Genomic DNA, 72,089 nt, shown 5'->3' with positions numbered 1-72,089 from the left:
AATTGCCACGGGCTCCACCCGGGGTCTTCCATGCAAGTATCACAAAGACAACTAGCATAACAAATATCACATAAACATATCATATATCATAGAAATACCTACAGATAACACAATTAAACCTGTAAGGATGTCGTGGGCTCCCCCAGGGTCTTACACCATTGTGATATGGGCTACCCCACATGGTCTTTACCTAGGAATGCCATGGGCTACCCCACATGATCTTACATCTAATGCCACGGTCTCCCCCGGGGTCTTCCATGAAATAACACACAATCACACAGCATATCAAATCACCGAATGACTAACACATATACCATAATTACATAATGGGTCAGCCTTGGTGCCTTAGACCCATGGGTATGGTGAGAAGACTCACCTCTAATGCAGAAGCTTCCTGAAGAATCCTTAGTTGCTGCCCCACCAGCTACCCGAGCTGTCACTACCAATCAATATACCCAATTAGCAATTAGGTCCCATACCATGATCCTTAATCCATGCATGGGGTAAAATGACCATTTTACCCCTGGCCTAATATGATCCAAAACTATGGGCCCAAACCCAAAACAAAAGCCAAACATTATAATGTCCATAAAACCATCAATGGCCCAATTTTCCAAATTGGGACCAAACCTTTCTAATGGACCTTATACTAAAGCTCATTATTCTCCTTAGTCAATAATCCTGACCAAATAGGCCCACGAAGGCCCACAACAACCTATTCCAAGAATTGGCCCAAATCGAGGCCCAAAATGTGAAGTCCATTTCTATATTGGGTAATAAGGCCCAATAGGCCCAACTATTTCAAATATTGGCCAAAGATACATTCAGATCCAACCAACCGCAAGTCCAGGCCCAAAACCATTAGGGCCCAAAGGTCTGAAATTCACTATGGCCTAAGTCCTACTGAGAGCGTACACCCAGCATACCTCTTCTGTATGCTTAGCATACTGAGCAAATGAAGTGTACGCACAGCGTACTACATAGTACGCCCAACGTACAAATAGCACATGTACAACATCCATTAAGTGCTTAATACTTTATCCAAAAAGTCCAAATCACAGATCTTAACTATACTTAACGTCTAAACCCATAAACTCACTGACTTGGTGACTTTGCATGCCCCAAACAAACCTAAACTCCAAAAATGGCATTCTAGTTCCATAAAAGTGACCCTAACTCAAGAATGAACCCATTAAGACCATCAAGATGGCAACTTTCTGCCTTAGGGACTCAATTATCATCAAGGGTGGATACCCCAAGCCTAAAAACCGATTTGCAACCATAAAGCTCCATTCTTGGGACCAAAAGATTCAAAAACTAAACATAATAGATCTAAGCATTCAATGGTCAAGTTCAAAGCTTTATACCTTTCTCAAACTGAGAATGATTCCTAAAAGCCAGATCCATAAGCTCCTCCTTGATTCCCATCTTTGCATCAAACTTCATCTTCTTGAAAATGGGTCAAACACCCCAAAAATGAACTCCATAAGCTCAAAATGCCACCATGGATGAAATATGACTATTTATAGGGTTTAGAGGGGTGGAGGCTGAAGATATTAGCATTAGGCTATGAGATAAGGAGTTAAAATAGGGTCCACGGCCCTAAAATAGGGTTCGGGTCTGATTAGCGTACGCCCAACGTACTCTGAAGAACATTCGCGACCATCCTGGTCAATACGCCCAACGTACTCCAAAAGTACGCCCAACATATTGCCTTCTTCACTAGTACGCCAAACATACTCCTTGTGTACGCCCAGCGTACTTGGCTAAGCCTGAAACTACTAAACTTCTGAAGGCCAAAACTTCTTCGTTATAAATCCGTTTTCGATGATCCTTATATCCACGGAAAGGTAACAAGAAACCCTACACTTTTATCAAATCATATCTTCCTAAATACCTTCCAAAAAAAAATTTATTTTCCACAAAATCCCTAACTACCATTTTACCGAAATACCCATAGGCTCCAAAACAAGAACCGAACACCTAGATCACTTCTAATACATCACCCGCACCCAAAAGGGGCTAGATCTTACCTTACCAAGAGACATAATCCTTATAATGACCGACCTTCGAGTCACAACCTCGGACTAGGAGTCAATTCAGAACAGAGCGTTATAACTTTCCTCCATTTAAATTAGATTTCATCCTCGAAATCATGCATCACTGTCCCCAACATACCAGACAACCTGAGAAACACCGACACAAAGCTGTGAATACTACAGCCTACTCAAAGAAACTGAATCCAATCCTCATAAGGTCCTAGAACACGGAGATGAACAAATTCCTTGAAACCCGATCACACCTGCCCCATCTGAAATCTGAAGTCTCGAGATGGTCTGTCTGCTTGATAGAGTACCCACAACGAATCATCATCGAACTGATTTTTCAAGAAACCAGTCTAGATAGAATACTTCCCACTCGCAATAACTTGATGCTTCTTAAAGAAAAATATCACCGACCAACCGCGACTACTGAATAACAAGCAATTCTACATATAGACCCCAAATCACTGAAGTCGCTCCTACTTTTCTTGATGCCACATGGCTTCTTTCTTGGAGAACACCCGGGGACCTCCTGTTGGGTTTTAGTATACTACAACATCATATGGTGCACATACCACCCTAAATACCTTGGATCTATGTTTTCACTAATTATACATGCAAATGGTTTCCAAGGTATTAAACTTACAACTAGCATGCATTTAACGTAAAAATATAATATACTAGTTAGCATGACATACCTTTTGATGGAGCTTGAATTCTTGGTGTATTTGGACTTAAAGAGCTTAGCCCCAATAGTGTGGTAGCCTCAAATGGAATCAAAACACACCATGGACAAATGATGAACTTGAGAGAGAATTCCATGCACACAAAAGCCTCCATGAACTCCAAAAGGATACAAGTGGCGATTTTGGGCAATGAACTATCTATTTATATGAGGGATTTTTAGGGTCATGGATATAACCCAAATCCAAACCAATGGGTTTTATGATCCATGGTTCATGTGGCCCAACTCTTTATGTATCCATACATAAACTTGGTCCAACATGGATCATAAGCCCAACACATATAAATATAACTAATTACCATAACTAGTCCCCATAGATTTAGTTAGTCTCTTTTGACCACTAAATTAATTCCAAATTAATTCTTGATCAACACTAATTAAAACATATGATTTCATATTAATATATTATAACTTATAATATATTAATAAACCATAATTAACCTTCTCTCAAAAGTCCATCCTAACAAATTGTCCTGATGATATGCAACCCAAATGGACCATGCTACTCTCAGGTCGAATACATACCAATAATATTTATGGGCTTAGACACCTAATCCAACAGTCTCCCACTTGGATAAGTCTAAAACTATTCTTGCGTATGACTCAAAAACCTGAATAGCAATCGTAGCTCTTAAAGCCGCTGTCGAACTTTGAACAAATCAATGACATGTCCATTAGATAGGGGATCATATATTCCTCCATTCTAGATATCATATGGACTAAGACATGGATTATAATCATTCTCTCTGTCCATTTGTTGTTTCCCGATTTCCGATTTATGACGGCTGACTAATTGAACAAATCAAATCAGTTCAGGCCGAGCACTTACGTTTGTCATCACCAAATCATCGAGGGGCCCACAAATCTCGCTTTTATCCCGAAGGTAAAAGGAATGGATAAACATCAACTCATATGGCTTGTTCTACTACTTGTTGAATCATACACAAAGGCACGTTTTATAACATCGAGTTACCTAATGCGTTTTCGTGCAATATATCTAGGTTTGAAGAATATAAGATATTATCGCCTCATGATCAATCGTGATAAAATCCATGAAGTGATTCAAATGAGCGTGGGTGGAATCCAATACTCGAACCCCTATTCCAGGAGTACTCGTGAATGTTGTAGTAACTCTTACTATGTCCACTACCTTGGACATCTACAAACCCAATTCATGACAGTCTTGCCTTGCTACCTACTTCCAACGTATTGTCGAATGTGGATGTTTTGAATAACTTAGTCATTCGGAAAGAATAACCTAGTTATTCTGGAAGTCAAAACATGCAAAGTGAAACACAAGAATAATACTATTCCTCTATGGCCCCAAGAACCTTTGAGAGTAAATAAAACACCTTTTATTTAAACACCATATTGATTACTCATTATTCAGTGTATAATGTTTCAAATAATCAACTTTATACTTGAATTAAAACAATAGTTGTCCCATGCTCCAAGCATGTAAACTATGTTTTGTAAACAGTAGTCATGCCATACATCAAGTATGCACACTATGTTTATCTATGATCTTTACTTTGTGAAATAGATCAATTGAACATGATTCCAATGATGCTCATTGCACAATCCCAAAGAATTCCAAATCCCAACCATTTAACGAAAGCTGTTAGATTCTAAACTTATATGCATTGATCCTCTCGTAATGACTATGCATAAAGTCACAAAGACTCATCAACAATCATTACAGAGTATCCCAATGGAGAGCATTCCATGGAACCAAAGTCTCAAATTCAAAGTACATTGCTTTGAACATCCTTCTTGCATTAAGCTTTTCTAATCTTACACAGATTTGAAAGAAGAACTTCCACCTATGGAAACCTTCCCAGATTCCTATTTTGACTATCACTTCTGAACAAGAGTTACCTCTTTTTAGAATATGTCAATACGTTCCTCCCAAAATTAACACTTATACTTCCAACTATCCATGAGCAACCAATCTTTAGTAAACCTCAGATTGTCCTTGACAATTGCTTAATCATTTTAGTCGTATTCAATTCTAGACTTTTCCCCTCTTAATGCCCTGAGCATTTGGAAAATTTAGAAAGGATGAATATTACAGCACATGCAATCGATCGTATATCTGAAGAATATGGGGCATGATTCATGATGTCTCACATAAAGACATGATACTAGACCAATCTTTTGCTACAATATTTTTTTATTTGCCATGTTTTCAAAATTTGACTATGAAGAGGGATGTCGTAATCATAATCGAATTTTGAAAAATGCAATATATATATATATATATATATATATATATATATATATATATATATATATATATATATATATATATATATATATATATATAGAATTTCCTTAAGTCGAACCCTTCCAACATACAATTCATATATATACTTGACTAAACATGATTAAAATCTCACTATCTAAGATGATTTGAAATGAAGTATAATTTCCTCTCCCTTAATTATAGCAAAACAACTTCTCAATCCCTGCAACTTCACGAATTGAAACTTTTGTTTTCTATAATTAACACTTAACATAATAATCATGCTCCCACTAACATGATAATTATTAGCATTACACTTATGCTCCCACTAGCTTTGACATGTACTTAGAAAACAGTTGGACTTCTAGAAATCAATACTTTATTGACTCTCTTACCAAAGTTCAGATTTCTGATACTAGATGCTTTGATAAAAATTTATCACAATCATACACCTTTCCTTAGATAGCTCACATGTGTATCTAAGCAATTTTAGAACTATCAAAAGGGAGGCCGTAATCATAGTATCAATTGTTTAGACCTTTGCCATTTCTCACAAGTCTATGTTAGTGTGCCGGTTACCCATACACGGTGCACTAACGACTTAGAGAATACAAATATCACAATTGCTATCTACTGAAAATCTACTTAGTGAAAGCGTTTCCTCACCATCATTTTCATGAATCGGAGAGAAAACTTATGACACTTAGATTTTATGGTGTATGAGTTCCTATCCATATCAATTTTGTCAAAACCATAATCATAAGACAAGGTTAGTGACACTTCCAAATTCATATGGATTGAACTTGTGCAGTCTTAACTTCTTTCCTCCTGGCAGCCCAAGGGCCTGCCATTGCTTCCAAGTAGTTATGCAATCAATTGAGAACTTTCAGAACTCCTATGCAAAGCCAACTTTAACTGGAATGGGCACAGAAATGTCAACACGATAGGTTATAAACATCAATTCGTGTGCTATTGAAGAACTATAGGTTTTTATCCTTGATTAGTTCTTGAAACTTTCAAGACCTTTAAGACTCCCACTATCCTCTAGACATATAAGACTCTCTTGTCAAGAACCATTACTTGACAAAACAAATATTCAAGGGAAAGTGTTGATTCTTATCAAGACTAACACTTCACGTAATTGGCCTAAGTTGATCTCTATTTTATCCAAAACATCACAACTTACCAATTTCAAATGTACAAGAGTAGAAAACATTTTACTCTTACATTTGACTAGTGTTAATAAACCTTTTTTAAGATGTGTCACTCAAGTTACAATCTTGGAGAATGACTCTAAGACTTTGTTTTTGTAACGAAGTATGACTCATCTTCTTTATTTAACCATTCCAACAATTCATGTCTCCTCTTCTCAGCCATAACAATGTACTAAGATGTATTTAGAGGATTAATTGTGATATGGTATCTTAATCATTAAGATGATCATAAAACATGATACTAAAGTACTCTCCCATCTTTTCAGATTTGAGAAACTTTTATCTTTCTGCCTAATTTGATTCTTCTCATTCGTTCTGCCATACATCGAATATTTTCCAGTGTTTCAGAATTATACTTAAACTTGTAAGTATAACCATATTTACTAAACTTTAGTAAATCATGCCGATTAGTCTTATCGATCTTTGTGGTGGACTTGGCCAGTGCACACGAATGTGTACTCAATCCCTTAGTCCTTTCACTTGACTTAATTTTTCTAAAGATGAAAATTCTCATTCATCATACAACTTGTATGATTCCAAGTTTCGATCCAATTGAAACTTGGGTGATGAGAATATTTCCTTATTTGGTAAATTATGACACTAGCACATCCGAAAGAATCAAATCCATTTTCCAATATTGCTATCAATTGAATCATATAAACAACCATTTTTCACAAATGCCACTGTAAGGATATTTGAAATAAAATAAAACCTTATCTTTTATTTAAAACTTGCGGAAAAACTTATCCTTACAATGCAAATGCATATGAAAATTTTGTTGTTATCTATTCCTAAGCAATACTTAAGCAACTACTCACTATTCTGATCACTGAACCATGCGATCGAAATCCATCTTGGTGATTAAAATCAGCATATACTTCCTTTAAGCTTCCTATCTTCGATTCAACAAAATATCAAAATGTGATCTAGTTACATCATGTATAAGAATCTCGAATAGGAAATTAATAGAGTTAGATAGTGCACTTTACTCGAAGTAGAATCAAACTCTTTGACTTTAACAACCTTATGATTATTCAGGTAAATTAGGCAGCTTCGCAACCAATACCCCATCCTTTGGCAATAGAAGGTTTGGGAAGTTGATATACTAATCAAATTTGCTTTACAAGTCCTCAAATCATTTCTCATTCAGCAGCACCAAGCAAATAGGTAAGATCATCAAGGGTCAAGTCATGGTCTGTCACATAGTAGTCCCAAAATAACTCACTATGTGACTTAGAAAGTTATTGAACATCCAACTTTCTCAAGACTTTGACACCCAACTCTCCCGGCTTGTCAATATGTGACTTCATCTCCAAGATGTGATCACACATAGACCTTGTTTGCCAATAGGGCTTAAGTGACCTTGAACTTGTGGGTTAGGGAGAATAATTGGAGGGGGTGGAGGAAGTGAAATTCCAAGAGATTTGGGTACATCATAGATGTCTAAACTAGACATCTAAAATGGGAGATATTCAAGTTAGTTGATTTTGAAGTCCTTAATATAACACCCAATATGAAATATTAAGGCTAGGACCCAACACAATATTTTATAACTTGGAAGAGGGATTTCGTAATCCAAGCTATAAGATATTTGAAGGTAGGCGAATGACGATTCACCAATTTCCACCATGAAAAACGAAATAAATTATTAGGTTTTAATTGGATTTGAAACTCCTAGATCTTTTGAGATTCATTGAACTTTTTAATGGCATGTTTCAATCTCGATTGTGCCCTCTCAAATTTTGTGACTGGGATGCCGAGGATCACAAAACAAGGTGTGAATAACCATGAAAATTCACTTGGTACCCTTAATATTATCACCAAATCGATGTGCCGGTTACCCACACGTGCTCCACCGATCTATGACAAACATTAAGTCACCCTTTATTATCCTTACTAGTCCAAGTTAGTGTGCCGATTACCTCCACACGCTCCACCAGTGACTTGGTAAGATACAAAGACTGAATTTCATGGGTTAACACCAAATTCACATTTTGCTAAGTAACTAAGATTGGGTATTTATAAAAGCTTTAGTTACTTAGTATTTATCATTAATACTTTTAATGAAGGGAGAATTATTGTGCTTGTCCTACCCGTTCGGCTAACGACCCTCCACTAGTTAAGGAAGCGGTGGGTGAGAGCGGACACCCATTAAACTACTATTTTGTAGGCAGTAACCTTATACCCCCTTATAGACCGGCTTCGTGAAAGAGGCCTACTAACGGTAAGATTGACTTTACTCTTCTACGTATATATAATCATTAACTTTTAATATTATAATAGTATAAGGTTGTATTTTAAACATTTAAAATACTTGGTGGTTTAATTTATTAATTAAACTATACTCTTAATTTAATTAAACTTAAACCATGTCTTTATTGAATTATTAACTCTTTTAATTAAACACTTTAATTAATTTAATGATGTCCATAAAGTTTGAACTTTAACTTTTAAAATTCTAGAGTTTGGAATTAAAGTGTATATGGGGGTTGACTTTACAAATTCCAAAACTTGAGCATAAGTTTTGAACAATTCAAAAACTTATGGTTTCCATAACTTATTACTTTTAAAGTGGTTTAATAGAAGAACTCTTCAAGTTCCATAACTTGTAGACAAGTTATGGAAGATTTTAAAAACATTTAAAAAATATGACTCTTCATGTTTTCATACCTTATGGAAATTTTATGAGTTATAAAATTTATAAATGTGACTTTTCAAGTAACTTGAGGACAAGTTACAAAAACACATATTATTACCAACTTCTAGATTAATTTGGATTGAAAACAACTATCTCATAATTTTTTCTATTAATCTAAACAAACTCATAAACATGAATATTCATAATCAACATTTTTCAAGCATCAAATAAACATGTATAAAACTTCAAACGTTGATTATTATCCTCTATTTGGATGAGAATAAACATTACCATAGTATAAAAAAAACAAATTTTATGAACAAAAACACTTTGCGGTAATGATTCTAATCCAAAACAGGCCAAAAATCTCGAAGATAAGCTGTCAGCGGGTCCAACTCGTTGAGTGCATGAACCAACTCCACGAATTGGATGAATTTGTTCATGGACTCATCGAGTTTGCTGTCCCGACAGCAAAAAATTCGATTTTTTGAGTCTTTTTTCAGCTATTTGCATCAAGTATAATTGAAAACAACCCATGGCTCCGATACCATTGTTGGGTTTTGGTATACTACAACATCCTATGGTGCACATACAACCCTAAATACCTTGGAACTATGTTTTCACTAATTATAGATGGAAATGGTTTCCAAGGTATTAATCTTACAACTAGCATGTAATTAACATAAAAATATAATATACTAGTTAGCATGACATACCTTTTGATGGAGCTTGAATTCTTGGTGTATTTGGCCTTAAAGAGCTTAGCCCTAATAGTGTGGAAGCCTCAAATGGAATCACAACACACCATGGATAAATGATGAACTTCAGAGAGAATTCCATGCACACAAAAGCCACCATGAACTCCAAAAGGATACAAGTGGCGATTTTGGGCAATGAAGTATCTATTTATATGAGGCATTTCTAGGGTCATGGATATAACCCAAATCCAAACCAATGGGTTTTATGATCCATGGTTCATGTGGCCCAACTCTTTATGTGTCCATACATAAAATTGGTCCAACATGGATCATAAGCCCAACACATATAAATATAACTAATTACCATAACTAGTCCCCATAGATTTAATTAGTCTCTTTTGACCACTAAATTAATTCCAAATTAATACTTGATCAACACTAATTAAAACATATGATTTCATATTAATATATTATAACTTATAATATATGAATAAACCATAATTAACCTTCTCTTAAAAGTCCATCGTTACAAATTTTCCTGATGATATGCAATCCAAATGGACCATGCTACTCTCGGGTCAAATACATACCAATAATAGTTATGGGCTTAGACACCTAATCCAACACCTCCCTGGTCCCAACGTGTATTCCAACTGCCAGGAACACCGCACACATGCCCGAGTGCTGAGCCAAAAACACACTTAGCGGCCCCCTGCGACCTTCCACAGACTACCTCGTCCAACCATAATTTCCCTATCTCCTTCAACCCATTGATCCTTCCGATCGAGATAGGCTGAGAACCCGTCGCCACTAAACCCAACACCAAAAACGTGAATACTACCAGAATAGTTGTAGACTTACATCATACCCGGCCTCCGTGGACCCATTGTTTCCTGATTCCGACATGTCGTGGCTCTATTATGGATAGAGCCACCCGAGACACATCACAATGGCTTAAACTACCATCAAACCGATCCATTCACCACCTTGGAATTCTACCGTCGATGCCCTTGGCATATAGATTCCCCACATCCCAACTTACTCAAACAAATCTTGCACAAATTCCAACTTGGGTTCCTATCCAAATCCAAATTCTCACTCCGGTCCTATCCAAAGTTCCTCGAATCGGCATTTTCATAATGTACCATGACTTCCTGTCATCCTTTACTCGACCGATTAATATATACCCTTAGTTGATTCCCTGAGACTTCCAGTCTTGCACCCGGTCCAACCACCAGGTTCTTATAAGATCTGATAACAGGGCTACCAACCATAGCCCTACAGAAACACACATTACTCGATCAATAAATCCTGCATCACAAGGTCCAACCCTTAGCTCATCAGTCTCTACCGGTTCCATTCTAAATTCCCATAACCATTCGAGATCACCCCCGAATAACGGATCGGTCAATCACCTCTGGACTTGATCCTAACTAAGTTGTGGCTCCCCCACAACCCTAGGAACTAGCCTTCCCTAGTCGAAATCACCTGGAAGAATCCGTGAACGCTATGAAACCCCCGCAGTCTTACAACACTCTCTACTACTAGTGAATGCTACGGATCCCCCGTATTCTTACAAGACTTCCCACACTATCTGACCGATAGTGAATGTTACGGCTCCCCCGTACTCTTACAACACTTTCCACACTACCTGACTGCTAGTGAATGCTACGACTCCCCCATAGTCTTACAACACTTTCCACACTACCTGACTGCTAGTGAATGCTATGGATCCCCCATAGTCTTACAACATTTTCCACACTATCTGACTACTAGTGAATGCTACAGATCCCCCGTAGTCTTACAACACTTTCAGCCTCACATTATCACTGACCATAGCCCTATCGCCCATCTATCAATCGAAACACATCTCAACATTGAGCGCCCACATGGTTATCCTCCTAACTGAACTCAAACACTAACTAAACTCTACCTGGTTCCCTCCTCCAAAGCCTGTTATATGACATCAGAAGACATGATCCAAATGTTTAGGAGTTTCCCGAACTCCCATCCATGATATCCTATATTCAGTCATCCCCTAAGGGCGACTTTCCTCCCCCAAAAGGGGAATGTGAGACGCATCTTCGTCTTACACTCACTTCTATTCTAGATATTTGAATAACTCTCCCCCACTTAGATTCAACTAAGTCCGCTCAACATATGAGAATTGAAGGATTCCCAAACTCTCTCTCGTTCCATTGATCAATCTGCTGACAGCCGGTGCTTAACAATGCTTTAACACCATGAATAACCCTTCCAAAACAACACGATTCCCGAAAACCAGCTAACACTTCTTGAATCCCAACAATGCCAATGACTCTAGCTGTTTAAACTAATATCACACTCCGATCTCAGAGTCCAAAATTCGGATGCTCCCACAACACTTCGACAACCACTTCTCTCTTCCTTTGACAACCCCAAAAGCCTTTCCAATCATAATTGCTAAGGTTACTGGCAGCTAGTCATAATTCCCTCGTTCAAGCCCATGAACTAACCCCGAAAATAACTGAGCAGGTGCACCCACTGCTCCTCCCCGAGCGTCAGTCAGTCGATGTCACACCCGGCTAAAGTGGAAACGCAAGATATGACAGCGATAACGGTTTCATTGCAAAAGATAAAGATACATCACCATAGCGGTATTTAAAAGTTTACAACCCATAGCTTAAAAAGAAACAAAGTACAAGTTTTCCAAAACAACATTGTTTAAAATATAACATCATAATAGCTTCAACACGATGCAGCATGCTCTATGATGATGAATCTTTATATCCACTTACTAATTATTTCCTGAAAAAGAATGTAAAACGAGCGTCAACTATGAAAATAGTTGGTGAGTTCACAAGTTTATAGAATCGAGCTTGAATAAGGCTTTTCGTAAATACAAGTACATTGCTTTAATGAGAAACAAAGTTGATTGCTATTAATGAATACACGTTTATTGCTACAACGAGAAACGAGTTTGTATGTGTATGAGCAAACAATGAGTCTCAACCAAACCTATGATTGAAGCCCTATCGAGATCTATGCTTATCGTTCCATAGATGAATATGGTATCATGCACTCCAGCAATAGGGCGAGTGAGGACTTGTCAATTCCTAATAGCGCTATCCATAATGATCATTGGCTCAAAGAGTTAATGGTTAGAGATAAGGGAAGCGCCTTAGTACGATAAGTTCTCATGTTTCGTGTTGCATAGACATACATAGAGAGACATAGCAATACAATAGCAATCATGTTTGATACAAATCAATTTAAATACAACATGCAAATAATAGTTTTTCTGGACATGCTTTTCCACCCCAAAACATAAAAACTGAAAATAGGGGAGTGCGTGAATACTCACAATGTTTCGTGTAGGTACAAGTGGGGCCTCGGGATGCACCAACATCTTACTACCGGGATCCTACGACATCAAATACACACTAGTGAGTTTCGATGTCGAAATCTAATGCTAATATACTAAACTCTACATATAGCGAAATGCCAATTTATGTTCTAGTATTGGATTTTATATTAATTGGTTACACTTTTCTGAAATGGTGAAATTCTACAAGTCGTGCGATTAATTACAACTTTGGAATATTATTTTTCCAGATTTAGTAATATAAATTAAAGGTATTTCTACACATTTAAAGGTGTTTTATATTCCTAAAAATGTAAAATATTATCAAACAGTTTCCCAAAAATATTCAAACCTTGTATTTCCATTGTAAATACAATAGAGGTTTTCCAGAAAATTTTCCTTGAATTTTTTATATGGTTAACTATTTTTCAAATTTTTATGTCTTCTTAACAACATAAATTCACAAAAAATAGCATTCAAAGGATAAAAATTCTCAAACTTTTTATTTTAATGTTATTACACAATACTAAGCTGGGAAAAATATAAAAAATGGATTTCCAAGCTGTTTAATTAAAGTTTATGATTTTTGAGCATTTATTCCAATAAAAAATGAAATAAATAGAACACAGTTTCCAAAATTACCCAAACTTTTTATGTAACTGTTATTATACATAACTAGGCTGGGAAAATATAAAAGATATTTTTCAGTGGGTATTTCTATTTTTCCTTGTTTTATTCCTTTAAATAATCATTAATTGAAGAATAAATATTAAACAGTTAAAATAAATTACCAAAAATTTTTGTAACATCATTTACAGTATAAGTAATCTGGAAAAAAATACCAAAAATTGTTTTCATATTGTATAATCCGGTTTTGGGTATTTATGTGTATTGAAGTGTATTTAAGTGTATTTAATCTTAGAAAATAGGAGAAAAATAGTTTACAGTAGATAAAAATCATCAAAAGTTTTATGTAACCTCCTATTGTACAACATGATGTTCTGGTAAATTTTCATAAATTGTGGATAATCAGAACTATTTTTCCTATTTTTAGGTCATTATAATTACCAAAAATCGGGAAAATAGTAAGGCATGATGAAAAATTCTGAAATTATTTTTTGGAGTCACCCACCACAGGCAAGGGCTGCGAAAATTGTTAGATACAATTTTCACACTCTCTAAAGTGGTTTTGTGATTTATTTTACCCAAAAAAAAAAAAAAAAAATCGGAAGTCATACCAAACAGCAACAAAAATCCATGAAATTTAATGAAGGGTCATTATTCATTATAGGGGTCATCCATGAATTTATTCCGGATTTATAGACCTCTAGAAGTATTTTATGTGATTTATGCCCTTGTTTCCTTGCAATAATTTTAATAAATCAAAGAAATGATAAAAACTCTTGATATTTTCCAGATGCTCGTATTACCTCAATGGGAATCTGGAAAAATTTTGGTTTGAACAGAAAAGAAATTGTAGATATTTTTATAGACAAAATCGTTTACATGCACTATTAACAATGTACTTTGATCATCAAGCTCATTACCTTAGTGTTCATCACATGCATCACGGTTTGAAGACCATGCATGGACATATGTTTGTTATAGTGATGTTTTTAAAAGAAATACGTGAATGCATAAGGTGTTTGAACCTTTAAAACTTGCAAAGATCCGAACTTTTAGTGTTTGACATAGGTTTTGGTCCTTGGATTTCACCAATAAACAACATGCATGTTGTTTTTGGGTGAAACCCTACCACCATCATAATCAAACTCGACATTCATGAACAAGTTCATGAATGTTCGTAAAGAATGGTGTAGAAGGAAGAGAAATACACGAAAAACCTAAAAAAAAAAAAAACAAGAACGAAAGTAAGGAAAGGTGAAAGATTTTCGTTTCTACCTTGAAGATTAGTCTTGGAGGATGATGATTTGAGTGTGGAGAGGTGTTCTTGGCTGATGATTGTCGTGAGTTAGAGAGAGAGAGAGAGAGAGGAAGAGGGTTTGAGAGTTGAAAGGGTGGAGTGTGAGAGAGAGTGAAGAGAGAAGTGGGAGAGTGGGATGAGGCCTTAATGATTGAAGTTTTGGGAAGAGAGAGAGCATGGGGAGAGGGATTGGCTGGATTTTTGAGTCCCTTAAAGCCTTCTCTCTCCTTAATTCAAATTTTATAAAACTCCCTCCTTAATTTTTATAAAACCCTCATCTTTATAAAAGTGATTCTTTAAGCAATTTTTGATTTATTTAAAAATCTTGTTTTTAACTAATAAATTATGCTTAATGTTTGATAATTTAAATTTTTATTTCATTGATATAATCCATAATTCTATTACTAAAAATTTGATATTAGGAAGTTTATAGCCAAATTTTATAAAGTTTTTAAGCTTTAAGATTTATAAATTTGGATTTTTGGCTCTTTAGGGTTTTTGGAACATTGTTTGATATTCACCATCATATTGAAATGTAATTAGAATATTTTAATTTTTTTTAGGGTTTTATACCCTTTTTCAATTGTAACAAAGTTTGAAGTTTCATTCTACTTATAGTATTCGCATTTCCTATTGTAGTTAAGCAACTTACTAGAATCGTAAGTGTCAAGTATATTAGTCCTAGATCTTAGTTGGATCCTAGTTTATGCAAGATTCTGACCTAATCTATACTACTAGGCCATGGCATGTTGTGCATGAATGGTTTTTATAAAGATGCATGAGTCCGAAAATGACCTGAATCGACAGTTGTCACAGTCGACCTCCTTGTCGTTCACCTGAACACAAAGAAAATATAACGGGCTTTCTCCCTATGGGAAATCCCTGATGATGGGACCAAACCTGCTACGCCTATAGCAACCCAGATCACTGAACAGATTCCGACAACGACTCAGAGCAATTACAGTACACGCATAATTCGTTCCTTAAGATACGTTTGTCTGAAGATCTCTTAAAGATTCCTCAACATACTTAACGGAATCCGAAAACCCTTGCTAACCCAGACAATAGCATAAAAACTGACCCAAGATCCAACTTATCAGAATTCCAAAGCGATACAATTACCCAATATGGTCGAAGATAGCATATTCACAAATATCTGAAGGAATCCTGACCACCTTCTCCTGTGATACCTCGACTACGCTGAGAACATGATGTAACACCTCATTCCAATCCCAATAACAATCCAAACCCTTGGGGTGAAACTTCATCGTGCAGTTTCTGCAAGTGTTGCACTGGATCTGGCCCTGCTGGATTCTCAAAACCTGATCCAAACTCTTGGGTCTTCGCCCGAGCCCTCCAATAAATTCGCTTGACCTAAACCTCCCTCGTTAAGGTATTCCCAATCAATCTTCTATCCTCAACTCTGAGATCCATATCATCCAGGGTCTCGCACCCTGATCCACTTACTAGCTTAATCGTCCCAACTATACTACAATAGCTTGAGCAATCTCTGCTTTAAACGTGGCTACAAACTATCCCTGAGACTTGGTATCCAAACCCGAATGTGAAATAGATCGCACAATCAACCCTTTCCGCCTGATACAAGAGATACAAGGCGAGCTCAAAATCTTGGCAGTCCTTCCACTAGCTGGCTCACCATTGGAGCCGAGACTAAATCATGATCCCACTCATGTGTGCTCATCCTCATTCTGCAAAGCAAATATTCCAACGATCAAGGCATAACCAAGAATTTTCCTTCCCATAATCTTCTCAGATTCTCCAAGACTCTCACCGATTCGAGTATGGATCCTGTGCTTTCAGTAGTACGGGCCCAATACTACCTTCCACACCTATCCATACTTTCCTCAACAATCCTCCTGAATCCTGTAAGTCGCTTACTCCATTGGTACACAAAATGTCTGCTAAATAGCAAGACAATCTCTATGTAGCACCTACTAGGCTCCCCCTAGGTTCCCAACTCCACCAAATCGCCCCACTAAGCTCACTAGAGCATATCATAAGCTTTTCTAGGTTCCCTACCTCGCTCTACCATTAGCTGCTAAGGACACCTAATGATGTCATCCATCCGCCTCCTGTATATCGTCATATCCACTTAGTAGCTAACTCCCATCACCCAAGAGTTCCACAAAGCACAAAGCAAGCAACATTCGTGTAGGAGCACTCTGATCCAAAGAACTATCGTAGAACATTTCGCCCACATGTTGCGACTCGCGTTGTCCACATCCATCTATCCTCACTGTCGGATGCCTTTATGCATGCAAATTGTACACAGAACAGGAAACGAGTCCTAACCCTATATCATTTTTAAAACACACACTTAACAGTTACAAATACCAATTATCATTCTAATTCCAGCATGACATCTAATATCCTCATGGCTACACGCACCACATATCAAGCCATCCTACTGTTGATTACTCAACACTAGCATGCAAGTCTACCAACTCATACATCATATAAAGGCATCTCTCCTAGCCAAGGTTGTAGAACTCGGTACTCGGTACCTGCTCGGCCGACTGGGGAGTAGCGAGTACTCCGGAGTACTCAGGGAGTACTCGGATTCAGTAATTCATGTAGAAATATTTTTTGGAAAATTATATATGTCAAAATCATAAGTTAAAATCATAATTTGATTGAAATATATAACCAAAGTTAGATACATGTGAATACATAAAAACTGAAATACACATAATTGTCTCACTACGTGGATAATTATTGAAAATATAAGATATATATGTATATATATATATATATATATATATATATATATATATATATATATATACATATATATGTAGTAATAATCACATGTTTGTGCTAAATAATAAATCATTAAGTGCATTATACATATTAATCTTGAAATTCTTGATTTTTTTCTCTTTTTATTACAATTTTGACCCTTTGACTGAGTTTGACCGATTTTGACCGAGTTGGCCGAGTTTGACTAAATCCGAGTTTTTTGGCCGAGTTGACATTACTCACCTTGGTGGAGAGCCGATTCCGAGTAATCGGCCGAGTAGGCCGAGTTTTGCAACACTGCTCCTAGCCCTAACTAGCATGTGATTCTCAGATTCATAAATGAAATCATAACAAATAACAATTATCGGTATTCTGGGAAACTTACTTGAGCTCGGTTGATTGCATGCACCACACCCTTTCTTTCTTAGAAAACCTTTTCCTTGAAACATTTTCTTTTGACAATTTTGAAAAACATTACAGATCCTCAGTTTGAGTCCAGACACATCCGAAGGTATCCCCGAATACCTCAAACCAAGGCTCTGATACCAACTTGTAACGACCCAAAAATCAAGGGTAAAAATTTCATTTTTAATATAGCTAAAATATTGATACCATTTATTCTAAACAATTCAAATCATCAATAAGTAAAACATTTATCAGAGTTCATCCCAAAATCATTCATTGCGAAAATCATAGGTGTGTGCATTGCGATCAATCCAATCCCTTCCATTCTAAAACGATTATACATGAAACCGTAAAATAACTTGTAAGCACGAAGCTTAGTGAGTTTCCCAGAGCATACCATACACACAAAACACATATCACATATCATGTTGCTAGAAAATCTACCCGTATCACATTTCCTACTAGCTATAAAAGCTACATATAACACATAAGCCATGCATACAAAAACCTGTAAGCATGTCGTGGGCTCCCCCCAGGGTCTTACACCATTGTGCCATGGGCTATCCCACATGGTCTTAACCTGAGAATGTCATGGGCTATCCCACATGGTCTTATATCTAATTGCCACGGGTTCCACCCGGGGTCTTCCATGCAAGTATCACAAAGAAAACTAGCATAATAAATATCACATAAAGATATCATATATCATAGAAATACCTACACATAACACAATTAAACCTGTAAGGATGTCGTGGGCTCCCCCAAGGTCTTACACCATTGTGCCATGGGCTACCCCACATGGTCTTTACCTAGGAATGTCATGGGCTACCGCATATGGTCTTACATCTAATGTCACGGGCTCCCCTCGGGGTCTTCCATGCGATAACACACAATCACACAGCATATCAAATCACTGAATGACTAACACATATACCATAATTACATAATGGGTTGGCCTTGGTGCCTTAGACCCATGGGTATGGTGAGAAGACTCACCTCGAATGTAGAAGCTTCCTGAAGAAATCCTTAGTTGCTACCCCACCAGCTACCCAAGCTGTCACTACCAATCAATATACCCAATTAGCAATTGGGTCCCATACCGTAATCCTTAATCCATGCATGGGGTAAAATGACCATTTTACCCCTAGCCCAATATGATCCAAAACTAAGGGCCCAAACCCAAAACAAAAGCCAAACATTATAATGTCCATAAAACCATCAATGGCCCAATTTTCCAAATGGGGCTCAAACCTTTCTAATGGACCTTATACTAAAGTTCAATATTCTCCTTAGTCAATAATCCTGACCAAATTAGCCCACGAAGGCCCACAATAACCTATTCCTAGAATTGGCCTAAACTAAGGCCCACAAATGTGATGTCCATTTCTATATTGGGCCATAAGGCCCAATAGGCCCAACTATTCAAATATTGGCCCAAGATACATTCAGATCCAATAAACCGCAAGTCTAGGCCCAAAACCATTAGGACCCAAAGGTCTGAAGTTCACTAAGGCCCAAGTCCTCCATAGAGCGTACGCCCAACGTACCTCTTCTGTACGCTTAACATACTGAGCAAATGGAGTGTACGCGCAGTGTACTACATAGTACTCCCAACATACAAACAGCTCATGTAAAACATCCATTAGGTGCTTAATACTTTATCCAAAAAAAATCCAAATCACAGATCTTAACTATAATTAACGTCTAAACCCATAAAGTCACTGACTTGGTGACTTTGCATGCCCCAAAAAAACCTAACCTCCAAAAATGGCATTGTACTTCCATAAAAGTGACCCTAACTCAAGCATGAACCCATTAAGACTATCAAGATGGCAACTTTCTGCCTTAGGGACTCAAATAGCATCAAGGGTGGCAACCCTAAGCCTAAAAACGGATTTGCAACCATAAAGCTCCATTCTTGGGACCAAAATATTCAAAAACTAAACATAATAGATCTAAGTGTTCAATGGTCAAGTTCAAAGATTTATACCTTTCTCAAGATAATAATGAGTCCTAAAAGCTAGATCCATAAGCTCCTCCTTGATTCCCATTTTGCATCAAGCTTCATCTTCTTGAAAATGGGTCAAACACCCCAAAAATGGACTCCATAAGTTCAAAATGCCACCATGGATGAAATATGACTATTTATAGGGTTTAAAGGGGTGGAGGCCGAAGATATTAGCATTAGGTTATGAGATAAGGAGTTGAAATAGGGTCTAAGACCCTAAAATAGGGTTCGGGTCTGATTGGCGCACGCCCAGCATTCATATGGTACGCCCAACGTACTCGGAAGAACAATCGCGACCATCCTGGTTAGTACACCCAACGTACTCCAAAAGTAAACCTAGTGTATTGCCTTCTTCACTAGTACGCCCAGCGTAGTCGGCTAAGCCTGAAACTACTAAACTTCTGAAGGCCATAACTTGTTCGTTATAAATCCGTTTTCAACGACCTTATATCCACAGAAAGGTGACGAGAAACCCTACACTTCTATCAACTCATATCTTCCTCAATACCTTCCGAACAAAGTTTATTTTCCACAAAAACCCAAACTTCCATTTTACCGTTATACCCCTAGGCTCCAAAACATGAACCGAACACCTACATCATTTCTAATACATCAATCGCACCCAAAAGAGGCTAGATCTTACATTCCCAAGAGCCATAATCCTTATAATGACAAACCTTTAAGTCACCACCCCAAACTAGGAGTCAATTTAGAACAAAGCATTACACCACGATTCAATCGAGGAACAAGAGATCATGCTTCATTTCCTCCACCTCCTATTATTCTTCTCCCTAACCCACAACTTCAAAGGCTTGAAAAGTTCAAGCTCACTCAAGATCTGTTGGCGATGAAACTTGAAGATGGAAAACCCGTGTGTGCTCACGTCCTAGGGATGAAATCACACATCGATAGGTTGATTATGTTGGGTGCACCTTTCCCTAAGAAGTATGTTTTAGAATGGGTTCTTCAGACACTCCCTAAATCATATAATAAATTCATAAGAGAGTATTATGTGATGGATCTTGATGCGACCCTCATTGACCTAACTTACATGCTTATTGTTGTTGAATCAGAAATGATTTGGAAAAGTAATTGAGCATATTTGTCTGGTAATTCAACCAACCATGCTTTCGTGGTCGCTCCAGAAGAAGTCACCTGTTTCTACTACCAAGAGAAAGGGCGTTGGATACGAAGTTGCCCCGATCACCTGAGGAATCTAAGAGATAGGAGAGTCAAGGAGTATGGATCTACTTCGAGTAAAATCCACGAACAAACTCCATTAAGTTCCTATTCATTGATTCTTCATACATTATGTGATAAGATTACATTTAGATGTTTTTGCAAGATCGGAGAAAAGAGAGGAAGCTTGATAGAAGAGCAAGATGAGTCTGATCACGAAGAAATGGATTACGATCACATGGATTCGAAGATCAGATTTTGAGCTTAGGAAGTTATGATAGATTTGTTAGAAATATTTGATTACATAGTTTTTCAGTTGATTTTGCATTGTAAGGCCATGTTTTCCGCTGCTTTTATGAATAAAATAATTTATTGGTTTGTCTTATATATATATATATATATATATATATATATATATATATATATATATATATATATATATATTCATATCCTTGCAATGAAATCGTTGTAAAAAACTAATGTTTGTGTATTTCTATAAATGGATGTGATTCTTAGTTATGTTATTTATGGAAGTGTCATAATTTTTTCTAAGGAAAGAATTTTTGGATAAGGTGTCTAAGTCCATAACTTATTTGGTATATACTTGACCCGACCGACATGGTCCATTTGGGTTGCATCTCATCGAAACTATTATGGATAATTTTATGAGAGTTATACACATATGTTTATTAATATATTATGAGTTATAATATATTAATATGAAGTTACGTTATTTAATTAGTTTTAGTCTTAAATTAATTATGAATTAAATTTAGTGATTAAAAGGAAGACTAATTAGATTATGGGCTATTTGTTTTATATAGTGTGGGCTAATACTCATTTGTTAATGGGCTAGGCTTATGTGGAAGTCCATGGATGATCCATGGAGCTTTTAACCCATGGATCCTTGGAAAGGAAGAGACATCGGTTATTAGGGTTTCACCCTAACCATGCACACTATATAAGCATGCTTATGGAGCATGAAATGGAGCCTAAGAGGAAACTAGTGAACTAGTGTGTGTGTGCTTGTGTGTGGTCGATTTTATACAAGTGTGTATACTCTCTCAAAGTTTTCCAAGAGTTTGTGGTGTTTTGTGATTCCATTTGAGGCATTCACACTATTGGTGCTTGGCCCTCAAACTCCTTAGAACTAAACTCATCAAAAGGTATGTAATCTCTTCTAACTCTTTTATGTTGAAATGTTCCCCATGCCATGTTAGATAGGTTATAAACCTTGGAAAATTATTATTTTGCATGTATTTAGACAAACATAGATCCAAGGTTTATTAGGGTTGCATGCACACTTAGGAAGTGTTAGATTGCTCAAAACCCAACAGTGGTATCAGAGCCTAGGCTTGCTTGTTTGATACTTGATGCAAAATAGTGATAAAAGTTGACATCGTTGTTGTCTGCATGATGGACTCGCCGAGTCCATGGGGAGGACTCGACGAGTCTAAGGCAAACTCCAACCTACTCGGCGAGTAAGTGCATGCACTCGACGAGTAGGATCGAAAGAGTGCAGTTTTTCGACTTTTGCTGCTAGAAATGGACTAGAAACATTACCCTAAACTGTTTTGGTGTTATAAAACTTATTTTAGTTGGTGTAATGGTTGTTCTAATCCATTTTCAATAGCATATATCAAAATTCCATGATTTTATGTGTTCATATAATTCTTGAATTTTTGATGATCATGTTCATGTTCTTATGAATTTAGAAAATGATAGGAATTATTTGCTGAATTGTTTAGGATTAATTCTGGATCATTTATGTGTTTTAATGGAGTCCATAATTTGTCCTCAAGTTATGGATTTCCAAAGGGCACCTTTATTTAACACACACTTAAAACACATAAGTTACATGAAAATGAAGAGTCTTCTTTTTTATGAATCTTTAATTCATAAGTTATGAAATGAAGAGTTTTGCAAAGTTACAAAACTTGCCCTCAAGTTTTGGAATTTGTAAAGTTTCACACACTTTAATAAACTTTAATTCCAACCCTTAGAGTTTTAATAGTTAAAATTCAACCCTTATACTATTTATAACATTAATGGTTAATTATTATATATATGTATAAGAATAAGTCGTTTTACCGTTAGTAGGCCTCATTCACGAAGCCGGTCTATAAGGTGGGTATAAGGTTGTTGCCTATAAAATGGCGACTTAATGGGTGTCCATTCTCACCCACCGCTTGCTTGATCGGTGGAGGGTCGTTAGCCGAATGGGTAGAACAATGACTTTAAATCCTCATTAAAAGTATAATGAATATTATAAAGTAACTAAACTCTTTTAATTCCCAATCTTAGTTATTTTAGGAAAAATGTGAACATGGTGCTAGTCCATGGAATTCACACTTTGTACCTTACCAAGTCGTTGGTGGAGCGTGTGTGGTTAACCGGCACACTAACTAGGACTAGTAAGGACCACGAAGGGTGACTTAATGTTTGTCATAGATCAATGGAGCGTGTGTGGTTAACCGGAACATTGATTAGGTGATAATATTAAGGGTACCAAGTGAATTAGCATGGTTATTCACACCTTGTTTTGTGATCCTCGGCATCCCAGTCACAAAACTTGAAGGGCACAATCGAGATTGAAACATGCCATTGAAAAGTTCAATGAATCTCAAAAGAATCTAGGAATTTCAAATCCAATTAAACCTAATAAATCATTTCATTTTCATGGTGGAAATTGGTGAATCGTCATTCACCTACCTTTCAAATATATTATTACTTAGATTACGGCATCCCTCTTCTAAGTATAATATATTGTGATTGGGTCCTAGCCTTAATATTACATTTAGGTGTCTTATTAAGGATCCTATATATCTAACCTAAACTTACTCTCTTCTTTCAGATATCTTCCAACACTAATGCTTCAGGCTCTAACCCAACTGGTTCTTTCTCTCTCATGAATCTTTGTGGGAGGGTCATCTTTCATGGTTCCAACTTCATGGATTGGATTAGGAACATCAGGATGGTTACTCGTTACGAGGACAAAGAATATGTCCTCGATAAGGAGTTAAAAGAACTTGATGAGTCTACTACTACTCCTGAGGAGATCGCTGAATTCAGGACTCATGAGAGAGATGCTACTAAGGTGGCGTGTATCATGATGTCCACGATGACAGCCGAGCTCCAAAAGTCATATGAAGATTTCTACCCTTTTTGAGATGCACCAAGACCTGATGGATAGGTACCATTAGAGTGCTCGTCAGGAGCGGTATGAAATAATCTCCTCCATAATAACTACCCGCATGAAGGACGGTGAATCCGTCATGGGCCACATGCAAAAGATGCAAAGGTATGTGGACCGTTTGCTGAAGTTGAATGTTAACATCCCTGAGGAGTTGGCAATTGACATCATTTTGCACTCCTTTCCTTCTTGTTATGATCATTTTCGAATGACATATCATATAAACAAGGAGGAAGTTACCCTCAGCAAGCTTCAAGGACTCTTGAAGACCGCGAAATCTGGTCTTAAGGGTAAGGCAATTATTACCTCTACTACTCCTACTCCAACATCTACCCCTATTTTAGCTATCGGGCAAGGCAAAGGGAAAAAGAGGAAGCACCCCTCGAAGGGTACCAAGGGAAAGTCTCTTGAAGGCTCCTCATCAAAGACTAAGAACGGTTCTGTCACTCCTTCTGCCATCCCAAGGATGCTGAATGCTTTTATTGCCATGACAAGGCACACTGGAAGCGAAACTGCCTTAAGTACTTGCAGGATCTAAAGGATGGGAAAGTGAAACCCACCCATGCAGGTATTTACACTATATTGTCTAATTACTCAACATATTCTAACTCTTAGGTGCTTGATACAGGATGTGGTATTCACATATGTTCTGATTTGCAGGGCCTAAGAAGAAGTGAGGATGTGGAGCATGGGAAGATAAACTTAATCATGGGGAATAGGAAGGCTTCACCTGTTTCCAAGATTGGAGTTTATACTTTGTTGCTTAATAATGGGTTAAAATTAGATTTGAATAAATGTGTGTACTCGTCTGAAATGGCGAGGAATATTATTTCTTTTCATGCTTTGTACAAACAAGGTTTTACCTTTTCGTTTGATAATGAATGTGGTGGTATTAATGCTTTCTTTAATAATGTGTTTTATTTTAAAGCATTACCTTGCGATGGTGTGTATGAAACTGTGTCAATTGTAGACAACTTAGGAAATAATGTGTTGTATATTGATTCTTCTACTAGCCTAGATAAAGCATCATTGTGGCATTGTCGTCTTGGACATGTAAACAAGAAACGCATAGGCCAACTCCAAAAGAGTGGAGTCTTGGAATCATTTGACCTTAAATCGGATGATAATTCTGAATCTTGTCTACTTGGAAAGATGACAAAATCACCCTTCACTGGAACTTATGAGAGGGGTGAGGGTTTGTTGGACCTAATACATACTGATGTATGTGGGCCATTCAAAACCGCCACAAGAGATGCTAATCAGTATTATGTGACTTTTATTGATGATTTTAGTAGATATGGGTATGTCTACTTAATCAAACATAAGTCAGAAACCTTTGAAAGGTTTAAGGAATTCAAACAGGAAGTATAAAATCAATTGGTCAGGAACATTAAGATGCTTCGATCCGATCGAGGTGGTGAGTATCTTAGTACTGAGTTCCTTGACTATCTTAAGGAGCGTGGGACTATCTCACAATTGACTCCTCCCAGGACACCACAGCTGAATGGTGTAGCTGAGAGGCGTAATCGAACTTTGTTGGACATAGTTCGCTCTATGATGAGTCGAGTTTCGTTACAAATCTCTTTTTGGGGGTATGCCTTAGAGACTGCCGCCCATATCCTTAATCTAGTCCCTACAAAGAAGGTTACCAAAACTCCTCATGAGATGTGGACTGGGAAGGTTCCCAATTTGGACCACATCAAAATTTGGGGTTGTGAGGCTTTCGTGAGACGTGAGACTCATGATATGCTTGAACCCCGAAGTGAAAGGTGTATTTTCATCGGCTACCCACAGAAATCCTTCGGTTACCTCTTCTACAGACCTAGTGAGAATGTGGTCTTTGTAGCACAAAGAGGGATCTTTCATGAGAAAGAATTTATAAGCCAAGGAGACAGTGGGAGGCAGATTGATCTTGAAGAAATTCAAGAATCAATTGATGAAGGAACCTCAGACACTGGCAATCAACCTGAGGAGGAAACTCCTGTTGATCCAGCTGACGAGTTTGTACCTCCGAGGCGTTCCACACGGGTTAGGAACACACCTTCATTTTATTATGGATTTCATATTACTACAGAAGGTGATACATTTATCAGTGATAGTACATTGGTAAATTTGGATGAACCTAGCAGTGTTAAGGAAGCCATGGCAGGCCCGGAGTCTGCTAAATGGAAGGAGGCTATGGACAGCGAGATACAGTCCATGTATGACAATCAAGTTTGGAACTTGGTTGACCATGTACCAGGCCGTAAAACAGTCAGGTGCAAATGGATCTTCAAGAAGAAGACAGACATGGAAGGAAAAGTGCGTACTTATAAGGCTCGACTGGTTGCGAAGGGTTTTACTCAAACTCAAGGTATTGATTATGATGAAACCTTCTCGCCGGTAGCAAAGATTAAGTCTATTAGGGTTATGTTAGCCATTGCAGCATTTCATGATTATGAAATATGGCAAATGGATGTCAAAACCGCTTTCCTTAACGGTAAGTTGGCTGAGGATGTGTACATGAATCAGCCAGAGGGTTTTGTAAGTGGATTAAAACAAGCATCTCGTAGCTGGAATCTTTGTTTTGATGAGAAGGTAAAAGGTTTTGGTTTCTCGAGAAGCGAAGATGAGTCTTGCGTGTATGTCAGAGCTAGTTGTAGTATAGTTAGCTTCTTGGTACTGTATGTGGATGACATACTACTCATAGGAAATGACATCCCAATCTTGCAGGAGGTTAAGTCCTGGCTTGGGAAATGCTTTGCTATGAAGGACCTAGGGGAGGCTTCCTATATCCTAGGGATAAGGATTTAAGAGAAAGGAGTAGAAGACTAATTGGACTTAGTCAGAGTATCTACTTGGATAAGGTGTTGAAAAGGTTCAACATGGAGAATTACAAGAAAGGAGATTTACCGATCCAAAGCAATACCAAACTGAGTAAGACTCAGAGTCCGAGTACAGAGGCAGAGATAGCTGAGATGAGCCAATTACCGTATACTTCCGCAGTTGGCTCGATCATGTATGCTATGACTTGTACCCGTCCTGATGTGGCATTTGCTTTGAGCATGGTCAGCAGGTATCAGTGGAACCCTAGCAAGGCTCATTGGACTGCGGTAAAGAATATTCTCAAGTACCCGCGGAGGACTAAGGATTGGGTCCTTACCCTTGGTGGCAGTGATGACTTGAGAGGATTAGGGTATAGTGATGCTAGTTTTCAGACTGATAGGGATAATTTCCGCTCTCAGTCGGGCTGGATCTTTACCTTAAATGGAGGGGCAATTTCTTGGAAGAGTTCCAAGCAGGAGACGATGGCTGATTCGACTTGTGAATCAGAGTATATAGCAGCGAGTGAAGCAGCGAAGGCAGCGATATGGCTAAAGAACTTCATCGGAGACCTTGGAGTTGTACCAGCTATTAAGGAACCTATAGAGATTTTCTGTGACAACAATAGTGCGGTTACCTTAGCCAAGGAACCAAGAGATCATGGCAGATCCCGACACATTGACAGAAAATATCACTTCATAAGACACAAGATTGAAGAAGGACTCCTTGTGACAAGGAGGATATCATCGGATGAGAATCCTGCAGATCCCCTTACGAAGGGACTGACGAGGGTTAAGCATTTTCAGCATGCGAGACGCATCGGGCTGAGGGACGATATTAGTTTTACAGATTAGATAGTTTTTCTGAAACTTGTAAAATGTAATCGACATTTGATGATGAATAAAATTTCTGATTTATTTATGAGTAAAGTGTTACTATCATTGTCAATTATTTACTATTGTTTCAGTTTTGCATGTTTTGACTTCCAGAATAATTAATTTATTCAAACCTCCACAGTCGATCATACGTCGGAAGTAGGTATGAATCAAGATTGTCATGAATTGGGTTTGTAGATGCCTTAAAGGTGTTTAGACATGGTAATGGTTACTGCAACATTCATGAGTACTCAAAAGTTATGAGTATTGGTATAAAACCACGCTCACTTGTATCACTTTATGGAATTTATCTCGAGTGATCGTGAGACGATAATATCATATAAATCTTCAAACCTAGAGATATGAGTTGTTACCTATGAGTTGGTTGTGCATTGATTGTACGTAAACGCATCAGTAACTTGATGTTATAAAACGTGCCTTTGTGTACAATTCAATAAGTAGTAGAACAAGCATATCAGTCGAAGTTTATCTGTTCCTTCTAGAAATAGAAGTGATATCTGGGCCCCTCGATGATTTTGTGTTGACCCATGTACCAGGCCTGGACAGAACTAAACTGATGCGTTCAGTGAAGTTCTTCGTCAAACAAATTGGAAAATCGAGAAACAACTGCTAGACAATAAGCCAGACATAGTTCCATGTGTTTGTTCGGCTGATATCATGAGAACAAAGGATTATGTGATCACTTATCTAAAATGGCGCTTCATAGTTCAACAGAGTCTTCATAGTTCGAGGGAGTTTTCGAGAGCTACGACTGCTGGTTGGTTCCTGAAGTTATAGGAAAATACAGTTATTAGACTTATCCAAGTGGGAGTCTGTTGGAAAAGCTGTCTAAGTCCATAACTTATTTGGTATATACTTAACCCGACCGGCATGGTCCATTTGGGTTGCATCTCATCCAAACTATTATGGATAATTTTATGAGAGTTATACACATATGTTTATTAATATATTATGAGTTATAATATATTAATATGAAGTTATGTTATTTAATTAGTTTTACTCTTAAATTAATTATGAATTAATTTAGAGATTAAAAGGAAGACTAATTAGATTATGGGCTATTTGTTTTATATAGTCTGGGCTAATACTCATTTGTTAATGGGCTAGGCTTATGTGGAAGTCCATGGATGATCCATGGAGCTTTTAACCCATGGATCCTTGGAAAGGAAGAGACATGGGTTATTAGCGTTTCACCCTAACCATGCACACTATATAAGCATGCTTATGGAGCATGAAATGGAGCCTAAGAGGAAACTAGTGAACTAGTGTGTGTGTGCTTGTGTGTGGCCGATTTTATACAAGTGTGTATACTCTCTCAAAGTTTTCCAAGAGTTTGTGGTGTTTTGTAATTCCATTTGAGGCATTCACACTATTGGTGCTTGGCCCTCAAACTCCTTATAACCAAACTCATCAAAAGGTATGTAATCTCTTCTAACTCTTTTATGTTGAAATGTTCCCCATGCCATGTTATATTGGTTATAAACCTTGGAAAATTATTATTTTGCATGTATTTAGACAAACATAGATCCAAGGTTTATTAGGGTTGCATGCATACTTAGGAAGTGTTAGATTGCTCAAACCCCAACAAGAATCCCATCACCCAAGTTTCAATTGGATAGAAGCTTGGAATCATATGATTTGAATCATGTGATGTATGGAAATCTTGGTACTTAGGAAATTAATAGAAATTCCTTGATCACACAAGTATGTGAGTCAAGTGAAGGACTAAAGGACTAGAACACAATGTTGTGCACTGGTCAAGTCCACCACAAATAACAATAAGACTATTCATCATGATTTACTAAAAGTCTAGTAAAAATAGTTATGCTTAAACGATTAAGTATAATTCTGAATTATTGAAAAGTTTCAATAATATCATAATGAATAAGAAGAATCAATTAGGAAGAAAGATAAACGTTTCTCCAATCTGGAAAGAAGGGAGATCACTTTGCTATCATGTTTTATGATCGTCTCATTGATTATGAAACAATATCACAATTGATCCTCTAAGTAAACCTTAGTGCACTAGTATGGCTAAGAAGAGGACTAAAATTATGACAACCCGAAATTTTCATTCGTACAAACCCTAAAGTCAAGCACTTCAAATAAAAGTCAAATACATTTCTGATAATTGTTAGACAGTTTAAAGTTTGTTCTGGGTGTTTTTAGATTTTATTCTTCAAACGAACGAATGAAAGGAAGTACTTTCTCGGGTCTTGAAGTAGCAAACCCACACTTAGCACCATAATATAGAGTTCACGGCCAAACTTTTCATGTTTAGGACGTAAACTCTTATGTGGCCATGAACTCATGCCTTAAGCCTGAGTTTACTCCCCAATTCTTTCATTTCTCAACTTCCACTCTCAAGAACACTCACTATTCTCTCTCAAGTAGCATCGTGTTCTTCACTCGATCTTCCAAAAACGTAAGTGTTTCTTGACTTGATTTGTTGTTATAACCTAACATCTAGTTGTTATACATCGTTTCATCCATTCATTATTGATTTTCACTTAAATCTTCAAGTGTTCTTCAAAACACCAAGAACACACACTAGTGTTATTGGACCTTAAACACCCAATCCAGCTTCTATCTTGTAAGTACACTTGCCCTAGCTTATTGTGTGCTCAATATGAAATTTTTTACACTTTGAAAACACCAATAAACATAAGATCAAAGGAGTTTACGGCCAAGGGATGTTCTTGGGCCGTAAACCCTTTTAAGTGGGGTTAAATGATCCCTATTCCCTTCCTAAGCCTTGGATGCTAGTCTTGATCCTTCCTAGAAGTGTTTAAGACCTTAAACAACAAAGAAAACATGTCCCCATAAGAGTTTATGTCTGTAAACACATAACGATATGGTCCATAGGCCGTAAACTCTACAAAGTGGTGTTATTGTGCCACTAATGCTTCCTAAGGCTTGGACTTGATCAATGGATGCTCAATCTTGACTAATAAGATCTCAAAACACCAAATGGCACTTAGTACCATGAGTTTACGGCCATAAACACATGGGGAAATGACCATGGGCCATAAACTCCATAAGGAGTGGTTCTTGGGCATAAACTCCAATACCATGCCATACAACCCTTAGATGCAACCCTTTGGTACCTATAACACTTAAATCAAAATGTTTCCTTGTTCAAGGGTGTATTAACTTGATTAATTAGTTGTTTAGGGACTAATTAGATACATATATGTTTTATTATATGTTTACTAGGATCATTGTGTGTGTGTTCAAGTCTTCACTTGACACCTAACACCTTGTCCAACACTTCCGTACAATCCACTCACTATAGGTGAGTTTATACCCCTTAATTAACCTTTTAAATGTTTTTAAATGATTTTAGGGGGGGGGGGGAATACATGTTGAATCATGTTAGTTATTAGATCAATCACATGTGATTAATAACTAGCATACAAATGGATTTTTCCATACTTTGAACTATTTTACCAAACAAATGACTTCAAACTGTTTATCAAACTATTTTACATGTTAAACTCTTTATCAAATTCACTTTTGTATACTGTGACAACTACCAATTCAGGTCATTCTTGGACTCATGCATCTTTATAATAACCATTCATGCACAACATGCCATGACCTAGTAGTATAAATTAGGTCAAAAATCTTGCATAAACTAGGATCCAACTAAGGTCTAGGACTAATATACTTGATACTTACAATTCTAGTAAGTTGCTTAGCTACAATAGGAAATGCCAATACTATAATTAGAATAAAGCTTCAAGCTTTGTTACAATTGAAATAGGGTATAAAACTCTAAAAATAAATTAAAACATTCTAATTATACTTCAACATGTTGTTGAATATCAAATAATATTCCAAAAACCCTAAAGAGCCAAAAATCCAAAGTTATAAATTATAAAGCTTAAAAACTTTATAAAATTTGGCTATAAATTAACTTCCTAATATCAAATTTTATTAATCAAATTATGGATTATACCAATGAACTAGAAATATAAATTACAAGTATTAATCATAAATTATTTGTTGAAAACAAGATTTTTAAATAAATCAAATTGCTTAATAAACATTTTATAAAAATGAATGTTTTTATATAAAATATAGGAAGGAAGTTTATAAATTTTAAAATTTAGGAGAGAGGAGGCCAAAATGCATGCAAAAACCGGCCATCACCCCTCCCCATGCCCTCTCTCTTCCCCAAAACACAATCATTAAGCTTAAACCCTTACTCCACCTCTTCCCTCTTCACTCTCTCACTTCACTCTCTTCACACACTTCACTCTCTTCTTCCCTCTCTCTAAACTCACGAAAATCCTCTCATTTCTCTGCAAAATTTCGAGATTGTGAAGCCCTTGAAGTGTTCTTACTTTTCTCAAGGTCAAAACCAAGGTAAACAACAACATCTTCTTCCATAGTTTCATGGTTAAACCTCTTTTTCTTCTTAGTCTTCTCTACTTTTCATATTCTATGCCTTTCCATGGCTAGAAATCTTTATTCTCCCCTTGTGGTTTGTAGATTCTCACCATAACACAATGCATGTGTTAGAGATGGTGAAAATCCGGGATCAAATCCATGCAAGGAGTGGAAAAGATGCACATATGATCATGTGACATCAAAACCTAATATTTCATGTTCTTCTCCATTTCTTTTGTGTTCATGCATGAACAAAAGCATTTAAACCATTTCTAGTACATCTTGGATGCTCATTCATTCCATGCATGTGTTAGAAATCGGGCCTTACCAAAGACATGCATGATGTTCTTGTTGAACAGTCATAACTCAGTCATTTCTTAACCAAATCATGATATTCTTTTTGTATTGGTTAGTTCCACGAGTTAGCTTTCAAACCCAACTTGTCTCACTGTAAAATATTAAATATCCGATTTTTAGCAGATTTTACAAAAAGGTTGCGCATACAGCTCTTTTTCTGTGATCACTATTTTTATCTTGCTTAAACAATGGCCTTAAACCCAACCATAAATCTGAGGAAAAATACCTTATAAACTTAACATATCTACTGAATTATGGTTAAAATTTCGTGGCTAAAAACCCCACTGAATGGACTACAAAAATTCATGAACTTCAGCCACATTTACACTTCATGTATTATTGCATGCAACTTTTCTTAAATTGTTTGGAATCATTACCCTCATTTCTCTTCTGAATACATCTTTTTACATTTTTCCTTTTAAAAGACCTTGCATGCATGAGATAATCTGGAAAATTTCAAGAGCTTTTGTTATTTCTTTGATTTATTAGAATTATTGCTAAAACCAAGGGCATAAATCATATAAAATACTTCCAGAGGTCAATAAATCCTAAATAAATTCATGGATGATCCTTATGGGGAATAATGACACCTCACCAAATTTCAGCAATTTTTGTTATTGTTTCATATGATTTCTAATTTTCTTTTATTTAGGACATGATAAATTACAAAACCACTTTATAGGATGTGAAAATTGTATCTAACAATTTTCGCATACCTTACCTGTGATGGGTGACTCTAGAAAATAATTTCAAGATTTTCCATCATGTTTTACTATTTTTCCTAATTTTTCGTAATTATAATGGTCTAAAAATGGGAGAAATAGTTTTGATTATCCAAAATTCATGAAAATTTACCAGGATATAATATTATAGAGTAGGAGGTTACATAAAAATTTTAAATATTTTTCTCTACTATAAACTATTTTTCTCTTATTTTCTAAAGTTAATTGCACTAAAATACACTTAAATATATATAAATACCCAAAACCAGTTTATACATTATGAAAACCACTTTTGATATTTTTCCCGGGATATTTATACTGTAAATGATGTTACAAAAATTTATGGTGATTTATTTTAACTGTTTAATATTATTTCTTTAATTAATGACTATTTAAAGGAATAAAGCAAGGAAAAATAGAAATACCTACTGAAAAATATCTTTTATATTTTTCCCAGCCTATTTATGTATAATAACAATTAAATAAAAAGTTTGGATAATTTTGGAAACTGTTTTCTATTTATTTCAATTTTTATTGAAATAAATGCTCAAAAATCATAAAATATAATTAAACAGCTTGGAAATCCATTTTTATAATTTTCCCAGCTTAGTATTTTGTAATAACAGTTAAATAAAAAGTTTGAGAATTTTTATCCCTCGAATGCTATTTTCGTGAATTTATGTTGTAATAAGGACTTAAAAATTTGGAAAGTTTATATTCCAAGGTTGTAATTAATCGCCCGATATATAGAATTTCATTATTTCAGAAAAAGTGTAACTAATTGATATAAAATCCAATACTAAATCATAAATTGGCATTTCCCTATATGTAGAGTTTAGTATATTAGCATTAGATATCGACATGGAAACTCACTAGTGCGTGTGTTTGATGTCGTAGGATCCCGGTAGTAAGACGTTGGTGCATCCCGAAGTACCGCTTGTGTCTACACAAAACATCGTGAGTATTCACCAATCCCCTATTTTATGGTTTTAAATGTTTTGGGGTGGAAAAGCATGTCCTAAACTATTTATATCCGTTGTATTTATCTAACTCGTATAAACTTGGTTGCTATATTTAGCATACTGTGAGTATTCACGCACTCCCCTATTTTCGGTTTTTATGTTTTGGGGTGGAAAAGCATGTCCAGAAAAACTACTGTTTGCATGTTGTATTTAAATTGAATTGTATCAAACATGATTGCTATGGTATTGCTATGTTTCTTTATGTATGTCTATGCAACACGGAACATGAGAACTTATCGTACTAAGGCCCTTCCCTTATCTCTAACCATTAACTCTTTGAGCCAATGGTCGTTATGGATAGCGCTATTAGGAATTGACAACTCCTCACTCGCCCGAATCGCTGGAGTGCATGATACCATATTCATATATGGAACGATAAGCATAGATCTCGATAGGGCTTCAGTCATAGGTTTGGTTGAGACTCATTGTTTACTCATACACATACAAACGCGTTTCTCGTTCTAGCAATAAACTTGTATACTTAATAGTAATCAACTTTGTTTTATCATTAAAGCAATGTACTTGTACTTATGAAAAGCATTATTGTACCCTCGATTTATAAACTTGTGATACTCACCAACTATTTTCATAGTTGACGCTCGTTTTACATGCTTTTTCAGGAAGTAATTAGTAAGTGGATGTAAAGATTCATCATCATAGAGCATGTTGCATCGTGTTAAAGCTATTAAGAAGCTATATTTTGAACAATGTTATTTTGAAAAACTTGTATTTTGTTTCTTTTGAAGCTATGGGTTGTAAACTTTTAAATACTGCTATGGTGATGTATCTTTATCTTTTGCATTGAAACCGTTATCGCTGTCATACCTTGCGTTTCCGCTTTAGCGGGGTGTGACAGAAGTGGTATCAGAGCTAAAGTTATAGAGAACATCAGTTTTTCTTTAAGAAAACACAACCTATAACTGAAACTTACAAAGAAATTCTTTTTACATCAAACATATTACTAGTATAATTAGGTCGGGAGTTGTATTATTGGTCCTTGATTAAACATAGCCTGATCACCTATGTTTAATTAAGAAAAGATTTATACAAAGCTTGAGCTAATTATAATGGGAATATGTTCAACAAAAATATTTGAGAAAACTTTATTTCAAAATTTCGAAAGGTTAATTTTGGTGTGTGTAAGCATTGCATATTATAGGCATGCATTGTCATTTATTTCATATCTCATTGAAACTATGTCACAGTCCACTATGTCAACATCGTCATCTTCCCGCGCTACCGCCTCAGCCGATGAATCCGGCTACGTCACTGTTATCCATCGACGTAATCCCCCCGCCTCGGTAGAAGAAGACCCATCAGAGGATACGGAAGATACTAGGAACTTGGTGGAGATCAGCAATGACAACGCCCCGAGTCAACGACGCGAGGCATCACCGACATCGGTGTTGCCACAGCCACCGCTCTATGGACTTCGCATTCGGAGGACAGCGAAGAAGAGTGTTCCCATTCCAGGAAGGATACCCGCCAGCACAGCAGGACATGGCACGGCAGCACCTAGCGGAGCAGGACCCATCGATGCAGGACCCATCGATGCAGGACCGAGAGCACCCTCACCTCAGCAAGTCATAGGGATACCTGTCAGACAGCCAGGTATGACCCTGGAGGAGTCCCGGAGATGGCAGTCGATAGCAGCGGGCCTACGTCACAGTCTCGCTGTGATAGCTGGGCATCGACAAGTTTTGGATGAAGTCTTGGCAGGAATGGAAATCCTGTATCAGCATTCGATGGAGACTGCTGACACTGCTAGTGCTGCTAGACGAGAGGCAGGTCATGCGATGACAGCATATTATATGTTTGGTTGGCCATTACTGATTGTGATGTGATAAGGATGGGAGCATCGACAAAGGAAAGCTCTAGTAGCAAGAGGAAGCCAGCAGATCAGGGAGAGAAGAAGTATGGAGGCAAGTCAGGGAGGAAGTAGAAAGTCTCAAGAAAATTTATGTTAAGAGCCCAGGAGCAAGAACCAGTGAAAACTCAAGGACAAGAAGTGCAGGAGCGAAAGCAGTACTCAGGGCCGCTTCCGAAGTGCAATAAGTGTAACTTCCATCACAAGGGAGCTTGCCCGGTGTGCCAAAACTGTAAGCAAACAGGCCATTACTCGAAGTATTGTAAGGTGAATAAGGAGGGAAAAAGGACATGTTACGAGTGCGGGAGTAATGATCATCTCTGTAGAGCATGTCCTAAACTGAACAATGGACCTGGTAACAATGGACAAGGCCAAGCCAGGCAAAACTTTCAAGGAAATCAAGTTGGACAGCCAAGAGGTGTAGCTTTTGTGATTGGTGCAGAAGAAGCTTGTCAGAACCCTGAAGTGATAACATGTACGTTCCTCCTGAACAACCATTTTGCATCAGTAATATTCGATGCGGGAGCAGATAGGAGTTTTGTTTCTTTAGCATTTAGACCATTAATTGGCTTGAAATCGGTAAAGATGAGGAATGCTTATGCTATTGAACTTGCTGATGGGTATGAAATTAGGGCTAGTGATATAATTCCTGGTTGTACTTTGAATTTAGCTGATAAACTCTTTAGCATTGACCTAATTCCTATAGAGCTAGGTAGTTTTGATGTGATAGTAGGGATGGATTGGTTATCCAAAAATAGAGCGGACATTGGTTGTTTTGAGAAAGTCATCAGAGTGCCTCTCCCTAATGGAGAAACCCTTATCATACACGGTGAGAAGCCAGGAAGAAGTTTAAACATAGTATCAAGCGTGAAGGTTCACAAGTACTTGAAGAAGAATTGTATTGCATTCATGGCCCACGTGCTAGAAAGAGAACCTGAAGCTAAGCAACTCAAGGAGATTCCAGTGGTTCAAAACTATCCCGAAGTATTTCCGGAGGAATTGCCCGGTCTACCCCCTTATAGACAGGTCGAATTTCGGATAGACTTAATTCCCGGAGCAGCACTGGTAGCAAAAGCACCATATCGCCTTGCACCATCCGAGATGCAAGAACTATCCGGACAACTTCAAGAACTTCTAGACAAAGGGTTTATTCGACCAAGTTCTTCACCTTGGGGAGCCCCAGTGTTATTCGTCAAAAAGAAAGATGGTTCGTTCCGAATGTGCATTAATTACAGAGAATTGAACAAGTTGAAAATCAAGAATCGATACCCCCTCCCTAGAATAGATGACTTGTTCGATCAGTTGCAGGGCGCTTCCTACTTCTCAAAAATTGACCTTCGGTCAGGGTATCATCAGCTAAGAATTCACGAAGAGGACATTCACAAAACAGCATTTAGAACCCGTTATGGACATTATGAGTTCTTAGTCATGCCTTTTGGACTAAAGAACGCACCCGCTGCATTCATGGATTTGATGAATAGGGTCTGTAGACCATACCTGGACAGGTTTGTAATTGTATTTATCGATGACATACTTGTTTACTCGCGGACCAAAGAAGATCACAATAGACATCTAAAGCTAGTGTTGGAGCTGTTGAAGGAACAGAAATTGTATGCCAAGTTCACTAAGTGTGAATTTTGGATTCGGGAAGTACATTTTCTTGGTCATGTGATCGGTGAAAGAGGAATCCATGTAGATCCACCTAAGATAGAGGCAATCAAGAAATGGGAGGCCCCCAAAACCCCGACAGAAATACGACAATTCCTAGGATTAGCTGGGTACTACAGACGCTTCATTGAGAATTTCTCTAGGATTGCTCAACCATTAACATCTTTGACCCAAAAGGATAGAAAATTTCTCTGGGAAGAGAAACACGAAGAGGCGTTTCAAATCCTGAAAAACAAGCTGTGCAATGCACCAATTCTGGCTTTACCAGAAGGATTAGAGAACTTTGTGGTGTATTGTGATGCGTCTCATCAAGGATTAGGATGTGTGCTAATGCAAAAAGATAAGGTCATGGCATATGCTTCCAGACAACTCAAACCGCACGAGAAGAATTATACCACCCATGATCTAGAACTAGGAGCAATAGTTTCCGCCCTTAAGATATGGAGGCATTATTTGTACGGAACCAAGTGCACCATTTATACCGATCACAAAAGCCTTCAGCATATCCTGGATCAGAAAATGTTAAACATGCGGCAGAGAAGATGGGTAGAGTTGTTTAGTGATTATGATTATGAGATACGATATCACCCAGGGAAGGCTAACGTAGTAGCCGACGCTCTTAGTAGGAAAGAAAGAGTGAAACCTTCCCATGTGAGAGCTTTGGGAATGGTAATTCAGACAAGCTTGAAATCTCAAATCATTAATGCCCAGGAGAAAGCGTTATGCAAGGAAAATCTTCCAGGCGAAACTTTACATGGTTTGGAAGAAAGATTTGAAACCAAACCTGATGGAGTTCGTTATTTTAAAGACAGGGTCTGGATTCCAAGGGTTAACAACCTGAAAGACATGGTACTAGAGGAGTCTCATCGATCTAAATACTCCATCCACCCTGGAGCAGATAAGATGTACAAGAATCTTAAAGAGTACTATTGGTGGCCTGGAATGAAAAAGGATATTGCCTTGTACGTTGGGAAGTGTTTGACATGCTCAATAGTCAAAGCTGAACATCAGAAACCATCCGGGTTGTTGCAACAACCTGAAATTCCCCAATGGAAATGGGAGCAAATTGTTGGGTTATGAGCATTCTAACACTCCTAAGTGTACATGCAACCCTAAATACCTTGGATCTATGTTTTCTCTATTATACATGCAAATATGAACATCCAAGGTATTATCCTAATCTAGCATACAAAATAATGGATATAACAAGATAGAATACATACCTCTTTGATAGTGCTTGTCTTCATGAAGCTTGAGTGCTTAGTGCCCCAAGTGTGACACCTCAAATGGTTCACACAACACCATAAGCACTTGGAATAACTTAGAGAGAAATTAGAACACTTCATGAAATCGTGTAGCCCTCATACATACACATAGTGTTAGTGTTAGTCATTATCACGATTTCTTGAGCCATGGGTTTCTTTTATATGGTGGCTATTAGGGTTACACCATGTAACTCATGACTTTACCCATTCCTTATGCTCCATGGGTTTTAACCTCCATGGAGTATCCATGGGTCACCCCATGGACTTAGTCCAACATAAGGAATCTTGGATCACAAGCCCACATATATAAGAATGAATGATTTACACAATCAACCCATATATTTAATTAGTCTTCTTTTGATCACTTAATTAATTCTAGATTAATTCTTGATCAATACTAATTAAATAATCTCATTATTCTTATTATTAATATACTAGAACTTATAATATATTAATAACCGTAAGTGTCTTATTTCTCTCATTATAGTCTATCCAAGTGCATGATGCCATGCAACCCAAATGGACCATGCCGGGTCGGGTCAAGTCTTACCAATTATAGTTATGGACTTAGACATTAATCCAACAGTCTCCCACTTGGATAAGTCTAAAACTATTATTGCGTATGACTTCAGGAACCAACTAGCAATCGTATCTCTCAAAAGCTTCTGTCGAACTCTAACCTTGTAGATGAACTCTGATCTTTGTTAACGACTTGTCCATTAGATAAGGGATCATATATTCCTCCATTCTAGATATCATATGGACTGAGACATGGATTATAATCATTCTCTCTGTCCATTAGTTGTTTCCCGATTTCCGATTTATGACGACTGACTAATTGAACAAATCAAATCAGTCCTGGCCCGGCCGAGCACTTCCATTTGTCATCATCAAATCATCGAGGGGCCCACAGATATCGCTTTTATCCCGAAGGTAAAAGGAATGGATAAACTTCGACTCATATGGCTTGTTCTACTACTTGTTGAATCATACACAAAGACAGGTTTTATAGCACCGAGTTACCAAATGCAGTTTCGTGCAATCAATGTACAACCAACTCATAGTAACAACTCATATCTCTAGGTTTGAAGAATATAAGATATTATCGTCTCATGATCACTCGTGATAAAATCCATGAAGTGATTCCAATGAGCGCGGGTTGAATCCAATACTCAGAACTTATGAGCACTCATGAGTGTTGTAGCCATTTGTCCAACAACTTAGACCTCTACAAGCCAACCCATGACAGTCTTAATTCATATCTACTTCCAACGTATGACCGACTGTGGATGGTTTGAATAACTTAGTCATTCCGGAAGAATAACCTAGTTTATTCAGGAAGTCAAAACATGCAAAGTGAAACACAATAATAATTGAATCCAATATGGTCTCAGAACTTATGAATATAAATAAAACACCTTTTATTTATCACCATATGATTACACATTATTCATTGTATATTGTTTCAGCTATCAACTTTATTCTTGAATTTAAAACAATAGATGTCCCATGCTCCAAGCATGCACACTATGTTTTCTAAACACTAGCATGCCATACACCAAGTATGCATACTATGTTTTCTATGATCTTTACTTTGTGAACTAGATCAATTGAACATAACTTCAATGATTCTCTTTTCACACTCCCAAATCCTTGCTGCAAATGCAAGAATTCCAAATTCATGTCATTTACTGAAATCTGTTAGATTCTAAACTTATATGCATCGATCCTCTTGTAATGATTATGCACAAAGTCAAAAAGACTTAACAATAATCATTACAGAGTATTCCAGAGGAGATCAACTCCTTAGAAACATCCTTCTTGCATTAAGTTTCCTAATCTTAAACAGATTGAAAATTCTAACTTTGAAACATTTCCAGATTCCATTTCGACTATCACTTCTGAAAAAGAGTTGCCTCCTTACAGATTATGTCAATATGGTCCTTCCAGAATTATCACTATACTTCCAATTGTCCTTGAGAAACCAGTCTTTGGTAAACCTTAGATTGTCCTCGACAATTGTTTAATCCTTTTAGTCATATCCAGTTCTAAACCTTTTCCATTCTTAATGCCCCAGGCATTTGGAAAATTTTAGAAAGGATGAATATAGCACATGTAATCGGTCCTATATCCAAAGCATATGGGACACGATTCATGATGTCTCACATAAAGACTAAACCAGTCTTTTGCTATAACATTTCCATTTCTATTTGCCAAGTTCTCATAATTCAGATTATGAAAAGGGATGCCGTAATCATAATCGAATTTAAGAACGCAAATAATGGACCCATATACAGAATTTCCTTATGTTGAGCCATTCCAACACGAAATTCATATATATCCTTGACTAAATGATTAAAACCTCACGATCTAAGCTTATAGATTTGAGATGAAGTATAATTTCCTCTCCCTTAATTATAGCAAAACAACTTTTTCCCAATTGAAACCTTTTGTTTTCTATAATTAACATTGCTAGCTTGCAATACTTATCGTAATTATCATGCTCCCACTAACATGATGATTATTAGCATAACACTTATGCTCCCACTAGCTTTGACATGTACTCAGAAATCACTGGACTTCTAGAAATCAATACTTTATTGACTTTCTTACCAAAGTTCAGATTTCTGATACTAGATTGTTTTGATAAAACTTTATCAAAAAAACATACACCTTCCCTTGGATAGCTCATGGGTGTGTCAAAACAATTTTAAGAACTATGAAAAGGGATGTCGTAATCATAGTCTTGATCGTTTTGACCTTTGCCATTTCTCACAAGTCCAAGTTAGTGTGCCGGTAAACCACACACGCTCCACTAACGACTTTGAGAATGCAAATATCCCAATTGCTATCTAGCTAAAATCTACTTAGTGGAAGTGTTTCCTCACCATCATTTTCATGAATCAGAGAGAAACCTTATGACACTTAGATTTATTGGTGTATAAGTTCCTACCCATATGAATTTGTCAAAACCATAATCACAAGACAAGAATAATGACAAATCCAAAACCATATGGATTGAACTCAATCTTAATTTCTTGCCACCTGCCAGCTCAAGGGCCTACCATTGCTTCCAAGTTGTTGTGCAACACATTGAGAACTCTAAGAACTCATATGCAAAGCCAACTTTAACTAGAATGGGCACAGAATATGTCAACACGATAAGTTATAAACCTTAAGTCGTGTGCTAGTGAAGAACTTTTAGGTTTCATTCTTGATTAGTTCTTGAGACTTTCAAGACCTTTAAGACTCCCACTATCCTCTTGACCTATAAGACTCCCTTGTCAAACATCCAAGAGATAGTGTGGATTCTAATCAAGACAAACACTTCACACAATTGGCCGAAGTTGGTCTTTGTTTTATCCAAAACATCACAACTTACCAATTTCAAATGTACAAGAGTAGAAAACTTTTACTCTTACATTTGTCAAGTGTTTTAAACCTTCTTTAAGACATGTCACTCAAATTACAATCTTGGAGTATGACTCTAAGACTTGTATTGCAACGAAGTATGACTCATCTTCTTGATTTAACCATTTCAACAATTCAAGATCCCTTCTTCTTAGTCATAAGAATGCACTAAGACTTCCTTAGAGAACTAGTTTTGATATGGTTTCTTAATCATTAAGATGATCACAAAACTGATACTAAAGTACTCTCCCATCTTTTCAGATTTGAGAAACTTTTATCCTTCTGCCTAATTTGATTCTTCTTATCCGCTCTGTCATGCATTGGAACCTTTTCCAATGTCTCAGAGTTACACTTAAGCTTGTAAGTATAATCATATTTACTGAGCTTTAGTAAACTATGAAGAATAGCCTTACATCTTTTGTGGTGGACTTAATCAGTGCACATGACTATGTGCTCGATCCCTTAGTCCATTACTTGACTCACACATCCATGTGAACAAGTAATTAGTCTTAATTTTTCCAATACTTGAAAGTTCTCATTCATCATGCTATACAACTTGCATGATTCCAAGTCCCGGTCCAATTGAGACTTTGGATGATGAGAATCTTTCCTTATTTGATAAATTTAGACATTACCACAAATGAAGGAATCAATTTCATATTTCCACTCTTGCTATTAATGGAATCATATAAGCAACAATTTTTTTTTTCAAATGCCATTGTAAGGATATTTAAAATAAATAAAATCAAAAATTTTCTTTTATTTTAAAACTATGCGGAAAAACTTATCCTTACAATCCATATGAAAACTTGTTGTTATCTATTCCTAATCAATATCTCATAACTCCTAAGAAGTAGCTCAAGAATCCGATCTTCAAACTACGCGATAGAAATCCATCTACGTGATCAGATTCAGCATATTCTTTCTTTAAGTTCCTTTACTTTTCTTTGATTCTTAAAACATTACCATGTGACCCAGTCACATCATGTATCAGGAATCTGAAAATAGAAACTTAACAGAGTTAGATTAGTGGACTTGTACCTGAAGTAGAGTCAATCTTATTGACTTTAACATCCTTAGGTGAATTAGGCAGCTTCGCAACTAATGACCCTTACTTTGGCAATATAAACATATGGACCCTTTGATAATGGTACACAGGACTATTACAGACTTAGCTTTTCTCTTTACCATTTGTTCAATCCGAGTTGACTATGGCCGATCCCTTTCCATTGGGAAGAGAATGCTTTTTCTGTATTTCCAGTGTCACCATTGTCAATGTCCATAAAGTTTCAGGAAGTTGATCTTAACAATAGATAAGATCATTAAGGGTCTTGTCATAGTCTATTTCATAGGTGTCCCAAAGGAACTCACTATGTAACTTAGAAAGTGATTGAACCACCAACTTTCTCAAGACATTGACACCCAACTCTCCCGGCTTGTCAATATGTGACTACATCTCCAAGATGTGACCACACCAAGACCTTTACTTGCCAATAGGGCTCGAGTGACCTTAAACTTTTAAAGAACTTGTGGGGTAGGGAGAATAATTTGGAGGAGGAGAAAGAAGTACGATATCCATGGGACATCATCTTCATTTAGGAAAGCTTGTTTCAACAGATTTGGGAAGATCATAAATGTCTAAAACAGACATGTTTTGGGAGATATTCAAGATAGTTGATCTTAAGGTCCTTAATATGACACCTAATATGAAAATATTAAGGCTAGGACCCAACAAACTATTTTCTAACTAAGAAGAGGTATGCCGTAATCCAAGCTATAAAACAATTTGAAGGTAGGTGAATGACGATTCACCAATTTCCACCAAGATAAACGAAATGTATTATTAGGTTTTAATTGGATTTGAAACTCCTAGATCTTTTGAGATTCATTGAACTGTTCAATGGCATGTTTCAATCTCGAGTGTGCCCTTCAGGTTTTGTGACTGGGATGCCGAGGATCACAAAACAAGGTGTGAAGTAACCATGCAAATTACTGGGTACCCTTAAGTGTTTATCCCTCAATCGATGTGCCGGTTAACCACACACGCTCCATCGATACTATGATAAACATTAAGTTACCCTTTTCCTACCTTGTTAAATACGAGTTAGTGTGCCGGTTAACCACACGCGCTCCACTAACCGACTCAAACAAAGTGCAAAGTGTAATTTCGTGGATTAGCACCTTATTCACATTTTTCTAAGTAACTAAGATTGGGTATTATTAAAAGTTTAGTTACTTAGTATTTATCATTAATACTTTTAATGAAGGGAGAATTATAGTCATGTCAAACCCGTTCGGCTAACGACCCTCCACCAGTCAAGCGAGCGGTGGGTGAGAGTGAACACCCATTAAGTTGCCATTTTATAGGCAACAACCTTATACCCACCTTATAGACCGGCTTCGTGAATGAGGCGTACTAGCGGTAAGACCGACTTTACTCTTATACATATAAATATTATTAACTTATAATATTATAAAGTATAAGGGTTGAATTTTAACTTTTAAAATTCTAAGGGCTAACTTGGAATTAAAGTATTCATAAGAGAAAACTTTACAAATTCCAAAACTTGAGGGCAAGTTTTGAAACTATTCAAAACTAATTAATTCCATAACTTATGTATTTAAAGTAGTTTTAATCCAAAAACTCTTCAAGTTCCATAACTTGTGGACAAATTATGGAAGACTTTAAACTAATAAAGAATTAACTTTTCTTTATTTTATAACTTATGGAATTAATTATGGTTACATATTTTATTTATTTATTTATTAATGAAGTGACTCTTGAACCTCCATAACTTAAGGACAAGACTCTTCATCTTTTTTGTAACCTTTGCCAACTTTATGAGTTTTATGAGTCTTTAATGTGACTCTTCATGTAACTTAAGGATAAGTTACACAAACACATTTTATACTCAACTCTTAGATTAATTTGGATTGAAAACAACTTTTTCACTCAACTTTTCTATTAATCTAAGCAACTCATAAGAACAAGATAATTCAAATCAAACTTTTTCATGTAATTAGTCTAACCTTTAAACTAATACAAAACATGAATCTATTGACAATTATCTTTGAAAATGGATTAGCATGAACATTACCTCATTAAAAACAAGTTTATAAGTTCAAAAACAACTTAGGGTAATGTTCCTAGTCCATTTCTAGCCAGAAACCTCGAAGATATGCTGTCTGGGGTCCAACTCGTCGAGTGCATGAACACAACTCGGCGAGTTGGATGCATTTTGCCTTGGACTCGTCGAGTCCCTTCATGGACTCGGCGAGTCAGCTGGGCTGACAGCATCAAAACTCGATTTTTCAGCTTCTATTGCAGGTATAACAAGAAAACAAGCCTAGGCTCTGATACCACTGTTGGGTTATGAGCATTCTAACACTCCTAAGTGCACATGCAACCCTAAATACCTTGGATCTATGTTTTCTCTATTATACATGCAAATATGAACATCCAAGGTATTATCCTAATCTAGCATACAAAATAATGGATATAACAAGATAGAATACATACCTCTTTGATAGTGCTTGTCTTCATGAAGCTTGAGTGCTTAGTGCCCCAAGTGTGACACCTCAAATGGTTCACACAACACCATAAGCACTTGGAATAACTTAGAGAGAAATTAGAACACTTCATGAAATCGTGTAGCCCTCATACATACACATAGTGTTAGTGTTAGTCATTATCACGATTTCTTGAGCCATGGGTTTCTTTTATATGGTGGCTATTAGGGTTACACCATGTAACTCATGACTTTACCCATTCCTTATGCTCCATGGGTTTTAACCTCCATGGAGTATCCATGGGTCACCCCATGGACTTAGTCCAACATAAGGAATCTTGGATCACAAGCCCACATATATAAGAATGAATGATTTACACAATCAACCCATATATTTAATTAGTCTTCTTTTGATCACTTAATTAATTCTAGATTAATTCTTGATCAATACTAATTAAATAATCTCATTATTCTTATTATTAATATACTAGAACTTATAATATATTAATAACCGTAAGTGTCTTATTTCTCTCATTATAGTCTATCCAAGTGCATGATGCCATGCAACCCAAATGGACCATGCCGGGTCGGGTCAAGTCTTACCAATTATAGTTATGGACTTAGACATTAATCCAACACAAATATCTATGGACTTTGTTACCAAACTTCCAAGAACTGCTAAAGGTCATGACTCAATTTGGGTCATAGTGGATCGACTGACGAAATCTGCACACTTTCTCCCCATTCGAGAAGATTTCAAGATGGAAAAATTGGCCCAAATCTACATCGACAAAATTGTTTCTTTGCATGGTGTACCCCTATCTATCATTTCGGATAGAGATAGTCGTTTTACATCTCGATTTTGGTGGATGTTACAGAGGGCACTAGGAACCAAGATAGATTTGAGCACAACTTACCACCCTCAGACAGATGGGCAAACGGAGAGAACAATACAAACATTGGAAGACATGCTACGAGCATGTGTCATTGAGTTCAAACGAAATTAGGATACTCATTTACCCCTAATTGAGTTTTCCTACAATAACAGTTACCACACGAGTATCCAATGTGCTCCATATGAAGCATTGTATGGACGCAAGTGTCGTTCGCCCTTATGCTGGACAGAAATCGGAGACAGACAGTTGACTAGAGTCGAACTTATCCAGGAAACATCCGACAAGATTGCTATCATCAAGGATAAGCTTAAAGCTGCTAGAGATCGTTAGAAAAGTTATGCGGATAATCGTCGAAAACCATTAGAATTCCAAGTAGGAGACAAGGTACTTTTAAAAGTGTCGCCTTGGAAAGGGCTTGTGCGTTTTGGTAAGAAAGGAAAACTAAGCCCGAGATATGTTGGACCCTTTGAAATCCTTGAAAGGATTGGTCCAGTAGCGTATAAACTCCAATTGCCCCAAGAGTTAAGCGCCATTCACGACACATTCCACGTCTCCAACCTTAATAAATGTCTAGCCGATGAAACATTGATAGTACCCCTGGAGGAAATTAAGATCAATGATAAGCTGAGCTTCGTTGAGGAACCGATAGAAATCCTTGACAGGGAGGTAAAACAACTTAAGCAGAGTAAGATCCCGATTGTGAAAGTTCGATGGAACTCAAAACGCGGGCCGGAGTACACCTGGGAGCGCGAGGACTACATAAAGGAAAAGTATCCGCAACTATTCCCTTGCGATGACAAGCGATGACATAGAATGAATTTCGGGACGAAATTCTTTTTAAGTGGGGGATACTGTGACAACAGCCAATTCAGGTCATTCTTGGACTCATGCATCTTTATAATAACCATTCATGCACAACATGCCATGACCTAGTAGTATAAATTAGGTCAAAAATCTTGCATAAACTAGGATCCAACTAAGGTCTAGGACTAATATACTTGATACTTACAATTCTAGTAAGTTGCTTAGCTACAATAGGAAATGCCAATACTATAATTAGAATAAAGCTTCAAGCTTTGTTATAATTGAAATAGGGTATAAAACTCTAAAAATTAATTAAAACATTCTAATTATACTTCAACATGTTGTTGAATATCAAACAATATTCCAAAAACCCTAAAGAGCCAAAAATCCAAAGTTATAAATTATAAAGCTTAAAAACTTTATAAAATTTGGCTATAAACTTCTTAATATCAAATTTTATTAATCAAATTATGGATTATACCAATGAACTAGAAATATAAATTACAAGTATTAATCATAAATTATTTGTTGAAAACAAGATTTTTAAATAAATCAAATTGCTTAATAAACATTTTATAAAAATGATTGTTTTTATATAAAATATAGGAGGGAAGTTTATAAAGTTTAAAATTTAGGAGAGAGGAGGCCAAAATGCATGCAAAAACCGGCCATCACCCCTCCCCATGCCCTCTCTCTTCCCCAAAACACAATCATTAAGCTTAAACCCTTACTCCACCTCTTCCATCTTCACTCTCTCACTTCACTCTCTTCACACACTTCACTCTCTTCTTCCCTCTCTCTAAACTCACGAAAATCCTCTCATTTCTCTGCAAAATTTCGAGATTGTGAAGCCCTTGAAGTGTTCTTACTTCTCTCAAGGTCAAAACCAAGGTAAACAACAACATCTTCTTCCATAGTTTCATGGTTAAACCTCTTTTTCTTCTTAGTCTTCTCTACTTTTCAGATTCTATGCCTTTCCATGGCTAGAAATCTTTATTCTCCCCTTGTGGTTTGTAGATTCTCACCATAACACAATGCATGTGTTAGAGATGGTGAAAATCCGGGATCAAACCCATGCAAGGAGTGGAAAAGATGCACATATGATCATGTGACATCAAAACCTAATATTTCATGTTCTTCTCCATTTCTTTTGTGTTCATGCATGAACAAAAGCATTTAAACCATTTCTAGTACATCTTGGATGCTCATTCATTCCATGCATGTGTTAGAAATCGGGCCTTACCAAAGACATGCATGATGTTCTTGTTGAAATACCCTAATAATGCACACAAGCAAACATGCAATCTGCCAGATTACTTTGTTCGACTTTGAACAGTCATAACTCAGTCATTTCTTAACCAAATCATTATATTCGTTTTGTATTGGTTAGTTCCACAAGTTAACTTTCAAACCCAACTGGTCTCACTGTAAAATATTAAATATCCGATTTTTAGCAGATTTTACAAAAAGGTTGCGCATACAACTCTTTTTCTGTGATCACTATTTTTATCTTGCTTAAACAATGGCCTTAAACCCAACCATAAATCTGAGGAAAAATACCTTAGAAACTTAACATATCTACTGAATTATGGTTAAAATTTCGTGGCTTAAAACCCCACTGAATGGACTACAAAAATTCATGAACTTCAGCCACATTTACACTTCATGCATTATTGCATGCAACTTTTCTTAAATTGTTTGGAATCATTACCCTCATTTCTCTTCTGAATACATCTTTTTACATTTTTCCTTTTGAAAGCCCTTGCATGCATGAGATGATCTGGAAAATTTCAAGAGCTTTTGTTATTTCTTTGATTTATTAGAATTATTGCTAAAACCAAGGGCATAAATCATATAAAATACTTCCGTAGGTCAATAAATCCTAAATAAATTCATGGATGATCCTTATGGGGAATAATGAGACCTCACCAAATTTCAGCAATTTTTGTTACTGTTTCATATGATTTCTAATTTTCTTTTTATTTAGGACATGATAAATTACAAAACCACTTTATAGGATGTGAAAATTGTATCTAACAATTTTCGCATACCTTACCTGTGATGGGTGACTCCAGAAAATAATTTCAAGATTTTCCATCATGTTTTACTATTTTTCCCAATTTTTGGTAATTATAATGGTCTAAAAATGGGAGAAATAGTTCTGATTATCCAAAATTCATGAAAATTTACCAGGATATAAAATTATAGAGTAGGAGGTTACATAAAAATTTTGAATATTTTTCTCTACTGTAAACTATTTTTCTCTTATTTTCTAAAGTTAATTGCACTAAAATACACTTAAATATACATAAATACCCAAAACCAGTTTATACATTATGAAAACCACTTTTGATATTTTTCCCAAGATATTTATACTGTAAATGATGTTACAAAAATTTATGGTGATTTATTTTAACTGTTTAATATTATTTCTTTAATTAATGACTATTTAAAGGAATAAAGCAAGGAAAAAATAGAAATACCCACTGAAAAATATCTTTTATATTTTTCCCAGCCTATTTATGTATAATAACAATTAAATAAAAAGTTTGGGTAATTTTGGAAACTGTTTTCTATTTATTTCAATTTTTATTGAAATAAATGCTCAAAAATCATAAAATATAATTAAACAGCTTGGAAATCCATTTTTATAATTTTCCCAGCTTAGTATTGTGTAATAACAGTTAAATAAAAAGTTTGAGAATTTTTATCCTCGAATGCTATTTTCGTGAATTTATGTTGTAATAAGGACTTAAAAATTTGGAAAGTTTATATTCCAAGGTTGTAATTAATCGCCCGATATATAGAATTTCGTTACTTCAGAAAAAGTGTAACTAATTAATATAAAATCCAATACTAAAACATAAATTGGCATTTCCCTATATGTAGAGTTTAGTATATTAGCATTAGATATCGATATGGAAACTCACTAGTGCGTGTGTTTGATGTCGTAGGATCCCGGTAGTAAGACGTTGGTGCATCCCGAAGTACCGCTTGTGTCTACACAAAACATCGTGAGTATTCACGCACTCCCCTATTTTCGGTTTTTATGTTTTGGGGTGGAAAAGCATGTCCAGAAAAACTACTGTTTGCATGTTGTATTTAAATTGAATTGTATCAAACATGATTGTTATTGTATTGCTATGTTTCTTTATGTATATCTATGCAACACGGAACATGAGAACTTATCGTACTAAGGCCCTTCCCTTATCTCTAACCATTAACTCTTTGAGCCAATGGTCGTTATGGATAGCGTTATTAGGAATTGACAACTCCTCACTCGCCCGAATCGATGGAGTGCATGATACCATATTCATCTATGGAACGATAAGCATAGATCTCGATAGGGCTTCAGTCATAGGTTTGGTTGAGACTCATTGTTTGCTTCAGTCACGCCTTTCTCGTTCTAGCAATAAACTTTTATACTTAATAGCAATCAACTTTGTTTTATCATTAAAGCAATGTACTTGTACTTACGAAAAGCATTATTGTACCCTCGATTTATAAATTTGTGATACTCACCAACTATTTTCATAGTTGACGCTCGTTTTACATGCTTTTTCAGGAAGTAATTAGTAAGTGGATGTAAAGATTCATCATCATAGAGCATGAAGCTATGGGTTGTAAACTTTTAAATACTGCTATGGGGATGTATCTTTATCTTTTGCATTGAAACCGTTATCGCTGTCATACCTTGCGTTTCCGCTTTAGCGGGGTGTGACATATACCAACCTTTCTTTTACAGTTTTCAAACTTATTTATTGTTAAAACCATGTCTACTACATATATAGTTTTATAAATAAGGTTTGAAGGACTTAGATAACTCACTTTACTTCATGTTCCTCATTTGGTTGTTGACTTAAAGTACCCGGTTGTTTGTCCGAGTGTCATTAAATCCTTAGTTACATATTATGTATATAAGTATAGATATATAGACTTTTATCTCAGTTCAGTACATGCCGTTATACAAACAAGTTTACTATTAAACTATAATATGTATAGTTTAGGGTTATACTACTTACTACTTGTAGTCCAATGAAGAATAGAAAGAGTCAGTTCATACATGAGTCACTACACACTATAAAAAATACATACACGACACTATACAATTGAACATACTATAATGAGATTCAGAGAGAACATACATTAGTACATACTATTCATACATACTATATACTATACCAGAGAACATACTATAATGAGATTTAGGGAAGACATACACTACTCTAATACATACACTACACACACATTATAACATAAATGTGAGGCACTACTTCGCAGCATGCCATATCTGTCATGGATTATCTTGTATCCAGAGTCTCCTGGAGGGAGAGCGTGAATTCGTGTATAGATCTATATTGGACTGACTATCCTACACCTTGCTACTAGATACAGTGGGACCTGCAGGTCTACGGGTGATGAATGCCATAACATTTCGACGTCTTACATCGTCAGGGTTCACTAGGTTGATCAAGTATGGTTACAATTATATCACATTATACCTTAATTAACAATTGGATTAAGGTAGTTAGTGTTGGATTAATGTCTAAGTCCATAACTATAATTGGTAAGACTTGACCCGACCCGGCATGGTCCATTTGGGTTGCATGGCATCATGCACTTGGATAGACTAAAATGAGAGAAATAACACTTAAGGTTTGTTAATATATTATAAGTTCTAATATATTAATAAGGTTATTTAATTAGTATTGATCAAGAATTAATTTGGAATTAATTAAGTGATCAAAAGGAGACTAATTAAATATATGGGTTGATTGTGTAAATCATTCATTCTTATATATGTGGGCTTGTGATCCAAGATTCCTTATGTTGGACTAAGTCCATGGGGTGACCCATGGATACTCCATGGAGGTTAAAATCCATGGAGCATAAGGAATGGGTAAAGTCATGAGTTACATGGTGTAACCCTAATAGCCACCATATAAAAGAAACCCATGGCTCAAGAAATCGTGACAACCACTAATGTATGTATGAAGGGCTAGACGATTTCATGAAGTGTTCTAATTTCTCTCTAAGTTATTCCAAGTGCTTATGGTGTTGTGTGAACCATTTGAGGTGTCACACTTGGGGCACTAGGCACTCAAGCTTCATGAAGACAAGCACTATCAAGAGGTATGTATTCTATCTTGTTATATCCATTATTTTGTATGCTAGATTAGGATAATACCTTGGATGTTCATATTTGCATGTATAATAGAGAAAACATAGATCCAAGGTATTTAGGGTTGCATGTACACTTAGGAGTGTTAGAATGCTCATAACCCAAGAGTGGTATCAGAGCCTAGGCTTGTTTTCTTGTTATACCTGCAATAGAAGCTGAAAAATCAAGTTTTGATGCTGTCAGCCCAGCTGACTCGCCGAGTCCATGAAGGGACTCGACGAGTCCAAGGCAAAATGCATCCAACTCGCCGAGTTGTGTTCATGCACTCGACGAGTTGGACCCCAGACAACATATCTTCGAGGTTTTTGGCTAGATATGGACTAGGAACATTACCCTAAGTTGTTTTGAACTTATAAACTTGTTTTTTAAATGTGGTAATGTTCATGCTAATCCATTTTCAAAGATAATTGTCAATAGATTCATGTTTTGTATTAGTTTAAAGGTTAGACTAATTACATGAAAAAGTTTGATTTGAATTATCTTGTTCTTATGAGTTGCTTAGATTAATAGAAAAGTTGAGCGAAAAAGTTGTTTTCAATCCAAATTAATCTAAGAGTTGATTCTAAAATGTGTTTGTGTAACCTATCCTTAAGTTACATGAAAAGTCACATTAAAGACTCATAAAACTCATAAAGTTGGCAAAGGTTACAAAAAAAAAAAAGATGAAGAGTCTTGTCCTTAAGTTATGGAGGTTCAAGAGTCACTTCATTAATAAATAAATAAATAAAAATAATGTAACCTTAATTAATTTCATAAGTTATAAAATAAAGAAAAGTTAATTCTTTATTAGTTTAAAGTCTTCCATAATTTGTCCTCAAGTTATGGAACTTGAAGAGTTTTTGGATTAAAACTACTTTAAACATATAAGTTATGGAATTAATTAGTTTTGAATAGTTTCAAAACTTGCCCTCAAGTTTTGGAATTTGTAAAGTATTCTCTTATGAATACTTTAATTCCAAGTTAGCCCTTAGAATTTTAAAAGTTAAAATTCAACCCTTATACTTTATAATATTATAAGTTAATAATATTTATATGTATAAGAGTAAAGTCGGTCTTACCGCTAGTACGCCTCATTCACGAAGTCGGTCTATAAGGTGGGTATAAGGTTGTTGCCTATAAAATGGCGACTTAATGGGTGTTCACTCTCACCCACCGCTCGCTTGACTGGTGGAGGGTCGTTAGCCGAACGGGTTTGACATGACTATAATTCTCCCTTCATTAAAAGTATTAATGATAAATACTAAGTAACTAAACTTTTAAGAATACCCAATCTTAGTTACTTAGAAAAATGTGAATAAGGTGCTAATCCACGAAATTACACTTTGCACTTTGTTTGAGTCGGTTAGTGGAGCGCGTGTGGTTAACCTGCACACTAACTCGTATTTAACAAGGTAGGCAAAGGGTAACTTAATGTTTATCATAGTATCGATGGAGCGTGTGTGGTTAACCGGCACATCGATTGAGGGGTAAACACTTAAGGGTACCCAGTAATTTTAATGGTTACTTCACACCTTGTTTTGTGATCCTCGGCATCCCAGTCACAAAACCTGAAGGGCACACTCGAGATTGAAACATGCCATTGAACAGTTCAATGAATCTCAAAAGATCTAGGAGTTTCAAAAACCAATTAAAACCTAATAATACATTTCGTTTATCTTGGTGGAAATTGGTGAATCGTCATTCACCTACCTTCAAATTGTTTTATAGCTTGGATTACGGCATACCTCTTCTAAGTTATAAAATAGTTTGTTGGGTCCTAGCCTTAATATTTTCATATTGGGTGTCATATTAAGGACTCAAAGATCAACTATCTTGAATATCTCCCATAACATGTCTGGTTTAGACATTTATGATCTTCCCAAATCTCTTGAAACAAGCATTCCTAATGAAGATGATGTCCTATGGATATCATACTTCTTTCTCCTCCTACAATTATTCTCCCTACCCCACAAGTTCTTGAAAAGTTTAAGGTCACTCAAGCCCTATTGGCAAGGCAAGGTCTAGGTGTGATCACATCTTGGAGATGTAGTCACATATTGACAAGCCGGGAGAGTTGGGTGTCAAAGTCTTGAGAAAGTTAGTGGTTCAATCACTTTCTAAGTCACATAGTGAGTTCTTTTGGAACACCTATGAAACAGACTATGACAAGACCCTTAATGATCTTATCTATTTGTTAAGATCAACTTCCTGAAACTTTATGGACATTGACAATAAGTGACACAGGAAATCCAGAAAAACATTCTCTTCCCAATGGAAAGGGATCGACCATAGTCAACTTGGTTGACCAAATGGTAAAGAGAAAAGCTAAGTCTGTGATAGTCTCGTGTACCATTATCAAAGGGTCCATATATTTATATTGCCAAAGAAAGGGTCATCATTTGCGAAGCTGCCAAATTTACCTAAGGGTGTTAAAGTCAATAAGATTGACTCTACTTCAGGTAAAGTCCACTACTCTAACTCTGTTAAGTTTCTATTTTCAGATTCTTGATGCATGATGTGACTGGGTCACATGATGATGTTTTAAGAATCAAAGAAAAGTAAAGGAACTTAAAGAAAGAATATGCTGAATCTGATCGCATAGATGGATTTCTATCGTGTAGTTTGAAGATCGGATTCTTGAGCTACTTCTTAGGAGTTATGAGATATTGCTAAGGAATAGACAACAACAAGTTTTCATATGGGTTGTAAGGATAAGTTTTTCCGCATAGTTTTAAAATAAAAGGAATTTTTGATTTTATTTATTTTAAAATATCCTTACAATGGCAAATAAGGAAAAATTGTTGCTTATATGATTCCATTAATAGCAAGAGTGGAAATATGAAATTGATTCCTTCATTTGTGGTAATGTCTAAATTTACCAAATAAGGAAAGATTCTCATCACCCAAGTCTCAATTGGACCGGAACTTGGAATCATGCGAGTTGTATAGCATGATGAATGAGAACTTTCAAGTATTGGAAAAATTAAGACTAATTACTTGTTCACATGGATGTGTGAGTCAAGTAATGGACTAAGGGATCAAGTACATAGTCATGTGCACTAATTAAGTCCACCACAAAATATTAATAAGACTATTCGTCATAGTTTACTAAAGCTCAGTAAATATGATTATACTTACAAGCTTAAGTGTAACTCTGAGACATTGGAAAAAGGTTCCAATGTATGACAGAGCGAATAAGAAGAATCAACTGAGGCAGAAGGATAAAAGTTTCTCAAATCTGAAAAGATGGGAGAGTACTTTAGTATCAGCTTTGACAAGGAAGTCTTATAGGTCAAGAGGACAGTGGGAGTCTTAAAGGTCTTGAAAGTCTCAAGAACTAATCAAGAATGAAACCTAAAAGTTCTTCACTAGCACACGACTTAAGGTTTATAACCTATCGTGTTGACATATTTTGTGCCCATTCTAGTTAAAGTTGGCTTTGCATATGAGTTCTTAGAGTTCTCAATGTGTTGCACAACAACTTGGAAGCAATGGTAGGCCCTTGAGCTGCCAGGTGGCAAGAAATTAAGATTGAGTTCAATCCATATGGGTAGAACTCATACACCAATAAATCTAAGTGTCGTAAGGTTTCTCTCTGATTCATGAAAAAGATGGTGAGGAAACACTTTCACTAAGTAGATTTTAGTTAGATAGCAATTGTGATATTTGCATTCTCAAAGTCGTTAGTGGAGCGTGTGTGGTTTACCGGCACACTAACTTGGACTTGTGAGAAATGGAAAAGGTCAAAACGATCAAGACTATGATTACAACATCCCTTTTCATAGTTCTTAAAATTGTTTTGACACACCCATGAGCTATCTAAGGGAAGGTGTATGTTTTTGATAAAGTCTTATCAAAACAATCTAGTATCAGAAATCTGAACTTTGGTAAGAAAGTCAATAAAGTATTGATTTCTAGAAGTCCAGCTGTTTTTTTTGAGTACATGTCAAAGCTAGTGGGAGCATAAGTGTTATGCTAATAAATCATCATGTTAGTGGGAGCATGATAATTACGATAAGTATTGCAAGCTAGCAATGTTAATTATAGAAAACAAAATGTTTCAATTGGGAAAGTTTGTTTTGCTATAATTAAGGGAGAGGAAATTATACTTCATCTCAAATCTATAAGCTTAGATCGTGAGGTTTTAATCTTTTAGTCAAGGATATATATGAATTTCATGTTGGAATGGCTCAACATAAGGAAATTCTGTATATGGGTCCATTATTTGCGTTCTTAAATTCGATTATGATTACGGCATCCCTTTTCATAATCTGAATTATGAGAACTTGGCAAATTGAAATGGAAATGTTATAGCAAAAGACTGGTTTAGTCTTTATGTGAGACATCATGAATCGTGTCCCATATGCTTCGGATATAGGATCGATTACATGTGCTATATTTATCCTTTCTAAAAATTTCCAAATGCCTGGGGCATTAAGAAGGGAAAAGGTTTAGAACTGGATATGACTAAAAGGATTAAACAATTGTCGAGGACAATCTAAGGTTTACCAAAGATTGGTTGCTCAAGTACAATTGGAAGTATAGTGATAATTCTGGAAGGACCATATTGACATAATCTGTAAGGAGGCAACTCCTGTTCAGAAGTGATAGTCAAAATGAATCTGGAAATGTTTCAAAGTCAGATATTTCAATCTGTGTAAGATTAAGGAAACTTAATGCAAGAAGGATGTTTCCAAGGATTTGATCTCCTTTGGAATACTCTGTAATGATTTTTGCCAAGTCTTTCTAACTTTGTGCATAATCATTACAAGAGGATCAATGCATATAAGTTTAGAATCTAACAGATTTTAGTAAATGCCATGAATTTGGAATTCTTGCATTTGCAGTAAGGATTTGGGAGTGTGAAAAGAGAATCATTGAAGTTATGTTCAATTGATCTAGTTCACAAAATAAAGATCATAGACAAACATATTATGCATACTTGGTGTATGGCATGACTAGTGTTTAGAAAAACATAGTGTACATGCTTGGAGCATGGGACAACTATTGTTTTAAATTCAAGAATAAAGTTGATAGTTGAAACAGTATACATGAATAATGTGTAATCATATGGTGATAAATAAAAGGTGTTTTATTTATATTCATAAGTTCTGAGACCATATTGGATTCAATTATTCTTGTGTTTCATTTTGCATGTTTTGACTTCCCGAATAAACTAGGTTATTGTTCCGGAATGACTAAGTTATTCAAACCATCCACAGTCGGTTATATGTTGGAAGTAGATATGAATTAAGACTGTCATGGGTTGGCTTGTAGAGGTCTAAGGTGTTGGACAAATGGCTACAACACTCATGAGTGCTCATAAGTTCTGAGTATTGGATTCAACCCGCGCTCATTGGAATCACTTCATGGATTTTATCACGAGTGATCATGAGACGATAATATCTTATATTCTTCAAACCTAGAGATATGAGTTGTTACTATGAGTTGGTTGTACATTGATTGCACGAAACTGCATTTGGTAACTCGGTGCTATAAAACCTGTCTTTGTGTATGATTCAACAAGTAGTAGAACAAGCCATATGAGTCGAAGTTTATCCATTCCTTTTACCTTCGGGATAAAAGCGATATCTGTGGGCCCCTCGATGATTTGATGATGACAAATGGAAGTGCTCGGCCGGGCCAGGACTAATTTGATTTGTTCAATTAGTCAGTCGTCATAAATCGGAAATCGGGAAACAACTAATGGACAGAGAGAATGATTATAATCCATGTCTCAGCCCATATGATATCTAGAATGGAGGAATATATGATCCCTTATCTAATGGACAAGTCATTGACAAAGGTCAGAGTTCATCTACAAGATCAGAGTTCGACAGAAGCTTTTGAGAGCTACGATTGCCAGTTGGTTCCTGAAGTCATACGCAATAATAGTTTTAGACTTATCCAAGTGGGAGACTGTTGGATTAATGTCTAAGTCCATAACTATAATTGGTAAGACTTGACCCGACCCGGCATGGTCCATTTGGGTTGCATGGCATCATGCACTTGGATAGACTAAAATGAGAGAAATAACACTTAAGGTTTGTTAATATATTATAAGTTCTAATATATTAATAAGGTTATTTAATTAGTATTGATCAAGAATTAATTTGGAATTAATTAAGTGATCAAAAGGAGACTAATTAAATATATGGGTTGATTGTGTAAATCATTCATTCTTATATATGTGGGCTTGTGATCCAAGATTCCTTATGTTGGACTAAGTCCATGGGGTGACCCATGGATACTCCATGGAGGTTAAAATCCATGGAGCATAAGGAATGGGTAAAGTCATGAGTTACATGGTGTAACCCTAATAGCCACCATATAAAAGAAACCCATGGCTCAAGAAATCGTGACTAACACTAATGTATGTATGAAGGGCTAGACGATTTCATGAAGTGTTCTAATTTCTCTCTAAGTTATTCCAAGTGCTTATGGTGTTGTGTGAACCATTTGAGGTGTCACACTTGGGGCACTAGGCACTCAAGCTTCATGAAGACAAGCACTATCAAGAGGTATGTATTCTATCTTGTTATATCCATTATTTTGTATGCTAGATTAGGATAATACCTTGGATGTTCATATTTGCATGTATAATAGAGAAAACATAGATCCAAGGTATTTAGGGTTGCATGTACACTTAGGAGTGTTAGAATGCTCATAACCCAACAGTTAGTACACTAGTAGTTATAATATTATTATACTACAGTACTTCATTATTCTCCCCATTTACATCTACTTTGTAACCTCCTCACAATAAAGAGTAATGTAAAAACTATATTTTCACTAATGATAGTCACGTTTTGGGAAAATACTCACTTTTACAAAGAACAAACATATAGTACACTTGATGCCTTGGTAGAAGGCTGCTTTTAATGGAAAATATAGGTTTTTCTAAGAGATACAAATGATTACTATAAACATTTTACATACTTTTACACTCAAACTCTTACAAACATGTTCATGCAAATCATTGAAACTAAATACTTATGAACTCACCAGCTTTAATGCTGATAAACTCTTTCAAAATAACTTGTATTCTCAGGTCATCAGTAGACAGGTACCGATGCTAGCTTTTGAGAATATGGAGCACATACAAGACTCATCTCTTATTTTGATTCATATTTTGGTGTCTTATAAACCACATAACACACTTGTATTAAAATTATATATTTAATGCAATGGATGATGTTGTTTACTTGTTTACTATTATATTGTGTTGTAATACTATACATGACGTCCTCCACCCCCGAACGTTTCCGCCGTTCTTCGTTTTAGGGTGTGACTGAAATTGTTGAAATGGTTAAATCAAAAGGTGAATCATACTTCGTTCCAAAATCAAGTCTTGGAATCGTACTCCAAGATTGTGATATTGAGAGACACATCTTAAGAAGTTTTAAGACACTCATCAAACGTGAAGCAGAAAATTGTTTTTCTTACACTTGCACATTTGAAATTGGTAAATTGTGATGTCTTGGATAAGACAAAGTCCAACTAATACCAATTATGTGTAGTGTTTGTCTTGATAAGAATTTGCACTAACTCTTGAATACTTGTTTGTTAAGAAATGTTTTCTTGATAAGAGAATCTTATATGTCAAGAGGTGAGTGGGAGTCTAAATGATCTTGAAAAGTTTCAAGAACTAATCAAGTGTAAACCTATTATTAAACACTAGCACACAACTTGAGGTTTGTAACCTATCGTGTTGATGTATTCTTGTTTCTATGCCAATCCATTTGAGTTGATTATGCATATGAATGCTACGAGTTCTTGTCACACCCCCAAACAAGGATGGCGGAAATTTCTGGGGGTGGAGGACTTCATGTATAATATCATAACCCCAATTGCAATAGTAATTCAAGCAAACACAACCAACATATATATAATTGAAAGAGTTACATCATTATGCGAAATACATGTCTCCAAATCAATTCCAACATGTGACAAAATCTAAAATGTTTGACGCGTTAGCATCCCATCCTTAAAATGCACTTGGTTACCTGTTTAGTGATTTCCTGAGAATACAAGTTGTTTAAAAAAGTGTCAACACAAAGGTTGGTGAGTTCATAAGCTTTTGCTTTGAATTAATAAAAGCCTTTCTCTTGTAAAAGTAATGTTTGTTCCAGAAAAATCCGATATTTTCCTTAAAATGTGTAATGTGGTCTTATATCCAAAGACCGGAATGTGTAACTAACCTTTCTTACATATAGTAAATAATGAAACTTTAAATCGACATAAACTCATTTAATTTCAATGAAATTCCTGTAAATTCCTATGTTTGTTAATACTTTCTGTGAGTTATTATAACCATGCTATGACCTAGTTGGCCTGAAACGACATTCTTTAGGCGTCGGAAATGTTATGACATTTGTCACTCCAGACCTACCGGTCTAACTGTTGCATGCAGTTAAGGTGTGGGTTTGTAAAACCCAATATAGATCTATAAACAACTATCACACTCTCCTTACAAGATACTCCGGTTACAGTACATGACTTATTAGTAAATGTGAAGCGAATATCTCACAAAGTCATTAACGAATTTACGTGTAACGTAATGAAAATCCATTTTGTATAAATGTACCCTTTTTGTATGAGTGTGTTATGTAATGTATCATAAACCATACCTATTATAGTTTATCAAAACAAGGGTAGTAGCGGTAATGTACACAAACTATACTTAACATAGTTTATTCAAATGTTTGTATGTAATGGATGTACTTTGATTATAACAATTTGTTATCTTTTATATTCTATATATATATATATATATATATATATATATATATATATATATATATATATATATATATCAAAATCCATTTATTAACTGATGCATGTCTATATACTAAGACAAAATGTCATTTATTTGCAATAACATATATTCACATAAAGATATACACCTTGCTCGACATGTTACAAGGTGAAATGAAATTGTTAGCATTTTTCTGTTATTAACATTTTCTATTATGGTTCTTAGAAAATTTATAGAAAATCATAACAGGTCCAAATCAGAATCCGTAAATTTTGGGAGTTAAGAAAATGAGTCTAGTTTGTTCATAAATTTTCCCACGATTTTTAGTGACCTCTAACTTAGGTGAAAATGTCCATAAACACAGACTGGTCCGGATTGGTTTTTGAAATGATAGGCAGTTTTGTAAAAATCACCATAAGTTGTAGAAAAATCCTATGGAGATGTGAAAGTAACCATTTTAAAGCTAAGAACTGGAACTACTTGCACCTAAAACAGTTTTGAAAACGAAAATGTTTATGTTGATGAAAACAGTCCGTAAATGGAGCCCAACGTTTCTGATGAAAGCTGTTAGAAGCATTTAATTGTGTTCTTGGTGATATAACTTGTATCCCCCCTTAAAACTTAAGAAAACATGAAAATGTAGTGGTATGAACTCACCTTGTGTGATTTCAGTGGATGAGTGTTGGAGAAAGGAAGTATTCAACTCAAGAACACTTGAAGATTTCGAGAATGGAACACGAAAGGGATGGAATTTGTGTGAGCAACCCATGATTGAGTAGAATGAAGTGTAATAATCACAATGAGGATGAATTATACTTACCAATAGTGGAAGAAAACTTGATGATCAGCCTTGAAATCCCGAAATTGAGAGAGAAAGTTTGAGAGAAAAGTTGTGTTTGATCTTTGGTGGAAATGAGATAAGTGTGTGAGAATGAGAGAAGAGAGAGGGTTGTTCCAACTCAAAAATGTGGGGAGGGTGGAAAAAATGATGAGAAAGTACCTTGACATGACCAAGGTATGGTGGGAGGAGTGGATAACCATAGAGTGTGTGAGGGATGGTTGCATGTGTCATAAAGTAAAGCAAGGTCAGCACTCCACCTTAATTACCCCAACCACTAAATCTTGGATAAGATTTGATGGGTTTTGAGCATTCTAACACTTCCTAAGTGTACATGCAACCCTAATAACCTTGGATCTATGTTTGTCTAATTTGTCATGCAAAGTTGAATTCCAAGGTTATATTCCTATCTAGCATACATGGGGAACAATTTTAACATAAAGTATAGATAGAATAACTTACCTTGTTGTTGCTTGTGTTCCTTGAAACCTTGTGAGCCTAGCACCTCAAGTGGTGATGCCTCAAATGCTTCACACAACACCAAATGCTCTTGGAAGAACTTATGAGAGAATACACACTCTTCAAAATCGGCCAAGCCCCCTTTTTACTTAGTGTAACCGATTTGGGAGGAGATCATATTACTTATATAGTGTTGACACATCTAGGGTTAAACCCTAATGTGTCATGACTCTTCATTTCCATGACCCATGGGTTTGTAACTCCCATGGAGCATCCATGGAGCATCCTATGGGTGGAACCCAACTTGATGATCCATGGAGCCTTTTAGCCCACTATACAAGATATGGATGATTTACTTAATCAACCCATATATTTAATTAGTTATCTTTTGATCACTTAATTAATTCTAAATTAATTCTTGATCAAACTAATCAAATAATATTATTAATATATTAGAACTTATAATATATTAATAATCTCCAAGCGTTATTTCTCTCATTTAGTTTATCCAATTGCATGGTGCCATGCAACCCAAATGGACCATGCCGGGTTGGGTCAAGTACATACCAGAAATAGTTATGGACTTAGACACCTTATCCAACAGTCTCCCACTTGGATAAGTCTAGTAACTATTACTGCAAGTATGACTTCAGGAACCGATCGGCAATCGTAGCTCTTTACAAGGTTTCTCGAAACTTGAGAAGATGATGGTATGCCATTTAAGATAAGTGATCATATAATCCTCTGTTCTAGATATCAGTCGGACAAATACATGGAACAATGTCTTACTTATTGTCCAACATTTGTTTCCCGATTTCCGATTTGTTTGACAAAGAACTTTATTGAACACATCAATCTAGTTCTGACCGGGCCCGGTACATAGGTCAAAACAAAATCATCGAGGGGCCCAGATATCAGCTTCTAATCCAAGAAGGAACAGATAAACTTCGACTCATATGTTTGTTCTACTACTTATTGAATTACACATAAGAGCACGATTTTATAACATCGAGTTACCAATGCGTTTTTCGTACAATTAATGCATAACCAACTCGTAAGTAACAAATCATATCTCTAGGTTTAAAGACTTATATGATATTACCGTCTCATGATCACTCGAGATAGAATTCCATGAAGTGATTCCAGTGAGCGTGGGTTGAGTCCAATGCTCAGAACTTATGAGCACTCATGATTGTTGTAGCCTTGTCCCAGACCTCTACAATCAAACATGACAATCTTGATTCATACCTACTTCCGACATATGACCGACTGTGGAGGTTTGAATAATATGTTATACCAAACAAAATTATTCTGGAAGTCAAAACATGCAAAAGAAATATAGTAAACGATCGACAAGAGATAGAAACACTTTACTCATAAATAAAACACTTTTATTCATCATCAAATGTCAATTACACTTTACAAATTTCGAGATTTTCTAACTACTAAATCTAATATCATCCTTCAGCCCTATGCTCCGAGCATGCTGGAGATGCTTAACCCGAGTCAGTCCCTTCGTAAGGGGATCTGCTGGGTTCTCATCCGATGATACCCTCTTTGCCACGAGGAGTCCTTCTTCGATCCGATGTCTGATGAAATGGTATTTTCTGTCGATGTGTCTGGATCTCCCGTGATCCCTTGGTTCCTTGGCTAAGGCAACAGCACTTTCACTATCACAGAAAATTTCCATCGGCTCTTTAATAGCTGGTACAACTCCAAGGTCTCCAATGAAGTTTCTCAGCCATAACGCCTCCTTTGCCGCTTCGCTAGCTGCAATATACTCTGATTCACAAGTAGAATCTGCCACTGTCTCTTGCTTGGAACTCTTCCAAGAAATTGCTCCTCCATTTAGGGTAAAGACCCAGCCCGACTGAGAGCGGAAGTTATCCCTATCAGTTTGGAAGCTAGCATCACTATACCCTACAACTCTCAAGTCATCACTCCCACCGAGGGTAAGGACCCAGTCCTTAGTCCTTCGCAGGTACTTGAGAATATTCTTTACCGCAGTCCAGTGTGCCTTGCCAGGATTCCCCTGAAACCTGCTAACCATGCTCAAGGCAAAGGCTACATCAGGTCGAGTACACGTCATAGCATACATGATCGAACCTACAGCCGAAGCATAAGGTATTCGACTCATTTCTGCTATCTCAGCCTCAGTGCTAGGGCTTTGTGTCTTACTCAGCTTGGCGCTACTCTGGATGGGTAACTCTCCTTTCTTGGAGTTTTGCATTCTGAATCTCTTCAGAATCTTCTCCAAGTAGGTACTTTGACTAAGTCCAATTAGTCTTTTACTCCGATCTCTCAAAATCCTTATCCCCAGAATATAGGCAGCTTCACCAAGGTCCTTCATAGCGAAACACTTTCCAAGCCAGGACTTTACTTCCTGCAAGGTTGGAATGTCGTTTCCTATGAGTAGTATGTCATCCACATACAATACCAAAAAGCTAACTATACTCCCACTAGCCTTGACATATACACAAGATTCATCTTCACTCCTAGAAAAGCCAAATTCCTTGACCTTTTCATCAAAGCAAAGATTCCATCTGCGAGGTGCTTGCTTTAATCCATAAATGGATTTCTCAAGCTTACACACTCTATTAGGGTACTCGTTACTGACAAAACCCTCTGGCTGACTCATGTAAACATCTTCAGCCAACTTCCCATTAAGGAAAGCGGTTTTGAAATCCATTTGCCAAATTTCATAGTCATGAAATGCGGCTATGGCTAACAGAACCCGAATAGACTTAATCTTGGCTACCGGAGAAAAGGTCTCATCATAGTCCACTCCAGGAATTTGAGAGAAGCCCTTTGCAACCAGTCTAGCCTTATAAGTGTGTACTTTACCATCCATGTCGGTCTTCTTCTTGAAGACCCATTTGCACCCTACAGTCTTTCGACCTGGTACATTCTCAACCAAGTTCCAAACTTGATTGTCATACATGGATTGTATCTCGCTATCCATAGCCTCTTTCCATTTAGCAGACTCGGGGCCTGCCATGGCTTCCTCGTAGCTGTTAGGGTCATCTTGACTTACTAGTGTCTCATCACTAATAAGTGTCTCACCTTCTGCAGTAATATGGAATCCATAGTAATGCTCAGGTGCACTCCTAACTCTCGTGGAACGCCTCAGAGGTACAGATTCGTCAATTGGCTCAACAGGAGTTTCCTCCTCAAGTTGAGGGCTAGAGTTTGAAGTTCCTTCACCACTTGACTCTTGAATTTCTTCAAGATCAACTTGCCTCCCACTGTCTCCTTGGCTTATAAACTCTCTCTCTCGAAAGACTCCTCTTCTTGCTACAAAGACCACGTTGTCACTGGGTCTGTAGAAGAGGTAACCAAAGGAATGCTGTGGGTAGCCGATGAAAATACACCTCTCGCTTCGGGGTTCGAGCTTATCATGAGTCTCGCGTCTCACGAAAGCCTCGCAGCCCTAAATCTTGATGTGGTCTAGTTTAGGTACTTTACCAGTCCACATCTCGTGAGGAGTTTTGGCAACTTTCTTTGTAGGGACTAGATTAAGGATATGGGCGGCAGTCTCTAAGGCATACCCCCAGAATGAGATTGGTAGCGAGGCTCGACTCATCATGGAACAAACCATGTCCAACAAGGTTCGATTACGCCTCTCAGCCACACCATTCAACTGCGGTGTCCTGGGAGGTGTCAATTGTGAGACAATCCCACATTCCTTTAGATAGTCGAGAAACTCTGAACTAAGATACTCACCACCTCGATCGAATCGAAGCATCTTAATGTTCCTGCCCAATTGATTCTCGACTTCCTGTTTAAATTCCTTAAACTTCTCGAAAGTCTCTGACTTATGCTTGATTAAGTAGACATATCCATATCTACTGTAATCATCGGTAAAAGTCAAATAATAACGATTAGCATCTCTTGTGGCATGTTTGAATGGTCCACACACATCCGTGTGTATAAGGTCCAACAAACCTTCACCCCTTTCACATGAGCCTGTGAAGGGTGACTTTGTCATTTTTCCAAGTAAGCATGATTCGCAACTATCATTTGACTTTAGGTCAAACGACTCCAAGACTCCATCCTTTTGGAGTTGGCCTATGCGTTTCTTGCTTATATGTCCAAGACGACAATGCCATAACGATGCTTTATCCAAGTTATTATTATTAGTAGAATCAATACACAAAACATTATTTCCTAAGTTATCTACAATAGATACAGCTTCATACACACCATCACAAGGTAATGCTTTAAAATAAAGTACATTATTAAAGAAAGCATTAATCGAACCAACTTCATTATCAAATGAAAAGGTGAAACCTTGTTTGTACAATGCATGAAAGGAAATAATATTTCTTGCCATTTCTGGCGAATAACAACATTTATTCAAATCTAAATTTAACCCACTACTTAGCGATAAAGTATAAACTCCAATCTTGGTGACAGGTGTAACTTTCCTATTCCCCATGATTAAGTTTATTCTTCCTTGCTCCACATTCTCACTTCTTCCTAGTCCCTGCAAGTCACAGCAAATATGAATTCCGCAACCTGTATCAAGGACCCAAGATTTCGAATGGGGTGAGTTATTAGAAATGATAGTGTAAATACCTGCATGGTTGGGTTTGACTTTCCCATCCTTTACATCTTGCTGGTACTTTGGGCAGTTCCGCTTCCAATGAGCTTTTTCGTGGCAATAGAAGCATTCAGCTTCTTTTGGGTCAGAAGAAGGAGTAATGAAACCTTTCTTGGTTCCACTTGAAGAAGAGCCATCAAGGGTCCGAGCCTTGGTACCCTTTGAAGATCTCTTTCTCTTCCTCCCTCGACTCTGCCCGATTGCCAAGACCGGATTTGTTTCTGGAGTAGGAGTGATAGCAATCGACTTCCCCTTAAGACCTGTTTCTGCGGTCTTGAGAAGTCCCTGAAGTTTGCTGAGGGTGACCTCTTCCTTGTTCATGTGATATTTCATGCGGAATTGATCATAGCACGATGGTAAGGAGTGCAAAATGATATCTATTGCAAGCTCCTCAGGGAAGTTCACATTGAGCTTCAGCAAACAATCCACATACCTTTGCATTTTCTGCATGTGGCTCGTGACGGACTCTCCGTCCTTCATCATGGTCGTTATCATGGAGCAGATGACTTCGTACCTCTCTTGTCGTGCACTTTGATGGTATCTTTCCATCAAATCTTGGTGCATTTCATAAGGGTAGAAGTCTTCGTAAGACTTTTGGAGTTTAGCTGTCATGGTGGCTAACATGATGCAAGCCACCTTGGTTGCATCTCTTTCATGAGTATGAAAGTCAGCGATCTCCTGGGGAGTTGCAGTGGACTCGTCAATTTCCTTAAGCTCCTTGTCAAGGACATATTCTTTGTCCTCGTAGCAGGTAATCATCCCGATGTTTCTGATCCACTTATTGAAGTTGGATCCATCAAAGGTGACTTTCCCACACAGACTCATAAGAGTAAAGGAGCCATTAGGATTCGAGCCAGAAGCATTAGTTGAAGACATCTGAAGAAGAAGAACAAGTTTAGCTTAGATTTAAGAGAGTCCTTAATAAAACACCCAAATGTAATATTAAGGCTAGGATCCAATCACAATATAATATAACTTAGAAGAGGTATGCCGTAATCTAAGCTATACCATATTTGAAAGGTAGGTGAATGACGATTCACCAATTTCCACCACGAAAACCGAAATATTAAATATTTAGTTTTTTATTGGTTTTAGAAATTCCTAGATTCTTTGAGATCCAATGAACTTTTCAAAGGCATGTTTCAATCTCGGGAGTGCCCTCCAGGTTTTGTGACTGGGATGCCGAGGATCACAAAACGAGGTGTGAAGTAACCATGCAAATCACTTGGTACCCTTAAAGTTTATCACTCAATCAATGTGCCGGTAAACCACACACGCTCCACCGATACTATAATAAACCTTAAGTCACCCTTTACCTACCTTGTTAAGTCCAAGTTAGTGTGCCGGTTAACCACACACGCTCCACCAACGACTCAGACAAAGTGTAAAGTGTAATTTCATGGATTAGCACCTTATTCACATTTTTCCTAAAGTAACTAAGATTGGGAATTTAATAAACATTTAGTTACTTTATATATTCATCATACTTTGAATGAGAATTTATAAGTCCTTGTCTTACCCGTTCGGCTAACGACCCTCCACCAGTCAAGCAAGCGGTGGGTGAGAATATTCACCCATTAAGTCACCATTTTATAGGCAACAACCTTATACCCACCTTATAGACCGGCTTCGTGAATGAGGCGTACTAGCGGTAAGACGACTTGTTCTTATACATATATATATATATATAATTATTAAATTATCATAATATAAGTATAAGGGTTGAATTTTAACTTTTAAAATTCTAGGGGTTGGAACTAAAGTTTTATCTTAACTTTACTTGTTCCAAAACTTGAGGGCAAGTTTTGTAACTTTCAAAACTTTTCATTTCTTGTAACTTATGAGTTTAATAGAGTCATAAAATGAAGACTCTTCATTTTTATAACTCTTGTGTTTTCTTAATGGTTTTTAACTCAAGTGACTCTTGGTTTTCCATAACTTAAGGATAAGTTATGGACTCCATTAAAACACATTATGATCAAGAATTAAACTACCAAATAGGTTACAAATAATTCCTATGATCATCTAAAACATCATAAGAACAAGAACATGAATATGAACATAATCAAAAAATTACATAAAACTTTGTAATTTTGATAACTAGTTGTTGTAAATGAATTAGCAAAACATTACACCATCAAAAACAAGTTTACAATTACCAAAACAGTTTAGGGTAATGTTTCTAATTCATTTTCCAGCAACTGAATCGAAATTCTGCACTCATTCGACCCTACTCGCCGAGTGCATGAACATGACTCGCCGAGTTGGTTGAAGATACACATGGACTCGGCGAGTCCCCCCTATGGACTCGGCGAGTCCCCCCTATGGACTCGGCGAGTCCGATCGCAGACAGCAAATTTTCGATTCTGTTTTCAACTTTTAAGAACAAATAAGAACAAACAAACCTGGCTCTGATACCACTGATGGGTTTTGAGCATTCTAACACTTCCTAAGTGTACATGCAACCCTAATAACCTTGGATCTATGTTTGTCTAATTTGTCATGCAAAGTTGAATTCCAAGGTTATATTCCTATCTAGCATACATGGGGAACAATTTTAACATAAAGTATAGATAGAATAACTTACCTTGTTGTTGCTTGTGTTCCTTGAAACCTTGTGAGCCTAGCACCTCAAGTGGTGATGCCTCAAATGCTTCACACAACACCAAATGCTCTTGGAAGAACTTATGAGAGAATACACACTCTTCAAAATCGGCCAAGCCCCCTTTTTACTTAGTGTAACCGATTTGGGAGGAGATCATATTACTTATATAGTGTTGACACATCTAGGGTTAAACCCTAATGTGTCATGACTCTTCATTTCCATGACCCATGGGTTTGTAACTCCCATGGAGCATCCATGGAGCATCCTATGGGTGGAACCCAACTTGATGATCCATGGAGCCTTTTAGCCCACTATACAAGATATGGATGATTTACTTAATCAACCCATATATTTAATTAGTTATCTTTTGATCACTTAATTAATTCTAAATTAATTCTTGATCAAACTAATCAAATAATATTATTAATATATTAGAACTTATAATATATTAATAATCTCCAAGCGTTATTTCTCTCATTTAGCTTATCCAATTGCATGGTGCCATGCAACCCAAATGGACCATGCCGGGTCGGGTCAAGTACATACCAGAAATAGTTATGGACTTAGACACCTTATCCAACAAGATTTGCATTAAAAATGTGATTAATTAAGACATATGGGTCTTAATATGTTAAAATAAAGTTTTGGGTGAAAATCCCCCGTTAAAATAATTAAAAACGGGTTTAAAACTGAGTCGTGGTTGAAAACTGGGTAAAGCGGTGGAAAATCTGAAGTCTGGGCGAAGTCTCGATCTCAGCAGCATAGAACCGGAGTGGTTGGGGCTGCTAGTGTGGATCCGAGGGAGAAGGAGCAGCTACGGTCCGAGCTGCTACTGTCGGCGGCCTCGTCCGAAGGAAAACCGAAGGCGAGGTGGCTGCGGGCTTGACAGCTGCGGCTCCGGGCTTCGGCTCGGTGGCTGCGGCACTGGGCTTCAGCTCGGGCCGTTTCCGGTCCAAGAGGGTTCGACCTCTAAGAGACTTCGGCCCTAGGAAGGGGTTTCGGGTCTTTTGGGGTATTTTACCCATTCTAACCTCGTTTTAAGCGATTTTTGACCCGGTTAAGGGTCGGGATGACCCGAATGATTACGAGAAGTTACGGGAACTTTTGAAAGAGATTTGGGAGAGATTTCAAATAGAAAGAGATAGATTGAAAGAGATTGAGGGAGGTTTCGTTTGTGACCTTTTTGAGTGTCTGGCTTCGTAATGCAAGATCCGTAAACCGCGTTAAGCCATGTTTTAATGTCCTACACACTCCCGATGAGTGTACAATAGTGTTTTATCTCATTGGTTCATTGTTTAGCATTATCAAAGCTAAGGAAAACTAAACATGCGGATTTTCGATGTTTTCTCATTAAAATAGTGAGTTGTTTAGTAATTACGTAACGTAAACCCTAATATAAAAGGGTTAATTGAGTCGTCCGGTTTGACTCGTTGACTTTCTTTGACTTTGACTTGACCCATAATTGACTATTGTCACAGTTCTCAATAGACTGCATAAGGTAAGCACCTTGTTCAATGAAAGTACATTGACTGGTATAGGTGAGCTGCTAAATAACTTGGAAGCAATGGTCTGACTTTTGATGGCAAGAAATCAAGAATGAACAAGTTCTGTCCATAGGAGTTTGGATTTGTCACAAAAATTATCTTACGATTATGGT

The sequence above is a fragment of the Lactuca saligna genome, chromosome 8, assembly GCF_052625555.1.
Source record: "Lactuca saligna cultivar CGN05327 chromosome 8, ASM5262555v1, whole genome shotgun sequence".
NCBI lineage: Eukaryota > Viridiplantae > Streptophyta > Magnoliopsida > Asterales > Asteraceae > Lactuca > Lactuca saligna.
The sequence above is the reverse complement of the archived record's forward strand: the minus strand, read 5'-3'. Positions refer to the sequence as shown.